The 63,665-nt window shown below is 43.6% G+C and overlaps 2 protein-coding genes across 3 annotated transcripts in view; both read right to left on the bottom strand.

Annotated features, from left to right (window-relative positions):
• Nucleotides 1–3,037: 3,037 nt before the first annotated feature.
• LOC110494642 (ski oncogene) lies at nucleotides 3,038–55,203 on the bottom strand. The gene is made up of 7 exons (XM_021569886.2): nucleotides 53,907–55,203; nucleotides 7,182–7,295; nucleotides 6,575–6,678; nucleotides 6,102–6,370; nucleotides 4,891–5,174; nucleotides 4,503–4,733; nucleotides 3,038–4,363 (listed from the first exon to the last, which is right to left on the bottom strand). Exons 1-7 carry the CDS (start codon nucleotides 54,804–54,806, stop codon nucleotides 4,193–4,195), a joined length of 2,073 nt encoding a protein of 690 aa, XP_021425561.2. The 5' UTR covers nucleotides 54,807–55,203; the 3' UTR covers nucleotides 3,038–4,192.
• Nucleotides 55,204–59,950: 4,747 nt separating this feature from the next.
• The window catches only part of LOC110494641 (transmembrane protein 51), a 15,132-nt gene continuing 11,417 nt past the window's right edge, over nucleotides 59,951–63,665 (bottom strand). For both annotated transcript variants that reach the window (XM_021569885.2, XM_036948257.1), the window contains exons 2-3: nucleotides 61,966–62,448; nucleotides 59,951–61,192 (exon numbers count right to left, since the gene is read on the bottom strand). In XM_021569885.2, coding sequence (XP_021425560.1) covers nucleotides 60,769–61,192; nucleotides 61,966–62,351 — 810 coding nt within the window. In that variant the 5' untranslated portion in view covers nucleotides 62,352–62,448 and the 3' untranslated portion in view covers nucleotides 59,951–60,768. The remainder of the gene's footprint in view (nucleotides 61,193–61,965; nucleotides 62,449–63,665) is intronic.

Genomic DNA, 63,665 nt, shown 5'->3' with positions numbered 1-63,665 from the left:
ATCTGAAACATTCCTTGTGTGACTCACTTTAAGCCTTATCATGCTTCCTGGAGGGCGTCCAGCGGATGCAGGACTTGTGTTCATCCAGGTAGAATAACCTGACCAGCCGCATATTCCCTTTCAGTTTGGTCATCTGGGTGCCAGTCTGCGTAGTGCACATACACCTCTCCACTGCAGACAAGCCACAGGGAGGAAGGAACACATACACACACGGGGTTAACATCAGATGGCCTTTGTGCTCATACAGTACAGAGCTTTCTGTCCCTGTACTGAACTTCTGTGCCCTAAAAGAAAAGCATTTGGGCCCACCATTACAACAACAAAAAATAGTTTCACATGTGAACATCTCATTTTCACATGTGAAATCACATTTTCACGTGAAATAGCTGTTTTCACATGTTGAGCTTAAATTCACATGTGAAACCATATTTTCACATGTATTAAATTTAGAGTTCACATGTTAACCCCACCCTTTCACACGTAAGGAGAAAAACTTGTTTTCACCTTATGTGAATGGTAGTTTCTCATGTGAAAATGTCATGTTCATTTGTGGAATTGCAAGTTCACAAGAGCATTAGTGAGGTTGAGCACTAATGTTGGGCGATTAGGCCTGGCTCGCAGTCAGCGTTCCAATTCATCCCAAAGGTGTTCGATGGGGTTGAGGTCAGGGCTCTTTGCAGGCCAGACAAGTTCTTCCACACCGATCTCGAGAAACCATTTCTGTATGGACCTCGCTTTGTGCACGGGGCATTGTCATGCTGAAACAGGAAAGGGCATTTTCATGCTGAAACAGGAAAGGGCCTTCCCCGAACTGTTGCCACAAAGTTGGAAGCAGAGACTCGTCTAGAATTTCATTGTATGCCGGAGTGTTAAGATTTCTCTTCACTGGAACTATGTGGTCTAGCACGAACCATGAAAAACAGCCCCAGACCATTATTCCTCCTCCACCAAACTATGCATTCAGCCAGGTAGTGTTCTCCTGGCATCTGCCAAAACCAGGTTTGTCTGTCTGACTGCCAAATTGTGAAGCGTGATTCATCACTCCAAAGAACACGTTTCCACTGCATGACTGTGTGCTTGATGTTATACACCTGTCAGAAACGAATTTGAAGGGATGTCCACATATCTTTATATATATAGTGTATTAAATTAGCGCTGTCAGTACAATTTTTGAAATTTCAGTGCAACATTTGTTTAATGTAATTTTCGGAATGCGTTTAAAATGCACTGAAAACATCCAACAAAAACTAAAGCTCAGTTTGAGCAAATTATGCTTTTCACTTGAATGTTTTTGTTTTTTGTAAGGGTATATACAGATGTCAGAAATGACAAACGTGTAGTGTATTTAAAGTTTTAAAAGGCTTCTGAAGTTTGTAATTTCCACCTTGAACATCTTTTGCTCCAACATTGACTCATTGATTGGGTCTACTGTAAAGGCTTATCAACAGTTGACTTTGTCTTTAAAAGTGAACTGGCTTCCATTAGGACCTCATGTCCCATGGGTCGTGACATGTTTGTATAGTATGTATGTTTTGTATTGTAATGTTGAGCATGACAGTAAGAGCAGATAACCTTCCTCAGCGATCTGGAGTAGAGAGAGACGTGCTGCCCGCTCGTTTGATCACTCAGTATAATCTCCAAGGATTATCTGCTGTCCATACCCATCATCTATGCATGTTACCTGCATTTTCCCTCTGTTTTGATGGGAACCCACAGATTGTTGGTGGTAATTGAAAGTGAAATAATATTCAGCGCCTTGACTTTTTCCACATTTTGTTGTGTTACAGCCTGAATCGAAAGCAGATTAAAATTGAGATGTTTTGGTCACTGGCCTGCACACAATACAACAATGTCAAAGTGGAATTATGTTTTTAGAAACGTTTACAAATGAATAAAAAATGGAAAGCTGAAATGATTGGCTTGTTGATTGTCTTATGTTTGTTTCTGCATACTGTATGTGTGTGTTTTTGTCTGAGCATTAATTGTTTGTGCATTTTGTCCCATATCCACAGAGGACAAAGAAGTTACATATTGCGCCTTTAAATTGTCCCTGTTTCTTAGATATGAATACATAACAGTGTTACACTTTGTGTAACTCACTGACAGTAGTAAAATATAAAACACACCATTGAAAATGGTTGATTTGATTTTTAATGGGTATTATACAGGTTTTCCAAGGAAAAAATCTACACTGAAACAAGCTGCAAAAACAAACCCCACTTACAAACCAAAACTACAACAAGAGCATAAACACAATGTATAATGTTATTACATTGTACCCAACAGGTATTCAGTGGGGAGATAATAATAGTAACTGGTACATGAGACATAACAGTATTTTCTTCTACAATACATAAGAGAGCACCTAGGAATGAAACCCAGAGAAGTTGTAATATTTATCCTAATTGGAGCTTTAGCATTGGGAAACCTGATAAAGGAATTGATGCTGAGATATCGTCTTCAGGTTTCTATTTTGGTACACACTTAACGATACATCAAAAAATATATATTTTCTGAAAATTCTCATTGAAGAAAGAAAATAAAGAGGACATTTTAAATGTTCTCTCTCTGTTTTTGTCTCCATCTGACAAAGATCACTGATCGGTCAATTAGCAATCTTTCCTCTTCTTTTCTCTACCCATAATCCATTGTAATAAATGCACATTGCTTTCAGATGATATTGAAGGGGAACAATAATGAAACTAGAATATCAACATTTCAAATATAGTTTCTATTGGTTTCAAGTATGAGTCAAAATGATATTCATATGCAATTTAGGTGTGAAGCAAGCGACCCTACTGACAAAAATATAATTCACAATATCATCCTTAAACGTTGTATTTACACAAGAGGTCATTAAATGATGTTGTTCAATTCTATGTTCATGTTCATTTGTGAGTTGAAAAACATAAGAGGGAGTTAAATGCACAATGCAATTTTATTTTTAAAAAGTGCAATTACTTTTAGTAAAGTAAAAAAATATATCCATATTTTGTATATATCCATTTCTACATATCCATATTTTGTATATGTAGAAATGTTGTTCATAAACAGCACATGTTGCTTTTTCAAAGAGCCCTAAAACCAGTGACTAAAAATGTATGCTGCTTATAATGATTTCAGAATATAAATTATTTTACAGTACTCGATACAAAATCAGAAATACCTAAATTCACCAAAGATCAAGCTTTATCAAAGGTGTTTTGTGTGGGCGGAACTCCATTCCATGGACAAGCACAGTTAAACACTTGTCACATGGTTTGGTTTCATACACAATATACTGTATCTCAAAACAACTAAAAAACAACCCATATTAAGCTGTATAACGATTGTAAAAAGTAACACTTTCATAAAATATTTAAGATGAGAACAAACGGTGGCTGGAACTGATTCCAGACCACACAATCCCAAATACTTCAGGCTTTAAATACAAGAGCACAAATACACACGGTAGAGAAGCTGGTATACATAGGCCAATATGTTTGTATGTGAATGTGTAAATATGTATGTGAGCGTTGCCTGTAGGATAGCAGTGCTGCTCAGGCAACATTTCCTGTACAACATCAAAATGAAAACATTAGAATGAAGCAAACTGATCGGTTGAATGAAGTAAATAGTGGTCATCTGGTGTCCATTGTTTTCAGTGGTTTGTAATACCTTAAAGTGTACCGAGATTGTGTGGCACATGCAAGAGTTACATCTGCAGCTGTCATTTCATGAAAACAATCACTCCTCTTTTATATTCAAGTAACATTATGTAGCTCAATTTCTACATTTTTAAATAGCTTATACCAAAATAAAATCCTTAAAAAGCTTCAGGAATCTGACTGAGGGCTCTAAAGTCACTTGTGAGGTGTCTTCTATGTAGTGTATTTCTTATCATCTGTAGGCTGTATGTCATGCGTATTCATGCTTCTATCCAGTTCACCCTATGAAGTTCATATATTATTATAATAATGTCCATTTCTCTCCTATCAGTAACCATATCAGTAATCAGAAGATGTATTTTTCATACTATGAAAACATCTTGACTTTGCTCCAAAAAACATCTTTAATTGACTGAATTTCTTTCCCTTAACAAGAGGCGCAATTCAGTCTGTATCCATCCTCTTGCTTTACGTCTCTGACTCCAGTCCACTGCATGCATCTTTAGGATCCATTGGGGTGTTATGTCTGTCTGTGTGTCTCTGTGTTAGTGTGTTGGGGGTTTCATGGCGTTGTCCTGTGGGCCTCCCAGCTGAGCCTGCAGGTCCTTGACCACCCTCTCCAGGCTCTGCCGCGCCTCCCTCTCCTGCTGCAGCTCCTCTCTCAGCTGCTCTCGGTCCGCCTCCGCCTGATGCAGCTGTACCTGCAGCTCTTTAATCTGGAAAGGAACATACACATAAGTCAGGGAGCATATACAATGACTCAATTACAGTTAATTGTGTATGTGTGTGTGTGTGATTCTTTAAGTATGATATCCTAAGAGTATATATGCTATATCATTAGGATCTTGGTCTTACCTGTGTGGAGTACTTGGATCGCAGGCGTTCAGCCTCACAGCCTTTGTCGCAGACCCGTAACTGTATCTCTCTCTCCAGCTCTCTTTTCAGATGGCCACGGGACTCGTCAGCCTCCCTCATCTTCCTGTCCCACTCCATATGCAGGTGATCTATCTCTTTCCTCAGATTGTGCTTGGCCTCGATGGCCTCTCGAAGACGTCCCTTCTTGGACACCTTCACAAACTCCAGCTCCTGTGGGGGAATAAAAATATATATATATATGAAAACAGTTGTTTTATGTGTAGAAACATAATCTTTAAGACACCTACAGATTTTCTCTACACATAAAGAAACTGTTTTCCTTTTTGTGCCAAAGGGGGCCATTTTGGATCTTGAGTGTGAGGTTTACCTGCTGAAGACTAAGTTTGGCCTGCAGAGCAACCCCCAATTTCTCTTCCTGCTTCACTCTCATTTGAATAATCTCTTGCAGGAACTTCTCCCTGGCCTCCTTGGAGTCCAGGCATCCATACAGGGTCTGTCTCAGCGTGTCCAGCTCTGGGCATGACGGTTCCCCTGGTAATACCAGCCGGACTGGGCCCTCCAGAGGCCTCACGGTGGTCTGGGGGGTCAGGGTCTGGTACACACTGGAACAGGCAGAGGGAGGGGATGCCAAGGAGGGGACCAATGTTGGGTCTGACAGATAGAAAAATTAAACATTATGTTAAAGATCCAATGTAGCCATTTTACCTCAATATAAAATCATTTCTGGGTAATAATTAAGTATCTTACTGTGATTGCATTAAATCAAAATGGTCAGAAGGAAACAAAATAGCTTAAATAGCAAAGAGCAATTTCTCAAGTAAGAATTTACTAGTGTAACCGATGTGAAATGGCTAGCTAGTAAGCGGGGTGCGCGCTAATAGCGGTTCAATCGGTGACGTCACTCGCTCTGAGACCTTGAAGTAGTTGTTTCCCTTCCTCTACAAGGGCCGTGGGTTTTGTGGAGCTATTGGTAACGATGCTTCAAGGGTGGCTGTTTTCAATGTGTGCAGAAGTTTCCTGGTTCGTGCCCAGGTAGGGGCGAGGAGAGGGACTGTCTGGGAGTGGTCTGAGTGGGGACAGGAAAACTGAAAACTAGCTGTTATCGGCAGAGATGTTTGGAACTCTCTTTCTTATTGGTCTATTAACGAATCACCAGGCAGGTCGAAACTCCATCCTTCAAAAACAGGCTGAAATTACATCTATTACACGAAAATGGTATTAACATAACTTTCACAATTTCATAGTATTATTCCAACCTCATATTGTGGAAATATATATAGAACAGAGGAAATCACATTTTTGACTGCACTGGGCCTTTCATAGAGGGAAGCCTAAAAAATTTATTGGAGCAGCAGCGACATCTGCTGTTAAGCAAGTTGAGATGGCCCTCTGTGCTCTGTGCTGCGCAGACCAACCACTAGATGGTGCTTTGTGACAGGGATCAGGCCATCTAACCATAGCCTTCTTCCAGTAGTATTAGCGCGGGTTAGGTTGCCTGTCCTTGAGAGTTGGAGTAATTTGTGTCACGGTGCCCTATTTCTCCTACCGAATGTCTGAACAACAGTGTGTCATACTCACAGTCATCACAGTCGTCCACCTCAATCTCCCTGTCAGTCTCCATGTCCTCCACACCGTTGGCTGTGTTATTAGTGTTGGTGTTGATGTGGACAGGTCTGGGACCAGGCTGGGAGTCTCCATACTGTGGTGCTGGTCTGGAGCTGATGTGCTGGTCTCCCCTGGCTAGAGCCTGACTGTGGCCCACAGGGGCCTGCTCCTCTCTCTGGTAGGTCAACAAAGCTGGGGCCACATTTGACACTACAGACGTGTCTATGTTTTTGTGGATGAATCTGTTATGACAAGAAAATACAAGTGACCTTAATTACTGTATTTCAACAATATAAAGTAAGGGATCATAGCAGCGGACAATGTAGTTATTGGTCCTCATTACATTGTAATCCCATAGGAATGTTACGGCCAAACACTCCTTTAATGTGGTGTGGTGAAATGGATGAGTGAAACTATGACAACATGACTGTCTGTCTCTGACTGACCTCTCATTGTGACCAGTAGACTTCTCCTCCCCAGCAGATGGACTTCTGGACGACCAGGGCCGGAAGGCTGACGACCTCTGTTTCAGCGGGACCCGTTTCAGATCCTGACAAAATATAGAATTCATATAGAATACAGTGAAATGGGGAATTTGAAAAATATCCCTGGAAAGGAAAAGGGAAATCTTATTGCATAAGGCAGACAGGTTTGTTAAAAAGACTATTGACAACATGAATTATCTTACTGTATAAGGTAAGGTAACACAGTCAATTAGACAAGGACTCTGTATAAAGGCATAGGATCTTCATTTGATCACTTTTAAAAAATTAGAATTTACCTCCACAGCAGGATATGGTTTAAAAAAGGCTTCTAAAGTTTGTAATTTCCACTTAAAAATGTCAGACTTCATTTTCCATAATGAAAAATGTATCAACCCCAACAAAAAAATGCACATTAATTATAATCCACATAATAATTCAAATGTCCTGTTGCTGCAGGATTATTTTCAGAAAACAGTCTCACATTAAGATCCTACATCTGTAGGATCCCCTGACCTTGGAAAAAAAAAATCACATTTCACACAAAAAGTGAAGAACAAGAACTACTAACCTTGTTCGCTGACTTTGATAGAGATTGTAACCAATCAGGTTGCTTCTCTTTGTCAGTTGATGGAGAGTGGAGTTTCACCAGTTTGGACTTTTTGGCTGGAACTGGACTGTGAGACTAGATAGAAAAGAGAAGGGCTATTAATTATCAACATCCACAGGAATCTCCTGGAGTAGTCTGCAATAGATTTCTGCATACTGTACAAATCCCCCATACATTCACATCATTTAGCAGTCGCTCTTATCCAGAGCGACTTACGGGAGAAATGAGGATTAAGTGCCTTGCTCAAGGGAACATCAACAAATTTTTCACCACGTCAGCTCGGGGATTCGAACCAGCATCCTTTTGGTTACTGGCCCAACACTTTAACACAATATCCTCTTCAGAGGTGTGTGATACTGAATATTATCTCAGTTGAGGTGTTTTCCAGAGAAAACATCCATGTGTCATACAACATCGGCTAGTGGACCTACGTCAGTGTGTGAGGGCAGCAGAATATGTGTCTATAAGAGGTCTGGCTGTGAATAGTGAGCTTGGGGCTCTGTTCTGTGTGTGTCTAGGCTGGGAGTAGCAGACAACCAGGCTGGTCTGGATGGCAGCCAGCAGAGCTACACCATACCGCATCATTAGGTGGAGTGGAGCTGCTCTCTGCTCTGTGTATGAGAGAGGGCTGAGAGGACTATGAAGAGCAGAGTAATGGCGCTGGAATCTGACGGACAACTGGAGTAAAATGTTCTGCCAGTGCTGCTGCACCTCGGCACGGATCGTAGAGTCACGCAATGTTTCCCGCTTCACTCTGCTGAGCAAGATGATGCTCCTGTTAGGACAGACTACCTAACATAACATCTCTCTCTCTCTCTCTCTCTCTCTCTCTCTCTCTCTCTCTCTCTCTCTCTCTCACTGAGCAAAGGGGCCACACATAGCGGCATGTTTGGCCATGTGACAATGATCCAGGAAGAGGCGGTGTTGAAACAGGTTCTGTGCAGCACTGGGGCCCTGGCTCCAGTGGTGAGACAGAGTAATCTAGCCCCTACCCTCAGGTCTGCACTTGTCAGGATGAGGATATACTTACCTAGGCAGTGTGAGAGGTCTGCGTCAGGATGAGGATATGTTTACCTAGGCAGTGTGAGAGGTCTGCGATCACCTAGAGATGGAGCCGGAGGGGATGGCTGTCGTTTTACGGGCTTCTAACCAATCATGCTATTCTGTGGGGTTTTTCGTGGTGTTAGTAACTTTTTTTCTACATAATGTTTCTGCCACCGTCTCTTATGACCGAAAATAGCTTCTGGATATCAGGAATGAGATTACACACCTCGGACTGGACTAAGATTTTTTCTTTAATGAATCGGAGTGAAAGATTTACAGCTCCTCCCGGACCAGGCCCAAATCCCCATTATTCACATTAAAAGGAGACGCCAATACAGTGGGCGCAGATCTGGGTGCTTGGTGAGAATTAGTCGGCGAGTGGAAAATCTGCCATCACCATCCGTCCTACTGGCAAACGTGCAATCACTGGAGAATTAACAGAATTAACTCATGATAAGTTGTAGACCATACTATTCACCAAGAGTGTTTTCATCTATATTATTCGTAGCTGTATATTTACCAACACAAACCGATGCAGGCACTAAGACCGCATTCTACGAGCTGTATAAAGCCATAAACAAACAAGAGAATGCTCACCCAGAAGCGGCACTCCTCGTGGCCAGGGACTGAACTCCGTCCACAATCTGGCCATAATTATATCCTCCTGATTCCTGCTTACAAGCATAAACTCAAGCAGGGAGTACCAGTGACTCTCTCAACATGGAAATGGTATCATGATGTGGATGCTAAGCTACAGGACTGTTTTGCTAGCACAGAAGGGAATATGTTCCAGGAATATGTTCATCTGATGTCATTGAGGAGTATACCACATCAGTCACCGGCTTCAGCATCGACGACGTCGTCCCCACTGTGACCGAACATACATATCCCAGCCAGAACCCACGGATTACAGGCAAAATTAGCACTAAGCTAAAGGCTAGAGCTGCCGCTTCCAAGGAGCGGTACACTAATCCGGATGCTTTTAAGAACTCCCACTATGCCCTCAGATGAACCATCAAACAGGCAAAGCATCAATACAGGACTAAGATTGAATCCTTCTACACCGGCTCAGACACTCATCGGATGTGGCAGTGCTTGCAAACTATTACGGATTACAAAGGGAACCCAACCTCGAGCTGCCTAGTGACACAAGCCTACTAAAAGAGCTAAATGTATTCTATGCTTGATTTGAGGCAAGCAACACTGAACCATGCATGAGAGCAGCAGCTGTTCCAGATGACTGTGTGATCACGCTCTCCGTAGCTGATGTGAGTAAGACCTTTAAACAGGTCAACATTCTCAGAGCATGAGCTGATCAACTGGAAAGTGTCTTCACTGACATTTTCTACCTCTCCCTGACGACTCTGTAATAACTACATGTTTCAAGTGGACCACCATAGGCCCTGTGCCCAAGAACACCAAGGTAACTTGCCTAAATGACTACCGCCCCGTAGCACTCACGTCTGTAGCCATGAAGTGCTTTGAAAGGCTGGTCATGGCTCACATCAACACCATCATCCCAGAAACCCTAGACCCACTACAATTTGCATACCGCACCAACAGATCCACAGATGACGCAATCTCTATTGCACGGTACACTGCGCTTTCCCACCTGGACAAAAGGAACACCCATGTGAGAATTCTGTTTGTTGACTACAGCTCAGCGTTCAACACCATAGTGCCCTCAAAGCTCATAACTAAGCCAAGGACCATGGGACAAAACACCTCCCTATGCAACTGGATCCTGGACTTCCTGACGGGCCACCCCCCAGGTGGTAAGGGTAGACAACAACAGATCTGCCACGACAACTGCGTGGCCACGCACCCACAACTGCGTGGCCAGAACGACAACCTCTCCCTCAACGTGAGCAAGACAAAGGAGCTGATTGTGGATTACAGGAAAAGGGGGGCCAAAACCGCCCCCATTCACATCAATGGGGCTGTAATGGAGTGTACACATCACTAACAAGCTATCATGGTCCAAACACACCAAGACAGTCGTGAAGAAGGCACGACAACACCTATTCCCCCTCAGGAGACTGAAAAGATTTGTCATGGGTCCTCAATCCTCAAAAAGCTATACCATCGAGAGCATCCAGGCTTTGTATGGCAACTGCTCAGCATTCGACCGCAAGGCGCTGCAGAATGTAGTGCGTACGGCCCAGTAAATCACTGTGGCCAAGCTCCCTGCCATCCAGGACCTCTATACCAGGTGGTGTCAGAGGAAGGCACTAAAAATGGTCAAGGACTCCAGCCATCCTAGTCATAGACTGTTCTCTCTGTTACCGCATGGCAAGCGGTACCAGAGTGCCAAGTCTAGGACCAAAAGGCTCCTTAACAGCTTCCATCCCCAAGTCATTAGACTGCTAAACAGTTAATCAGATGGCTACCCAGACAATTTACATTGACCCCCTTTTTACGCTGCTGCTAATCTTTATCTTTAATGTTTATTATGTATGTATAGTCACTTTACCCCTACTACATGTACATATTACCTCAATTACCTTGACTAACTTGTTTATTGTCTATGTATAGTCACTTTACCCCTACCTACATGTACATATTACCTCAATTACCTTGACTAACCTGTTTATTATGTATGTATAGTCACTTTACCCCTACCTACATGTACATATTACCTCAATTACCTTGACTAACCTGTTTATTATGTATGTATATCACTTTACCCCTACCTCCATGTACATATTACCTCAATTACCTTGACTAACCTGTTTATTATCTATGTATAGTCACTTTACCCCTACCTCCATGTACATATTACCTCAATTACCTCGACTAACCTGTTTATTATCTATGTATAGTCACTTTACCCCTACCTCCATGTACATATTACCTCAATTACCTTGACTAACCTGTTTATTATCTATGCAGAGTTCCTCTACCCCTACCTCCATGTACATATTACCTCAATTACCTCGACTAACCTGTTTATTATCTATGCAGAGTTCCTTTACCCCTACCTCCATGTACATATTACCTCAATTACCTCGACTAACCTGTTTATTATCTATGTATAGTCACTTTACCCCTACCTCCATGTACATATTACCTCAATTACCTTGACTAACCTGTTTATAATCTATGTATAGTCACTTTACCCCTACCTACATGTACATATTACCTCAATTACCTTGACTAACCTGTTTATTATGTATGTATAGTCACTTGACCCCTACCTACATGTACATATTACCTCAATTACCTTGACTAACCTGTTTATTATGTATGTATATCACTTTACCCCTACCTCCATGTACATATTACCTCAATTACCTTGACTAACCTGTTTATTATCTATGTATAGTCACTTTACCCCTACCTCCATGTACATATTACCTCAATTACCTCGACTAACCTGTTTATTATCTATGTATAGTCACTTTACCCCTACCTCCATGTACATATTACCTCAATTACCTTGACTAACCTGTTTATTATCTATGCAGAGTTCCTTTACCCCTACCTCCATGTACATATTACCTCAATTACCTCGACTAACCTGTTTATTATCTATGCAGAGTTCCTTTACCCCTACCTCCATGTACATATTACCTCAATTACCTCGACTAACCTGTTTATTATCTATGTATAGTCACTTTACCCCTACCTCCATGTACATATTACCTCAATTACCTTGACTAACCTGTTTATAATCTATGTATAGTCACTTTACCCCTACCTCCATGTACATATTACCTCAATTACCTCGACTAACCTGTTTATTATCTATGTATAGTCACTTTACCCCTACCTCCATGTACATATTACCTCAATTACCTTGACTAACCTGTTTATTATCTATGTATAGTCACTTTACCCCTACCTCCATGTACATATTACCTCAATTACCTCGACTAACCTGTTTATTATCTATGTATAGTCACTTTACCCCTACCTCCATGTACATATTACCTCAATTACCTTGACTAACCTGTTTATTATCTATGTATAGTCCCTTTACCCCTACCTCCAAGTACATATTACCTCAATTACCTCGACTAACCTGTACCCCCGCACATTGACTCGGTACTGGTACCTCCTGTATATAGCCTCGTTATCGTTACTATTTTCTTACTTACTTAAAAACAAAATCTGCATTGTTTGTTAAGGGCTTGTAAGTCACCTGTTGTATTCGGTGCATGTGACAAATACAATTTGATTTGATTTGAGGATATGTTTACTTAGGCAGTGTGAGAGGTCTGCCTCAGGATGAGGATATGTTTACTTAGGCAGTGTGAGAGGTCTGCCTCAGGATGAGGATATGTTTACCTAGGCAGTGTGAGAGGTTTGCCTCAGGATGAGGATATGTTTACTTAGGCAGTGTGAGAGGTCTGCCTCAGGATGAGGATATGTTTACTTAGGCAGTGTGAGAGGTCTGCCTCAGGATGAGGATATGTTTACCTAGGCAGTGTGAGAGGTCTGCCTCAGGATGAGGATATGTTTACCTAGGCAGTGTGAGAGGTCTGCCTCAGGATGAGGATATGTTTACCTAGGCAGTGTGAGAGGTCTGCCTCAGGATGAGGATATGTTTACTTAGGCAGTGTGAGAGGTATGCCTCAGGATGAGGATATGTTTACCTAGGCAGTGTGAGAGGTCTGCCTCAGAATGAGGATATGTTTACTTAGGCAGTGTGAGAGGTCTGCCTCAGAATGAGGATATGTTTACTTAGGCAGTGTGAGAGGTCTGCCTCAGGATGAGGATATGTTTACTTAGGCAGTGTGAGAGGTCTGCCTCAGGATGAGGATATGTTTACCTAGGCAGTGTGAGAGGTCTGCCTCAGGATGAGGATATGTTTACTTAGGCAGTGTGAGAGGTCTGCCTCAGGATGAGGATATGTTTACCTAGGCAGTGTGAGAGGTCTGCCTCAGGATGAGGATATGTTTACCTAGGCAGTGTGAGAGGTCTGCCTCAGGATGAGGATATGTTTACTTAGGCAGTGTGAGAGGTATGCCTCAGGATGAGGATATATTTACCTAGGCAGTGTGAGAGGTCTGCCTCAGGATGAGGATATGTTTACTTAGGCAGTGTGAGAGGTCTGCCTCAGGATGAGGATATGTTTACCTAGGCAGTGTGAGAGGTCTGCCTCAGGATGAGGATATGTTTACCTAGGCAGTGTGAGAGGTCTGCCTCAGGATGAGGATATGTTTACCTAGGCAGTGTGAGAGGTCTGCCTCAGGATGAGGATATGTTTACTTAGGCAGTGTGAGAGGTCTGCCTCAGGATGAGGATATGTTTACCTAGGCAGTGTGAGAGGTCTGCCTCAGGATGAGGATATGTTTACTTAGGCAGTGTGAGAGGTCTGCCTCAGGATGAGGATATGTTTACCTAGGCAGTGTGAGAGGTCTGCCTCAGGATGAGGATATGTTTACCTAGGCAGTGTGAGAGGTCTGCCTCAGGATGAGGATATGTTTACCTAGGCAGTGTGAGAGGTCTGCCTCAGGATGAGGATATGTTTACCTAGGCAGTGTGAGAGGTCTGCCTCAGGATGAGGATATGTTTACCTCCGTGTTGTGTCGTGCCTATGAACAGCCCGTAGCCGTGTTATATTGAGCATATACCACAGCTCCTCGGGCCTTATTGCTTAAATATACAGGGGATGTATCATAAAAGTATTATACAACATAGGTGTGAATGGAAAATACGCTACATGAACATGAACAGAAGTATGTGGACACCTGCTTGTCAAACATCTCATTCCAAAATCATGGGCATTAATATGGAGTTGGTCCCCCTTTTTCCGCTATAACAGCCTCCACTCTTCTGGGAAGGCTTTCGACTAGAAACATTGCTGTGGGGACTTGCTTCCATTCAGCCAAACCCAGATTCGTCCGTCGGACTGTCAGATGGTGAAGCGTGATTCATCACTCCAGAGAACGTGTTTCCACTGCTCTAGAATCCAATGGTGGCGAGCTTTACACCACTCCAGCAGACGCTTGGCATTGAGCATGGTGATCTTAGGCTTGTGTGCGGCTGTTCGGCCATGGAAACCCATTTCATGAAGCTCCCGACGAACAGTTATTGTGCTGACATTGCTTCCAGAGGCAGTTTGGAACTCGGTAGTGAGTGATTCATTCGAGGACAGACGTTTTTTTTGCGCTTCAGCACTTGCCGGTCCAGTTCTGTGTCCTACCACTTCGTGGCTGAGCCATTGTTACACCTAGCAGGGCTAAAATTTGAGAAAGTGACTTGTTGGAAAGGTGGCATCTTATGAAGGTGGCACGTTGAAAGTCCCTGAGCTCTTCAGTAAGGCCATTCTTCTAACAATGTTTGTCTATGGAGATTGTATGGCTGTGTGTTGATTTTCTACACCTGTCAGCAACGGGTGTGGTTGAAATAGCCGAATCCACTCATTTCAAGGGGTGTCCACATTCGTTTGTATATATAGTGTATACTCTACTATGTTATATTGAAAGTTTTAATAACGTGTAGAGAAAGATAAATTGCCCGTGGTACCGACTGACAGCTTTGGCGTTAATAAATCCTGTGTCACAGTTCTGATGAGTCTGTGGTTCTAGCAATGTAACACAAGGGGGAGCACAGGGGGTTGGTGGCACATTAATTAGGGAGGACGGGCTCGTGGTAATGACTGGAGCGGAATGATTGGAATGATATCAAATACTGTACATGAAACACATGGTTTGATGCCATTCCATTTGCTCAGTTCCAGCCATTATTATGAGCCGTCCTCCCCTCAGCAGCCTCCACTGACGGGGAGGAAGTTGTCGGTCAGGTCTCACACTGCACTGACTGCCTCAGTCTAGTGTACGACGGCACTCAAGACTAAAACATGCCACAAAACCTTGTCATTTCTAGCTGTGCCTCTGGCCCATAAAGATATAATCACACAGCAGTTGTGTTATCACAAGGCCCAAGTGCATACGGCATGACTGTGGTTGTCTGGACACTCATCTCATGTCTCCCTCCCTGACTCACATATGTCTGTTTCCTCTCTAAATGTCTAACCACACACACACACACACACACACACACACACACACACACACACACACACACACACACACACACACACACACACACACATACACACACACACACACACACACACACACACACACACACAGTCAGAAGCAGACATTGAGGTTAATTTTCAGGGGCATTTAACCCAGACCTCTAGCTGACTCCACGATGACTCGACCTCTCACCTGCTTGTGGTTTTCTAAGAAGCGAGGAGTGGTGAAACCGGAGTCTGTAATTACTGCCATTGCTGTTGTTTTCCCAACAAAAGCTTTCTGTCTGGTACTATTTCTACCCTGAGGTTTGCAGCTCCAGGAAGACGTAGAGCCTCAGACATCATAGAGCCAGAAAACAGACCCTCCCAGTCACCACAAGGGACCTGCTGGCTAAATCTGACACTGATCTCACAGGAGAGAAGCCACATAGGCTTTACTCAGCACCACATCACAACCATAACCAGACCACACAGACACAGCATCACAGCCATAACCAGACCACACAGACACAGCATCACAGCCATAACCAGACCACACAGACACAGCATCACAGCCATAACCAGACCACACAGACACAGCATCACAGCCATAACCAGACCACACAGACACAGCATCACAGCCATAACCAGACCACACAGACACAGCACCACAGCCATAACCAGACCACACAGACACAGCACCACAGCCATAACCAGACCACACAGACACAGCATCACATCCATAACCAGACCACACCAGACACAGCATCACAGCCATAACCAGACCACACAGACACAGCATCACAGCCATAACCAGATCACACAGACACAGCATCACAGCCATAACCAGACCACACAGACACAGCATCACAGCCATAACCAGACCACACAGACACAGCATCACATCCATAACCAGACCACACAGACACAGCATCACAGCCATAACCAGACCACACAGACACAGCACCACAGCCATAACCAGACCACACAGACACAGCATCACAGCCATAACCAGACCACACAGACACAGCATCACATCCATAACCAGACCACACAGACACAGCATCACAGCCATAACCAGACCACACAGACACAGCACCACAGCCATAACCAGATCCCACAGACACAGCCATAACCAGACCACACAGACACAGCATCACAGCCATAACCAGACCACACAGACACAGCCATAACCAGACCACACAGACACAGCATCACAGCCATAACCAGACCACACAGACACAGCATCACAACCATAACCAGATCACACAGACACAGCATCATAGCCATAACCAGACCACACAGACACAGCCATAACCAGACCACACAGACACAGCATCACAGCCATAACCAGACCACACAGACACAGCCATAACCAGATCACACAGACACAGCATCACAGCCATAACCAGACCACACAGACACAGCCATAACCAGACCACACAGACAGCATCACAGCCATAACCAGACCAGACAGACACAGCATCACAGCCATAACACTTTCTTCATATATCCTCCTAGCCTGGCTGCACACCACATGCCATGACTACATTACCCTCACTGTGCTCCAATGCAATCCTACACTACCCAGCAAGGCCCCTCTTAGAAGGGAGTGAGTGAAAGAGGGAAAGAGTGAGAGAGATAAAAATGGAGGGGGAGACTTCCTCTCTGGAGTTTGCTTTGGCGAGGGCCCCTATGGGAACGGAGTAGTGAGTGCGAGGGAGGGGAGGGCTAGGGGAGGGGAGCGGGACCACAGAGGGAGCACTGAGCTGGAGGAATGTATACTTGAAGGCCAAGTACAGCCTCCTCTTAAAGAGTCCATTCAAGCATTGCCCTTTTCAACTGGCTATTGTAGGATATTTATTTGACGAACCATAATGAGGGACTAAACAGGGCCGAACAGTGCCCAGGGCAAACCAGACATGCTTTATCTGGTAATTACAGTCATATTATGGTGTGGTAATACTGTGATAAACTCCCTGAGAAAATGTCCACCTGGGCAAATCCTCCTTACAGCACGATAACTGTCTACAGACACATAAACAACATGTATTGTGGACTATCTGACCGTTAGAATGGTATACACCAATATGTTGGAGCATGATAGGAGATGGGAATGTTGTTTTAGTTCATTTGACATGATGGACTTGGTTTATTAATACAAAAATACAGTCCCAATCAACAAATTACTTTAGTGTCATGGTAAAATACAAACTCCGGTTGAGAACTGTAGAATGCTCCAACAACTCAAAAATATCTAGGTTAAATTGAAAGTACAATGTGGGTAAGATGAATTACATTTCATCAGTCCCGGTTAATCCTTCAGTTATTTGCTGAAGCACAAGATAGAATTTCAAATGAAATGATCTAAAAACAAAACACGAGGACGTTTCCTCAGCTGAACTTCCCCGGGCTTCCGTCACACAAAACTACAGCATGCTAGATGATAGCATAGCATTATGTACACAGCAACAACACACAACAGTTTCACCTTTCAGACTCCTCCCGCTACTAAACCACTCACTGTAATCCTTGGATCTGAGTGTGCTTAGTAGGGTGCTGTCTCATTCAAGGGCACACCAACTGGCACAGCTCACCCGGGAAACAACTTTAGTGGGCAGTGAATGAGTGAGCAGAGGTCTGGGGTGGGTGGTCCCGGGGAAGCCTATGGGCCTCTATTCAGTGCTTTATTCTGTGCTGGGCTTAGCTGACTGGTGTCGCACTTACAGCTGGGCTGGGCTTAGCTGACTGGTGTCGGACTTACAGCTGGGCTGGGCTTAGCTGACTGGTGTCGGACTTACAGCTGGGCTGGGCTTAGTTGACTGGTGTCAGACTTGCAGCTGGGCTGGTCTTAGCTTATCTAACTGGTGTCAGACTTACAGCTGGGCTGGGCTTAGCTTAGCTGACTGGTGTCAGACTTACAGCTTGGCTGGGCTTAGTTTAGCTGACTGGTGTCAGACTTACAGCTTGGCTGGGCTTAGCATAGCTAACTGGTGTCAGACTTACAGCTTGGCTGGGCTTAGCTTAGCTGACTGGTGTCAGACTTACAGCTGGGCTGGGCTTAGCTTAGCTAACTGGTGTCAGACTTACAGCTTGGCTGGGCTTAGCTTAGCTGACTGGTGTCAGACTTACAGCTGGGCTGGGCTTAGCTTAGCTAACTGGTGTCAGACTTACATGTGCATGCACCATGCTACCAAAACTTCTGAGCGTTTAGACTTCCTCCCTCATCATTCAGCAGTCTGCTTCCCCTTCTACTTCACATGATCTGAGCTAAAGTGAGTCAGGGTGACACGGCTGTCCTAGCGTGACAGAGGATCCTGGGAGGTGAGTTGAGCTGCAACAGCATGACAACACTGTGACATTCTGTACAATATGGCCACACCGTCACCGTGCCATATGAAACACAGAGAGGGGAGGGATGTCGTGAGAAGAGAACAGCCTTGAAGCAAAGCAATCTTGATTGGATTGTCCTAATTGTCTTTGGGAATCGAGAGAGGTTAGAGCTGACGACTGGACAAACTAAGACCTCGTCTGTTCATTACCAAGTAAATGATCATATCTGACCTACAGCATCCAACAGCAGCATGTGTAACACATAAAACCCAGTGGAAGGAGAAAAGGTTCTATCAATATATCCCCAGACTTCCCACACTCCCTAAGTGAGCTGTCGTGGACACAACAACACTGCAGGGTGTCCAGGTCTATAAACAGAGGAACCAGGCAGACTTTAATATCCCTGCATGACCAGGACAACAGTGGACTCCTCTTATGTCCTGAGCAGGCAAAGACCGGTGTAACTAAGAGGAAGCAAATCCAATTCAGGTCAAATATAGCAACCATGACAACATCACATGTATCCATATTAATTTCCTCATTATGGCTAAAACAGCTGATCCCTTAGAAAGAACTGAGGAAGGACTTTCACGACAGGAATATGGGTGATTAGTTCTTCCAAGAGCTGTGGGCCTAATCAGAACGTGGCTAAAAATGAACTGACAAAGATATCATCACAGACGACATGTTATTAGTATTAGGATGTTTGGTATGGTTCTAAGTCACAGATATCTTTGGACATGAAGCGTGTTATGTGAGTGGTGTATAGTTCAGACAGACGTCAAACTCACAGAATGCCTGTCGCAGTAGCCCGTAGGGACTTTGTCTGTCCCAATTTAAAATGAAACAGTGCAGCATTGGTTCTATGTGAAAATGAAACAGTGCATCTTTGGTTCTATGTGAAAATGAAACAGTGCATCATTGGTTCTATGTGAAAATGAAACAGTGCATCATTGGTTCTATGTGAAAATGAAACAGTGCAGCATTGGTTCTATGTGTGCTAGAACATGTATTGTAGTACTGTGGAACATGCACTACTACAGACACACAAGACACACACAATACACACACAGTTGTTATGCTTCTATTCACATTTAGCACACGTACAATGTAGGAACAGCTGTAGTGCTAACCAGGAAGCCAGAGGGGATGATGATTGGTTAACGGGAGGGAGAAAGATTACATAACATCCCTTTATAACATCTATTAAGGCGCTCCTAGGGCTTAATGCACACAGTTAATGCAAACCTACTGAAAATCATGTATTGATGTTAGGGGAGATTTGGGTGAAAATATGAGTTACAAGTCTCAAGTAAGGATTCAACCTGTAGTATACACAAACAACAATGTTATGGCCCTTTCCTGCAGTCAAATGACTAGTGACCTAGACTAGTGTTATTCATATTTTTAATATCAAACACTTTTGTTCTATATCAGTCTTCTATGATGTATAGAAAGTGTAATATTGGGATGCAATACTCAACACGTAATCCATTTCAACTCTATATCTGACATGGTACAGGCGTCTTCTTTTTAAGCCCATAACCATGTGTGTGAGGTGTATACTTTGCTTCTACATCTGCATTGCTTGCTGTTCGGGGTTGTAGCCTGGGTTTCTGTATAGCACTTTGTGACATTGGCTGATGTAAAAAGGGCTTCATAAATACATTTGATTGGTTGATTTGTTTAAGACTACCAAGAAACATTGTGTTACCCTGATTTAGCCCACTGCAGTAAAATGTTATTAAAGAGCCTCTGACACGTTCCAAATGAAATAAATTGTATTCGTCACATACATACATATTTGGATCGTGTCAGAGGTTCCAGCATGTATAACAGGTGCAGTGAAATACTTGCGCGCTAGCTCCCTCAATAATGCAGTACAATCATCAATATCAATAATGAAAAGTCAAATACAAAATCTAAAGTAATTAGAAGGTATGCAAAGTTATAAATTGTACACAATTGTAACGCTCGTCTGAAGAAGAGGACACAAAATAACAAAGTGGCACAAACCGACACAGTTCTGTCTGGTGCAGACAGACACAGACAACAGAAAACAACTGCAACTACAACTACCCACAAACCCAGGTGAGAAAAAGGCTACCTAAGTATGATTCTCAATCGAGAGACAATTATAGACAGCTGCCTCTGATTGAGAACCACACCCGGCCAAACACAAAGCAATAGAAAACATAGAAATAAAGAAACTAGAATGCCCACCCTAGTCACAATAGGATATACAGTATACAGATTACACCTACAGATAATATCAGTCCAATTAATCAAATAGAATTTGATGCATATGATGTGCAGTATAGATTAGTGAGAATAATGCCACCCAGTTGCAGTGAGAAACAAGACAACATACATATTAAGAGCCCTTCCACCTTACCATCCCCTAATGCAGTGGTACTCAAAGTCGAGGGAATTGCAGTAGGGAAATAAGTAAATGAAGAGTACAGATTAAGTTACAGGACAATATACAAACGTTATTAAAAAATACCATTTTATTGAGTAAATGCATGTATTGGTTGTCTTAATTTCCATAGGAGATGAACATTGAATGAATTGAAGTTTATTCGTTGATGTATTTCTTTTTGAATTGACAGATTTTGAGGTTGTGTCATTAGATTTGGGGTGGGGTGGGCTCACCAGGTTTGAATATCACTGTCCTAACGTCTCCTGCCTGAGAACCTGACTTTCCACAGTCAATCTGACCCTTCAACATGAAAGACTGTCTGCTCTGCTGTAGTAGCAGTAAGCACACAACCACCGCCACGAGACAGTACATCCAGTATCGGACTGCCTGAGTTTTAATCCCACAGATTAGTACCAATGCCAAGGCAAAGAAGTCAGAAAGACGATTAAAATGTCACTGGGTAACCTCTCTCAGCAACCCAAACTGTTGCAGCTCCAAATACACAGACAATTATATCACATATACCAGGTTCCAAGCGATTTCATTAGGGTGTGAGGACTCCCCCAAACAGAGGAGCTACACTGTGGCTACACGACAGTACAGTGTGTCAGGTGGCAGATTGATGATGGCGAGACTGCTACTTAGTGAAGTTGGGGTTAACCCTGGCCCTCTGGTATCTGAGTGATTGACAGACCAAATGGTCAGTCACGTAACAGAGTTAAGTGTGAGAGTGACATCCCTGTGTGTCACCAACTGGACTGAAGTGGGATTCACGTGCTCACATTCACAATGAACTAAAATGAGTGAAAAGGGGATGGAAACACTATATTGTGAGTGTCTAGCATGCCTCCTCTTATACTGAACTTTTCTTGCAGAATTCTTGAGTCAAGTCCCCACTATGTGAATGTTCTGTGAGGAGAAAGTCAACATGAGAAGCAACTTGCTTCCCAGAAACCATTGTGTCTGAATGAGTCTTAAGGATTGCTTGTGTCATTCCCCTCAGTCTCTATTTATGCTGCCATAATCTCTCCCCACACAGCCGCCCATTGGTCAGTCTAGCGTAGACTCTAGAGCACGCTGCACAGATAGGTCTTGGAATTGGCGTAGCTGGCTGCTGATGTCATCTATTTGAGTTTGTCCAAAATGTGCTATACCATTTTATAGTAAATCATCATTGTAGTGAGTGTCATCTACAATTCATCAAATCGATTAGAAAGGACCAAGAAATTAAATCAACAAAATACAAATAGTAAACAGTGATCAAACATGAGAAGGTAAATGGAGAAGGAAAGAGCAGTACTTGGAAGCTGACCTGAGGTTGGGCCTGAGCTGGAAAGCTGAGGCCCATGACCACATGGTCCCTGGCAGGCCAATGGGAAGGAAGGCAGGTGGCAGATTTATTTGGGAGGAGGAAAAAGAGGATGAATGCCAGGGAGATGTTAAGAGGTGTGAGGGGACTGAGGACTGGCCGGGAGGATGGGGTAGAGGGGCCCATAAAAACTGTGTCAGAGGGTGGGGTAAAGTTAGGGTCACTGCCCAGGGTCCCATATGATGTCATTTCACAGACACAGTGTCTGCCCTGGGAACTGGGCTTGAGGTAACTGCCTGAACGAAGGTGATAAATCCTAGTGATATTTATAGACGCCATTCAAGCTGTTCTGTTTCAGTGCAGGTTCCCCACTGGGTCCAAATACATCAAACATGTGGCTAAAGTTACAACACAACAACACTGTAAAATGCACACTTCCTGATAGGCTACATGAAATGCACTTATATTTCCCTCACTAACTTTAAGCATCAGCTATCTGAGCAGCTAACCAATCGCTGCAGCTGTACATAGCCCATCTGTAAATAGCCCACCCAATCTACCTACCTCATCCCCATATTGTTTTTATTTACTTTTCTGCACACCAGTATTTCTACTTGCACATCATCATCTGCACATCTATCACTCCAGTGTTAATTTGCTAAATTGTAATTACTTTGCTACTATGTCCTATTTATTGCCTTACCTCCTCATGCCATTTGCACACACTATACTTTCTTTTTTTCTATTGTGTTATTGACTGTACGCTTGTTTAGTCCATGTGTGACTGTGTTGTTGTTTCTGTCGCACTGCTTTGCGTTATTCTGGGCCAGGTCACAGTTGTAAATGAGAACTTGTTCTCAACAGACCTACCTGGTTAAATAAAGGTGAAATAAAAAACTAAAAAAAAAACTCCAATGAGTTACTAGGTCAGCCTCTGATGTTGTGGCTGTAGGAGATGTGGCTGTATGAGATGTGGCTGTATGAGATGTGGCTGTAGGAGATGTGGCTGTAGGAGATGGGTCTAGCTGTATTTGTGTACTTGGAGATAGATATGTGATGGGTGAAGGGATTGGTTTATTATTTTGAGTACAACCTCTTAAACATAGTGTTTCTCTAGTGTGTTTTGACAAAACAAACACTACTAATGGCTCCATGCAGAGTGACAGGAAACATTGTAAATGTGAAGCTCTCCACTCAGAGCACTATGGAGCCCCAGCATGTGGCTGTGAGGCTGAGGGGAATTTAGAGTGCCAGGAAAAAAATACTACTCCAAAAACCATTATGTGTGCGTTACCAAGTAACTGTTGACCAATTTTCCAAAATACAGAAGCCCTTTACACTTGTGTTGACAATGGCAGATTTGGGCACTGATAAGGACAGAAAAAGGAATGCAAAGACTATACAGAAACATGCTATAAATGATATCAGAGCTCAGGCTGAGCACTTCACAGTGCTGTATGGGTTTTGACTGACAGACGTTCTAAATTTGAGCCCCAAACGTGACAAGAAGTTGCCTCCATCCCTCCTGCTAATTGGGTAACCTTTTCAAACATTTTGTTATCTCAGTGAGGGAAATGCTGTAAATTAAGCAGAATCCATGTATTTTGAATGACGAAACATTGAGGATCATGAGAAATACTGCTTTGATGTCATACAAGCAAGCCAAACACCCATGCAAATGTGCACTTCACATTTCCATATCATAAAACTCATGTCATACAGAGTCATACAGTGTCAATGTTTATGATCACTATGTTTGATGTAAAACTACAAGATGACATGACATCAAACCTTGTGTTGTCCTGAACAGAATTAGTCTACTGTGAAGAAAATTGCCGCAGAACACGCACCTGAATGCACTCATGCCTAGTCAAATAAAGGGAAAAATAAAATCTAAAATAAAATAATAGATGACTCCTTTCTATGCGTACCAAAATGATGATCTGTTTCTCAGAGTTGCCTTGTGAAAGCCTAACACTCACAGATCGTATTTTATAACTTAGCAAGTCAAACTGGCAATAGAACAAGTCTTCAAATGATTCCCACCTGACCCAGATTGTGATTTATAACGGGCCGTTTTGGATTCCCTTAAAGAATAACAATAATTGTGTGATAATATATAATATATTCCATTTAGCAGATGCTTTTATGGAAAGAGACTTACAGTCATGCGTGTATACATTTTATGTATGGTGGGGATGTAGGGTTGTGTTCCAAACAAAACAACGACAAGTGGGCTTGCTTTACTTCTGGGCTCCTGAGTGGCGCAGCGTTGTAAGGCACTGCATCTCAGCGTTAGAGGCATCACTACAGACACCCTGGTTCAAATCCAGGCTGTATCACAACCATCTGTGATTGGGAGTCTCATAGGGCAGCGCCCATTGTCTTCTGGGTTTGGCTGGGGTTGGCCATCATTGTAAATAAGATATATTTTTTTTAACTGACTTGCCTAGTTAAATAAAGGTTGAATAAAAAAGACAAAAACAGTTCCTCCACGGAACAGTCAGGAGAGCTCAAAACAGCACCTTACAGTAGAAGACTAGTCTTTGAGTCATAAAAGTGCATTGAAATGACTTAGGAACTGTGCACACTTTGAAAAGGTGTCTGGCCATTTGGAGACACCAGTTAGTTCTCTCACTCAAACCCTTATCATTTGTCTTATGTTGCATCTACCCCACCTTTTCCAGGAATAGTCTTGTTACTGAATGTATCAAGAGTATTTTGAGATTTCGTTATCAACAAATGCAGTGAAAAGTACAGTACATGTAAAATGCACATACAATCAACAGTGTAATGTTTGGATTCAGTCTTGTGTCAGGTGAACATTTTCCCATAATCTCCAAAACTGTTCCCTTTCAATTACTACCATGCTTATGCATTTTCATATTTCCTCTGTAAGAAACATTTCAATTTAGCCTTATCCATATTTACCAATTCCCACGAGAGTAAAGGGTTAAGGTTTAGAGTCTATGTATGTCCTGCTCATTTACACCTGACTTGCAAGCTGACTAAAACGTAACAGGGTGAACACAGCACTTCTATGGCTGTGTAGTAACATTCAACAGAGATCAAATAGCATTTCACTTGTTTCCACATGCTCAGGGAATTGTCTGTGAGGGAAATACATGCTCAGGGAGTTGTCTGTGAGGGAAATACATGCTCAGGGAATTGTCTGTGAGGGAAATACATGCTCAGGGAATTGTCTGTGAGGGAAATAGGGGATAAAAACACCCACAACTTCCGTTCCTCAGATGGCACATTCCATACGTAAACATGTGGTCTTTTCTCCCTCCACCCCCATTAACAGGAAGGCAAGATCTGCTCTCAACAAATATGGGTAAGAGGGCCCAGTCTCGGAGCCTCCATAAAACAAATATGAGCGTTCTAAAATGGAAAGCTAGGGGAGGGGGGAGGGATTGGATGGACCACAGCATCGCTCAATTCATAGCAATGCTCCGTCTGCTCATGACCCAGAAAATACTTGGAAATGTATTTTTCCTGGATGATTTTATTGCACTCTTCTGAATCTGGGGCCAGTGTTTTTCTCCATAGCAACCACAAAACAGTGGAGCACAGCTAAGCTCTGACTCAACCAAAGAACTCTACAAAATCCCCATTTCAACGCCAGGGTTTTCCCCAAGCAGAGCAGAGCAGCAAGCACTCCCAGAACCTGACTTCAGACAGCTTTAAAACACGGACTGTACGATTGCAGGAACCATGAATGGAGACACATGTTGAAATAAACACACGCACTGTGCACTGGTACTGTATGAGATGGGGTTGGGGGTCGAGGGGGGTGGGTGTCGTCATAATATCTTGTGAACTCAGGTGCTTGGTGTGATGTGGTACAGTCTGTATTCAGTCTGTATTCCTCTATTGAGGTCAACAGGACTAAACAGTAGGTCTGAGAAGAGAGGGAGAAAACAGCTGGTCACTACAGCTGACCCTGGGGAACTTGGTCACTCAGACAGGCTAGGTAAAGCTCAGAGTTGCCCGGCCGGCCTGGCCCGTACAGACAGACAGGCCAGCACAGTATTACATAATTGTCTCCTGTCTCTCTCAGCTCAGCACTGAGCCGTACAGACACAGGTGCTTTATGGTTTAATGCAGTCTGTGCTGCCTGCAATACAGCCAGGGATTACAGGCAGCCAGGCAAGCAGGCACAGGCCTGAGGAGAGGGCATGGTGTAAGTATATAATCTCTCCACAGCCTCCCTGGGCCCTGGCTACTAACTCTCTCCCATCAAATCCAGTCTGACCTGGTAGCTGAGCTCTGACCAGTGACCATGGACAGGTGCCAAGCGTCTGCAGACTCAGCTACTAGAACCCTCAATGGTGTTATGTACAAGGTAGAGGGAGAGAGACTGAAAACAGCCAGTATATGATCTAGACCATTTTTTCTCCAGATTTAAACGCATCTTTTGAATTCTCCTATAGGGCTATTATGCACTGTATACGAGCCATTTTAAAACTGCTGTGAAAGACAAGCGTGTTTCTGTGCTGTCAGTACAGTATCCCTCCCCCTAGTCAGCCATGAATCATACTTATCATTTAGCACGCCAACCAGCCAGCCAGTCAGCCAGCCAGCCAGCCAGTCAGCCAGTCAGCCAGCCAGCCAGCCAGTCAGCCAGCCAGCCAGCCAGCCAGCCAGCCAGCCAGCCAGCCAGCCAGCCAGCCAGTCAGCCAGCCAGTCAACCAGTCAGCCAGTCAGTCAGCCAGTCAGCCAGTCAGCCAGCCAGCCAGCCAGTCAGTCAGCCAGTCAGCCAGCCAGCCAGCAGAGGATTTAGACCGCTGAATGCTGATTGGAGAGCAGTCAGCACCTGTGCTCTTCTTGTCTTGACTAGTTAAGGCGGTTCCCTATGAAAACAGGACAGGCCTACTTCACTGTAACAGAAGAATATACTCAGCTAGCACATAATGTTCTGAGAATCAAATGTTTCTTAGATCTTGGTGAGAGCGTGGTTGTCCAATGATTATTTTGCATTACAAGCTTCCTACAACATTCTGGGATTGGTGCAGGATACTTCTGAGCACATTTAAGGAACTTAAATTATTGGTATTTCATTACTTTAACAGAATGTTCCCTAAAAGTTTAAATATGGTTACGTTTAATTTCAATTTTGATAATGTTCTTGGAACGTTCTCCAACTGGTTTGACATTGGGAATGTTCTCAAATAGTTCAGAGAACGTTAAGAAACAACATTCTTCTGTGGGAATTTCAGTACTTCAGCATCAAGTTTCCCCATGGTTCTATTTAAAGTCATGTTCTCAGATAGTTGCGAGACCATTAAGAAAACTTTCCATAAAAACCACAAGAAAATGTTAGTAACTTTCAGAAAACATTCTAAGAATGCTATTTAAAATCATACATTCTATTCTCAGAACGTTAAGAAAACTTTCCATAAAAACGTTCTGAGAACCATATGTTTCTTAGAGAAAACATTTAAAGTCATTTAAAAACATATACACTAAACAAAAGAATAAATGCAACATGTAAAGTGTTGCTACCATGTTTCATGAACTGAAATGTTCCATACGCACAAAAAGCTTATTTCTCTAAAATGTTGTGCACACATCTGTTTACATCCCTGTTAGTGAGCCTTTCTTCTTTGCCATGACATTCCATCTACCTGACAGGTGTGGCATGGTCAAGAATCTGATTAAACAGCATAATCATTACACAGGTACAATAAAAGGCCACTCTAACATGGGCAGGTTTGTCACGCAACACAATGCTACAGATGTCTCAAGTTTTGAGTGCAATTGGAATGCTGACTGCAGGAATGTCCACCGGAGCTGTTGCCAGAGAATTTAATGTACATTTCTCTACTATAAGCCGCCTCCAACGTCATTTTAGAGAATTTGGCAGTACGTCCAACCGGCCTCACAACCACAGACCACGTGTATGGCATCTTGTGGGCGAGCAGTTTGCTGATGTCAAACTTTTGAACAGAGTGCCCCATGGTGGCGATGGGGTTGTGGTATGGGCAGGCATAAGCTACGGACAAAGAGCACAATTGCATTTTATCGATGGCAATTTGAATGCACAAAAATATCGTGATGAGATCATGCGGCCAATTGTGAGGCCCGTTTGTTTTAAGGTATCTGTGACCAACAGATGCATATCTGTATTCTCAGTCATGTGAAATCCATAGATTAAGGCCTAATGACTTTATTTATATTGACTGATTTCCTCATATGAACTGTAACTCAGTAAAATCAATGAAATTCTGTCATGTTGCGTTTATATTTTTGTTCAGTATACATTCCGTTCTCATCAACAAAACTCTCTCTTTCCTCAATCTTGTTAAATGTTTCAGGTGTCTTGGCAACACCCACTAATTGTCCACACCTGATCTTAATGAGTGCTTATTTCCTTTAAAATGGGGTCTGCTTGAATAGACTCAAATTAACAGCTTTATATGAGTAAAAAAAATTAAAGTACGTTCCCATAACTTCCAAGGAACCAAATATGCTGGCTGGGTCGTATGCTGGGCTTGGATTTTCAGCTGCTGCTGGGGCTGTAGGAGCAGCTGTGAGGCAGTTCACTTACTGTGTGGAGTGTGGGTCACTCACCTTTTAAAGACTTTACAAAACATAGAATCAAACATAATTCTACTTTATTTGTTTTATTAAAGGTTATTGCGAAAGGGCATGTTAAGCTGACAGCTTTCTCTTTCTGTCTCTGTATGTTTCTATCCCTCTCATAGCGAGCAGAGAGGGGAGGCCCGGCACAGGAACTTAATAATAACTTTCAACAGTCTAGCCAGGAGGCAGGAGGCCCAGACTGCGGCTGTTCCCTCCTGCTCCTTTCCCTCCCGACGCTGGGCCCCACGCTCCTCCCTCCACCCCCCTCCTCCTGGCCTGTGTCTGCTCCACAGGACTGATGCATTCTGCAGACAGGCCAGCGCTCTTAAAGAGACACAGGCCACATTTTTCTCCCCTGAATCCCTGCAGTGGATGTAACCACGAACTCAGAGCAGAGGCCATTATTCCCAGCCTCTCACTAGAGGACCGGCTCTTTTCCTTTCTCTAAATCTTTTTCTTGGCACTCAAGAGATCCCAACAAGACATGAAAAGTGAGGGAGAAACAGACTGAAATATGTTAAGAGTCTCTCAGTGGATATCAGGCATAATTATTTCACTGCAGCAGCTTGTGAGAGACCCTTTGATGCTTTACTTTAAAAAGCAGGAGAAGGCTTGTCAAGTGCAATCAGCAGTCTTGGCCATGAAAGTGCATTTGATGCCATTATTATGATAATTATTAGGGACAATCCAATAAACTTTATACCATGTTATGTGCTGTTACCATGTTGTGCTGCTGCCATGTTGTGTTGCTACCATGTTGTTGTCATGCTGTGTTTCTACCATGCTGTGTTGTCATGTGTTGCTGCCATGCTATGTTGTTGTCTTAGGTCTCTCTTCATGTAGTGTTGTGTTGCCTCTCTAGTCCTGATGTGTGTTTTGTCCTATATTTAATTTAAAAAAAAAAGAATACCAGCCCCTGTCTCCACAGAATGTCTTTTGGTAGGCTGCCATTGTAAATAAGATTTTTTTCTTAACTGACTTGCCTAGATAAATAAGGGTTAAATAAATCAATAAAAAAATCAGATGTCCTCAAAACTGTTGCCACCCTGGGGTTGGCTATAAGATGTAGCTCTGCCCTGTAATGAATCAACACATGTTACATTACTGCTGGACGGGAATAAAGTATCTTGTATAATATTTAACTAGACAAGTCAGTTAAGAACAAATTCTTATTTACAATGACAGCCTACCCCAGACAACACAAGGCTAAAAGTGCACTGCCCTATGGGACTTGAAATCAGAGCCAGGTGTGATACAGCCCAGATTTGAACCAGGAACTGTAGTGACCCCTCTTGCATTGAGATGCCGAGCCTTAGACCGATGCGCCACTCATGAGCCTCATATAAAGTGCAGTTACATCAATCCAACAGATAAAGTTGCACTCTGCATCCAAAGTGATGTGGTGAAGGTCTGGCCACCACACCACAGACCTCCCAGGAAATGCATCACTGCAGTACAGACAGGAGACACAGACACACCCCACATATTCAACACACATGCCTGCAAATAGGTATGGTTGAACTTTGATTCGAATGAGTTCAAATCTAACCAAATAATTTTTTGATAAGCTAACCACATAAACCACAACACTACATGTGTTGGGTAAACTGTGCGACACTGTGGGCTGTATACCACAGTGAGGAAACGATAAAACATTTCATGGGGTTGAGTGACACAGAAGGGCGTGCCCTGCTATACACGTTGTCAGCCCTTTTCTTCTTTGAATACTGCAAACTGTGTGGGAAGCCAAGGGTCTGGATACTCAACCCAACAGACAAGGGAAAGAGCTGCCTCCACACTAATTCAAATAGCATCTATGTTGAGTTTATATATATATATATATATATATATTTTACTTTCCCTTGAGGAGGACTGACTGGAGGACTTCTCTAAATTTGCATTGAGACAGAAATCTGGAAATACAGAAAAACCCATCACAATAAACAGGGTTTAGGGCTTTTTCCTCGCATAGCAGAAAGAGCCACATCCTGATGTGAATTACATTTGCTGTGCTTCGATATAAGCCAAATGTCTTGGAGTGGCTAAGGGGTTAGGGGTTAGGGGTTAGTGGTTAGGGATAAGGGGTTAGTGGTTAGGGGTAAGGGGTTAGTGGTTAGGGGTAAGGGTTAGGGGTTAGGGGTTAGGGCTAAGGGGTAAGGGGTTAGGGGTAAGTGGTTAGGGGTAAGGGGTTAGTGGTTAGGGGTAAGGGTTAGGGCTAAGGGGTTAGGGGTAAGGGGTTAGGGCTAAGGGGTAAGGGGTTAGGGCTAAGGGGTAAGGGGTTAGGGGTAAGGGGTAAGGGGTTAGGGCTAAGGGGTAAGGGGTTAGGGGTTAGTGGTTAGGGGTAAGGGTTAGGGGTTAGGGGTTAGTGGTTAGGGCTAAGGGGTTAGGGGTTAGGGGTTAGGGGTTAGTGGTTAGGGCTAAGGGGTTAGGGGTAAGGGGTTAGGGCTAAGGGGTAAGGGGTTAGGGCTAAGGGGTAAGGGGTTAGGGCTAAGGGGTAAGGGGTTAGGGGTAAGGGGTTAACATATCTAAGCTCTGCAGCGTTACAAAATATGAAGTCTCTATAGGAAGATTCAGTACCAGAGTCAGAACAGAAGAGTCAGCACAGAAGAGTCAGCACAGAAGAGTCAGCACAGAATAGTCAGCAGCACAGAAGAGTCAGCACAGAAGAGTCAGAACAGACGAGTCAGCACAGAAGAGTCAGCACAGAAGAGTCAGAACAGAAGAGTCAGCACGGAAGAGTCAGCACAGAAGAGTCAGCACAGAAGAGTCAGCACAGAAGAGTCAGCACAGAAGAGTCAGCACGGAGGAGTCAGCACGGAAGAGTCAGCACAGAAGAGTCAGCACAGGAGAGTCAGCACAGAAGAGTCAACAGCACAGAACTCCAGCCCTCTGAAATGATAAACCCAATCTGGAAAACCAATAAGCAAAGCATCCAGCTACAGATGGGCCAAACAGTTCCACTTCAGGCTCTTAAAGTAGGAAAAGAGACATCCAGGAGGAACACATAACTGAGAATCTCAGGACTGTCCTCATCTCAGAAAATGTCCATGAGAGAATCTCACAAACCCGTTTTCACATGCAACAATGCTGTGATTTAATCTCGGTTCGATGTGTAAAGACAACAGCTGGACTACCTCTATGATAAAGATGACTAGACTGGGAGGTCATTGAAACGAAGCTGTCTGTTCATTACCGAATGGAGTACAGAGAGCTTTGCGAAGCTGACACATACCCAAACAACACTAACCCATTGAATCATCAGTGTTTATGCATCCATATCATTCTGCACCATCTGTGAGACTGACTGAGGGATGGTTCTCTGCCTGATATAACAAGCTAATAGTAACAGAACAACAACAAACAACATACACAGCTACAGTACAATATTGAGCACTGCAGCACTCATAAAACAAAGTCTCTCTCGGGTACAACATTTGTCTAAAACGTTCACAGCAACAACAAAAAGACTCTTCTCATTTACATCTACACTCCTTCAACTGACTGCTGAACCAGTTACCACCTCCCTTCACCTTTCCACCAGGACTTTAGGAAAGGAAGACAAAAGAAGGCAATGAACTTCTGACCTGTCCTACAGACTATGGAGGATGCTCTGAAGCTTGGGGGCAACTAGAGTCCGCCATCCACACTCTGTCTCTCTCACCCTGTCGTCCTATAAAACCCTCCTGCTCCCCATTTTATGGCTGCCAGATGGTAGGAGGCCATCTTGCCGCTGGACTTGCCTCTCCAGTCTAGTAAAAACCAGTTGACCTCGGCAACATAAAAACTGGCATTTATGAAAAGGGCTTGGAACAAAACACACAAACATCCTGCCACTGAAACAATCAACGCCATTTAGTCTCGCAGAAAGAGGCACATTTACAGAGGAGAAAACTGCATGTTTTCCACCAGATGTAGAGGCTACACCCAGGTACAGCTTTATGTGAAGGATTTTACTGGCGTGCCTTGGTTGTGAATACAAGTCCTTGGCAGCCTCTAAAGTTCTCCCTGAGAAACGGAGAAACAAAACAAATGCAGTGGTCTATATTCAGGTTAGAGATGAAAAGCCAGTCTGGCTCATGTTTCACTACATTCTGTTCCAGTGTTGCCGTCACCTCTCTAACAATCACACTTCATTCTTATCCACCTGGGCTAGAGGGATTTAAATGAGCAATCTGGAGATTTTTCTAGCGCACATTTCAGCTCTATTAACATTGTTTTACAAGCAATTCATTTGATAAAAGTAAAGTTTTGGTCGAAGTTTTACGAAATTGAATCACAAGTTAATAAAAAAAACCTGTCAAACATCATGCATTGAGCATGATTAAACTTAACAAGAGAACCAGAAACAAAATGCACGAGCTGATCCCATCCCAGTAAGGTGGCTGTGTTGAGTTTAGTGTAGTCTGAGAAGGTTAAAGGAGCTGATCCCATCCCAGTAAGGTGGCTGTGTTGAGTTTAGTGTAGTCTGAGAAGGTTAAAGGAGCTGATTCCATCCCAGTAAGGTGGCTGTGTTGAGTTTAGTGTAGTCTGAGAAGGTTAAAGGAGCTGATCCCATCCCAGTAAGGTGGCTGTGTTGAGTTTAGTGTAGTCTGAGAAGGTTAAAGGAGCCTTTTTCCATCCCAGTAAGGTGGCTGTGTTGAGTTTAGTGTAGTCTGAGAAGGTTAAAGGAGCTGATCCCATCCCAGTAAGGTGGCTGTGTTGAGTTTAGTGTAGTCTGAGAAGGTTAAAGGAGCTGATTCCATCCCAGTAAGGTGGCTGTGTTGAGTTTAGTGTAGTCTGAGAAGGTTAAAGGAGCTGATCCCATCCCAGTAAGGTGGCTGTGTTGAGTTTAGTGTAGTCTGAGAAGGTTAAAGGAGCTGATTCCATCCCAGTAAGGTGGCTGTGTTGAGTTTAGTGTAGTCTGAGAAGGTTAAAGGAGCTGATTCCATCGCAGTAAGGTGGCTGTGTTGAGTTTAGTGTAGTCTGAGAAGGTTAAAGGAGCTGATTCCATCCCAGTAAGGTGGCTGTGTTGAGTTTAGTGTAGTCTGAGAAGGTTAAAGGAGCTGATCCCATCCCAGTAAGGTGGCTGTGTTGAGTTTAGTGTAGTCTGAGAAGGTTAAAGGAGCTGATTCCATCCCAGTAAGGTGCCTGTGTTGAGTTTAGTGTAGTCTGAGAAGGTTAAAGGAGCTGATCCCATCCCAGTAAGGTGGCTGTGTTGAGTTTAGTGTAGTCTGAGAAGGTTAAAGGAGCTGATTCCATCCCAGTAAGGTGGCTGTGTTGAGTTTAGTGTAGTCTGAGAAGGTTAAAGGAGCTGATTCCATCCCAGTAAGGTGGCTGTGTTGAGTTTAGTGTAGTCTGAGAAGGTTAAAGGAGCTGATTCCATCCCAGTAAGGTGGCTGTGTTGAGTTTAGTGTAGTCTGAGAAGGTTAAAGGAGCTGATCCCATCCCAGTAAGGTGGCTGTGTTGAGTTTAGTGTAGTCTGAGAAGGTTAAAGGAGCTGATCCCATCCCAGTAAGGTGGCTGTGTTGAGTTTAGTGTAGTCTGAGAAGGTTAAAGGAGCTGATCCCATCCCAGTAAAGTGGCTGTGTTGAGTTTAGTGTAGTCTGAGAAGGTTAAAGGAGCTGATCCCATCCCAGTAAGGTGGCTGTGTTGAGTTTAGTGTAGTCTGAGAAGGTTAAAGGAGCTGATCCCATCCCAGTAAGGTGGCTGTGTTGAGTTTAGTGTAGTCTGAGAAGGTTAAAGGAGCTGATTCCATCCCAGTAAGGTGGCTGTGTTGAGTTTAGTGTAGTCTGAGAAGGTTAAAGGAGCTGATCCCATCCCAGTAAGGTGGCTGTGTTGAGTTTAGTGTAGTCTGAGAAGGTTAAAGGAGCTGATCCCATCCCAGTAAGGTGGCTGTGTTGAGTTTAGTGTAGTCTGAGAAGGTTAAAGGAGCTGATTCCATCCCAGTAAGGTGGCTGTGTTGAGTTTAGTGTAGTCTGAGAAGGTTAAAGGAGCTGATCCCATCCCAGTAAAGTGGCTGTGTTGAGTTTAGTGTAGTCTGAGAAGGTTAAAGGAGCTGATCCCATCCCAGTAAGGTGGCTGTGTTGAGTTTAGTGTAGTCTGAGAAGGTTAAAGGAGCTGATCCCATCCCAGTAAGGTGGCTGTGTTGAGTTTAGTGTAGTCTGAGAAGGTTAAAGGAGCTGATCCCATCCCAGTAAGGTGGCTGTATTGAGTTTAGTGTAGTCTGAGAAGGTTAAAGGAGCTGATTCCATCGCAGTAAGGTGGCTGTGTTGAGTTTAGTGTAGTCTGAGAAGGTTAAAGGGCACGGATGCCTCTATATAAAAGGGTAGGTTCAACCAAAGGCTTCTTTTTACTGCTAATCAATTGACGTGATGATCTGCTCTTCCAATAACAACGGTTTCCCCCTCCCTCACCTCAGATGCTCCTCCTTCTCTCTCCTTTATTTGTTTTACTAGTTGGAAACGAGTATGTATGTCCTGTAATTCAACCTGACCTCCAGGCAACCCCTGGCCCTACCCCGGCTGCCTAAGCCATTAGGGTTAGCTGTGACTTCAGGCTATTAGTGTGATAAAAGTTTACTGTCACTCCAGCCACTCTACAAGGCTGCTGTTAAAACGCCTGTTGGATTCTCAACTACAGATGTAGGATGTGAATTTGATCACCCAGTGGCAAGAGAACTTTCCATCAATGCAGGAAATGTAAAACTTGTAGGATATTTTAGTTTTAAAAAGGGTTCTGAAGTTTGTAATTTACACTTTGAAATTCAGACTTTATCAACACCCTCAAAAATGTCCATGAATTATAATCCACATAATAATTCACATTTTCTGTTGCTGCAGGATTATCTGTAGTATATTGGACCTCTCTTCCACACTACTAGCCCAAAGACATCCAGATAGCTAGTTTGTTTGGGTGCATTTGGTCAATAGATACACATGCTTTAAATCAGTAAAACTGTGCGAATTTCAAAACAAAGAACGCTGATTGTTTTCACTGCATCGGGGTCACAAGTGTTCAAGTACCGTACCTTCTGAAAAGCAGTAAAAAACTGAAACATAACATAAGTGGATGAGGCTCGAGCTGGAGGTTGGAATGTCTCTGGGTTTAGCTGTGTATGTATAAAGGGGGTGGGGGTCTGTGCTGTGTTTCTCCTGTACTGTCTGAGTTGGGGGAAGCCAAGTTATATAACTGCAGCCTCAGCACTTCTCTCCATTTTCTCAAGTTTCAAGCCAAGTGAGAGAACAAAGGCAGTGAGCTAAGCTGCTGCAGAGGGAATGAGGACAGACAGACAGACCGAGGCATACAGAGCAGAAGATGGTGCTCTCAAAAACTAGTGCTGCCTGGTGCAGTCAGTCTATGACAATTCTTCTTCACACAGACAACGGAAGAAAACTCACCCAGTAAGCAAACGGACGTTGAAAAGACGTCTTTTAGTCGTCTTTTCCAAATGTGGATTGACGTCAGGTGCATTTTAGTTACTGAATGTAAGGTGAAAATATGTATTTTCCGGATGTTGAAAAGACGCCTTTTACAGATATTGAAAATAAGTATTTTTCTGTCATTGATTACATGGCCAAATTTCAACGGCACATACATGTACATTCTCAATGAAGTAAGCATTATATCACAATAATAACTTTTCAAGCCTCTTCATATTGGAAAGAGGAGGCAACTGAAGACTGCAACAGAATATGTATCATTGCACCCATCAGTCACATGCACTTATATCAGCTTTTTCAAAAGCTTTAAAACGGGCAGCAATGACGTTCAAAGTAGTCCTACCTCCAGAATAAACCAACAGACTACTCAATTACGATAACATTTTCTGTGACGGTTACTGAATAAAACATTTCTGGCTATGACTGTGATATGATGTTGTTAATCTATCTTGGTTGAAGTCACTCTGGATAAGAGCATCTGCTGAATGACCAAAATGTAAATGTATAAATACAACTTGAAAACCATGCTGACTAGTATTCGAATGAGATCCCCAAACACGTACATATTTGGACGGTGCGGACCAGATCCAAAAATGAACGAATCATAGAGGTCTCGGTTATGTTTGAACATCACAGTACAGTACTGCACAGTTTAGTACAGTAGAGTAGAGCACAGTAGAGTATGGTACATAAAGAGACCTAAGACAACAACATAGCATGGCAGCAATACATGACAACACAGCATTGTAGCGATGGCCGATTAATTAGGGCCGATTTCAAGTTTTCATAACAATCGGTTATTGGCAATCCACGATGAGACTGCGTGGCAGGCTGACCACCTGTTACGCGAGTGCAGCAAGGAGCCAAGGAAAGTTGCTAGCTAGCATTAAACTTATCTTATTAAAAATCAATCAATCTTAACATAATCACTAGTTAACTACACATGGTTGATGATATTACTAGTTTAACTAGCTTGTTCTGCTTCGCATATAATCAATGTGGTGCCTGTTAATTTATCATCAAATCACAGCCTACTTCGCCAAACGGGTGATGATTTAACAAGCACATTCGCGAAAAAAATCACAATCGTAGCACCAATGTACCTAACCATAAACATCAATGTATTTCTTAAAATCAATACACAAGTATATTTTTAAGCATTCATTCAAACAGCACTTTCCTGTGTTTGCCAGCAGTTCTTCGCAATGCTTGAAGCACAGCGCTGTTTATGACTTCAAGCCTATCAACTCCCGAGATTAGGCTGGCAATTACTAAAGAACCTATTAGAACATCCAATAGTCAAAGGTATATGAAATATAAATGGTATAGAGAGAAATAGTCCTATAAATTCCTATATTAACTACAACCTAAAACTTCTTACCTGGGAATGTTAAAAGGAACCACCAGCTTTCATATGTTCTCATGTTCTGAGCAAGGAACTTAAACGTTATCTTTTTTACATGGCACATATTGCACTTTTACATTCTTCTCCAACACTTTGTTTTTGCATTATTTAAACCAAATGGAACATGTTTCATTATTTATTTGTGACTAAATAGATTTGTATTGATTTATTATATTAATTGTGATTAATATGAATTTATTATATTACTCTCCACGCAGCCAGAGACAGTATTGCACATGTAAAAAACTGATTGGCTAGTGAAACGCACTCTGCCCTCTGATTGGACCAGCAAACTGTCAATCAACAGTGGCTTTGCTTATTCATAGGCCTACAGTATTGCACCAAATTTAGTTGAAACAATATTCTCTTTCAGAACTAATAAATTGTGAGTCTTGACTGTTGTCCAATGACCAGTCATCAGCATTGGCGTGACCAGAAAGAGATTGTTTCATTCTCTCCGGTTTTGAATGGCAAAAACAGAGTAGCCTGCCTACCTATGTAAATATTATCCATATAAAATATAGTTTAGCAATCTGCTATGGATCCATCTTGCCAGAACAATAGGCTACCTGGTGATTTCATTGATCATTTTCATATTTCAGATAGGCCTAGTTTGGGTGGGTTATAATTCTAGACCTCAGTGGTGGTACTGGCAATATGTCTGAAGATAGCTGGAACATCACACTACCTTCAATACTTAGCTATCGGATGAAGATGCAACATTTTCAGGCAAATGAATGACGATATTTGTGAAGAAGAAAAGGCTACAGACAGATCATGATTTCCATCAGATCCTGTAACCATGTTCAGATTTGAAGAAGACTGAAGCTATTTCAGCTACGATGTTCTTAAAAACTCAACATGTCTACTTTAGAAGTCTGATAGAACCTTACGGCTGAACCCAGATTGACATTTCAGAGCCATAATGTTCTATCTGTGATTGCACCCCCCTACAAAAACTGGTTTTACACATGTATCAGGATTTTGATACGTGGTACTTTAGGTGAGGACCTTAATGGGTTATGAAATAAGAATTCACTACAAAACAGTTTTGAAATCTGGGATGTGAAAACTTAAGATGCTCAATATCTCTAAACTGTGCTTTTCAATATCTCAGAACTATGCTTTTCAATATCTCAGAGATGTGTTCTGATTGGTTTGTCTGTATTTGTGCAGGCTTGTGATTGGGAGTGATGCAAAGTACTTAAGTAAAAATACGTTAAAGTACTACTTGTACTTGTATCTGCACTTTAATTTACTATTTATATTTTTGACAACTTTATACTTTTACTTCACTACATTCCTAAAGAAAATGATGTATTTTTTACTCCATACATTTTCCCTGACACCCAAAAGTACTCGTTACATTTTGAATGCTTATGGTCTAATTGTCACGCCCTTCTCTATTTTGGTTAGGTCGGGGTGTGACTAGGGTGGGTGATCTAGTGCATTTATTTCTATGTTGGCCTGGTATGGTTCCCAATCAGAGGCAGCTGTTTATCGTTGTCTCTGATTGGGGATCATATTTACGCAGCCATTTTCTGAGCTGACTGCTCCAGAAAACTTTTTTTTCTGATATTGCAAATGACCTTGAACATAATTAGATTGGCACTAAAGCCAAATTCACTCGGTGAAAGATATTGGTATCTTTTTCATAATAATTTAGACAACTTACTTTGAAAAGCTCTAATTGTGCTGTTTGAGACTTGCCTTAGCTAGAAAGGCAGTTTTGGGCAAATGTTGATACGCTGAATGTGTGCCTGTGTTCATGTTGGTCCATGCCAGCCCCGCTTCATCAAGGCCCAACCCAGTACATCACGTGTTTTCACTCTACAGATAGGGTGGAAATTACCTCAGCGCAGTAAAAGATGACAGGCGCGCTAGCACTGCTCCCCAGATGTGAGGAGAAAAAGAGGAGGAAGGAGAGAGAAAACCATTCGCCTGAACAATTTACTGCAAACCCCTGAGGAGCCCTGTGATTGAGGGTTCAAGTCCAGTTCCAGAGGTTCCTGGTCTATCTCAGCAGTACTCAGCCGCAGGGAAGACATATCCTGCTGAGGCGCGCGCGTATTCACACTCACACAGACACAAACACTCACACACACTCTCGCAAAGACACACACATTCACAAAAACACACTTACTCATACAGATGTGCACAAGCAGACACTTACTCACAGATACACACCCAGACACACACACACTCTCTTACACACATGCACTCTCTCTCTCTCACACACACACTCTCTCACAAAGACACACACACACCTACAGAAACACACTTACTCATACAGATGCGCACAAGCAGAAACACACACACACACACACACACACACACACACACACACACACACACACACACACACACACACACACTACTCAAAACCCCACTGTCACTCCGTCTGCACCCCACTGCACCTGCCAGCCACACAAAATCCACTTCTTCCCACTGTGTCCGGCCAAGGTCCTTTATCCCATTTAGTACAGCCTGCACCACAACAAAGGAAGAGAAATTAGGGTGCCGGCTGATGAGAGGGTGACTAATCCCTCTGGAAAGGCTCATTCTATCATCAGCCTGTACAGTTGAGCAGCTGAAAGGCCTGCATTAAATATGGACCTGCAGAGATGGGAGTCTTTGTGGAGATGAGCTCCAACAAGGCCCTGTCATAGCCCTGGAATAATTCATACATTCCATGTGTGACACAGACTGACCTATTGTTGTGTCTGTCATGGGTTCATCTGCAATGTCACTACTGTAACTGTATATCGTTGTATTAACAACGTACCCAATCTTTCAATAGTGAAATCGGAACGTTCCACAATGTAAAGATAATCCATCTCTTAATCCCTATTCACTTACTCCCTCTCAGGAGCCCTTGCTTCATCTTATCCATTGCCAAAGAGCACATTACACCCAGAAAGGTCAGGTCACTGCAGCCTCAATAGGAGCTGGATACTCTGCCTCTTTACTATGCAGCAGATTAAGCTGTTGGTGCCAAAAGAGGAGGTGACGACCCAATTTATGATGATAATCTGAAAAGCAGCTTGGAGATTTTTAAGGTGATGTAAAAGCTAACCTCTGTCCTAACACTGTACAATTACCTGCCTTAAGACACTGGGTTTATAAGTCTCCCCATTATGGGATAAAGGGCAAGTCTCCATCCAAGCTCTATTTCAGGCTGAGTCAGTCTGTGTCTGTCTGCGGTCCCGCTGACTGGCTGGAAATAAAGCCAGCCAGACTCCCGTCAACGCCACCGGCTCACACAGCCCCACTGGGCAGACCAGACAGAGGACGGGAGCTCCAGTTAAGGGCCCCACCCTGGCAGCGCCACAGAATGAGGCCATCTCATCATCTAAGGCCCCTGCAGAGGGAAGACGCTCTCTCTCTCTCTCTCTGAGCCTATAGCATCCCCAATCGGTGCGCCTGTCTCTCTAAATGCGAGAGCCGCCATGTCAGATATGGAGGGAGGGAAGAAAGGGAGTGAGGGAGTGTGTGGAGGGATTAAAGGAGAGAGACAGAGCCCTGCTCTGGTGAGTAACCAGGAGTGACACGTCTGCAACGACACATCAAGGCTTTTGAATGAGGGCACTTCCTGTTAGAAACAGGAAGAACAAAAGAGAGAGAAAGGACGGACTAGTCAGATGCTTTGCGGTAAAGAAGGAGACAGTAATGGGGGTGACCATGACAGACCAAGAGGCCTGTAATACTGAATAAACAAGTCTAACTCAGCCCAGTACAGACCAGTAGAGTACAGACACCTGTGCTGAATTAATTTGATATGTGAGCCTGCCTATCTGCCTGCCTGTCTACCTGCCTATCTGCCTGCCTGTCTGCCTGCATGTCTGCCTGTCTGTCTGCCTATCTGCCTGCCTGTCTGTCTGTTTGCCTGCCTATCTGCCTGCCTATCTGTCTGTCTGCCTGCCTATCTGTCTGTCTGTCTGTCTGCCTGCCTGTCTCCCTACCTATCTGCCTGCCTGCCTATATGCCTGTCTGTCTGCCTGCCTATCTGCCTGCCTACCTATCTGCCTGCCTATCTGCCTGGCTGCCTATCTGTCAGTCTGCCTGCTTATCTGTCTGTCTGCCTGCCTATCTGCCTGCCTGTCTGCCTACCTATCTGCCTGCCTGCCTATATGCCTGTCTGCCTTCCTGTCTGTCTGCCTGCCTATCTGCCTGTCTATCTGCCTGGCTGCCTACCTATCTGCCTGCCTATATGCCTGTCTGCCTTCCTGCCTGTCTGCCTTCCTGTCTGTCTGCCTGCCTATCTGTCTGTCTGTCTGTCTGTCTGCCTACCTATCTGCCTGCCTATATGCCTGTCTGCCTTCCTGCCTGCCTATCTGTCTGTCTGTCTGTCTGTCTGTCTGTCTGTCTGTCTGTCTGTCTGTCTGTCTGTCTGTCTGTCTGTCTGTCTGCCTGCCTGCCTATCTGCCTGCCTGTCTGCCTACCTATCTGCCTATATGCCTATCTGCCTTCCTGCCTGCCTGTCTGTCTGCCTGTCTGTCTGCCTTCCTGCCTGTCTGCCTTCCTGCCTGCCTGTCTGTCTGCCTGCCTATCTGTCTGTCTGTCTGCCTGCCTATCTGCCTGCCTGTCTGCCTACCTATCTCCCTGCCTGCCTGTCTGTCTGCCTGCCTATCTTCCTGTCTGATTTTAAGAGCACACATGGGCTCACAGCTTTTCACCAATAGACAATAGCTGCTCTGCGAATCCCAAAGCTTTTACCAGACAAAACTAGCACAGAGGGAAATAGCCTAGCCATTAGGTGATGTGGTTAATAGGACTGGTTGTCTATTAGTTTGCAGGGGGTGGATGAGCAAAGACACCGCAGTATGAGAGCCGAGTATGAGAGCCACAGTATGAGATATCAAATGCACTGCCTTCAAGGCAGAGCAGAAACACAACATAGTAGCCTATCTTGATAGGATATAACAGAGTAGATGCACAACATAGTAGCCTATCTTGATAGGATATAACAGAGTAGATACACAACATAGTAGCCTATCTTGATAGGATATAACAGAGTAGATACACAAGAGAGTAGCCTGTCTTGATAGGATATAACAGAGCAGAAAGGCAGAGAAATTAGTCTCCCACTCCTTCATTCAGAGCAGAGATGGAGCCTGGCTGTCTGGTCATCCTGACATCACAGTCATCCTCACCCTCTCTCTTCATTTGCAGAGGGACAGGCAGGACTGAATGACTGCAGATGAATGGCAGCCTTCAGGGCAGTAGGAACGGTGTGCTTTCTATGTTCTGTAGTGTAAAATAGGAATTGTAGGGAGGAGGAGAAGCTCTGTGCTGTAGGGAGAAGGAGGAGGTGGTTGGAGGTCTGTGTAACGAGGTCTGCTGTATGTGGTGTAGTTGGAGGAGGAAGTGGTTGGAGGTCTGTGTAACGAGGTCTGCTGTATGTGGTGTAGTTGGAGGAGGAGGTGGTTGGAGGGCTGTGTAACGAGGTCTGCTGTATGTGGTGTAGTTGGAGGAGGAGGTGGTTGGAGGGCTGTGTAATGAGGTCAGCTGTATGTGGTGTAGTTGGAGGAGGAGGTGGTTGGAGGGCTGTGTAACGAGGTCTGCTGTATGTGGTGTAGATGGAGGAGGAGGTGGTTGGAGGTCTGTATAACGAGGTCTGCTGTGTGTGGTGTAGTTGGAGGGCTGTGTAACGAGGTCAGCTGTATGTGGTGTAGTTGGAGGAGGAGGTGGTTGGAGGGCTGTGTAACGAGGTCTGCTGTATGTGGTGTAGTTGAAGGAGGAGGTGGTTGGAGGGCTGTGTAACGAGGTCAGCTGTATGTGGTGTAGTTGGAGGTCTGTGTAACGAGGTCTGCTGTATGTGGTGTAGTTGGAGGTCTGTGTAACGAGGTCTGCTGTATGTGGTGTAGTTGGAGGAGGAGGTGGTTGGAGGGCTGTGTAACGAGGTCTGCTGTATGTGGTGTAGTTGGAGGAGGAGGTGGTTGGAGGGCTGTGTAACGAGGTCAGCTGTATGTGGTGTAGTTGGAGGAGGAGGTGGTTGGAGGGCTGTGTAACGAGGTCAGCTGTATGTGATGTAGTTGGACGACGAGGTGTGTATTCTATAGGGAGGAGGACGTATCTGTTGTGCAGGGTAGAGGAGGGTGGAGAAGGGGAGGCCTGCCTGCCTGTCTGTGTGTGTTGTGCTGCTCAGCTCTGGCACACTCCTCTCAGCCCACCAGCCAGAGAAAGAGCACCAAGTTCTCATTTAGCAGAGGAAGAGCAGCTCTGCTTAGCAACCACATCGGCCCTCCAATCACAGGCCTACTGTATGGAGGAGACTCCAGCCTGTGTGTGTTTGTGTGTGTGTGTGTGTGTGTGTGTGTGTGTGTGTGTGTGTGTGTGTGTGTGTGTGTGTGTGTGTGCGCGCGCGTGCGTGTGTGCGTGTGTGTGTGTACTTTGAGAGAACTCTGAATGCTGCCTGGGACACACACTCAGTTAAAAAACATATTTCATGCAAACCAGACTTTCTAACCTAGTGATTACAGAATAATGTTGGTTGCTAACAGATGCTTTCCTCTCCGTCTTGGGTTGTTTGAATTCTGAACTGAACCTGCAGTGAGAGTTAATCTGTTCCAATTAATCCTAAAATAAATGATGTATATCCTGGAGAGCAAGGAATTAGTAAATCATTAAAACATTCACTACTTTTACAATTCAGTGACTGTAGCCTACAATTTGCACCAGCTACAACTGAAATGATTGCATGATTTGTGAGCATTTAAATCCATCATTTGGAACAAATGCAGTCTGAACATTGAACAGTCTTTTTGATTTAGCTACGTGAGCTAATCCTCCTGATAGTTTTGGGGGTGGTTGGTGGGCGGAACGTAGGCGAGAGCAGCATGCCGATTTGTCATATGGCACCAGCAGGACCTGCTCTGTTCTGTTCTGGCTGGAGCAACATTACTGTAGCACTGGTCTGATAGATCAACAAACACAGACTAGTACTGCAGGTCAGTTCAAAGGCAAACCAAGATGGACATAATAACTAAATAAAAAATGATACTGTCTGTGGCTTCAAAAAGTGTAGAAAGACTAACATCACTGACTAACATCACTAACATGACTAACATGACTAACATTACTAACAACATTACTAACATGACTAACATGACTAACATGACTAACAACATTACTAACATGACTAACATGACTAACATGACTAACATGACTAACATTACTAACATTACTAACATTACTAACATTACTAAGCTCTGTGTGTTGCTGCAGCAAGCAAGTCTGGAAGACATATTCTCATATTTCTATTTCCTGTTCTCTAATAATCAAATAATGAAAATTCCAGACAAAGTTAGCAGTAACTAAGTTAGCAGTAACTACGTTAGCAGTAACTAAATTAGTAGTAATAACTAAGTTAGCAGTAACTAAGTTAGCAGTACCTAAGTTAGCAGTAACCAAGTTAGCAGTAACTAAGTTAGTAGTAACTAAGTTAGCAGTAACTAAGTTAGCAGAAACTAAGTTAGCAGTAACTAAGTTACTAGTAACTAAGTTAGCAGTAACTAAGTTAGCATGAGGGAAGAGGAACGTTACAGTTTCCTTGTCTGAAGAGGTCAAACTTAGACACTAGACTCAGACCCATCACTCAGATCCCCAAAGAGCCGTCCAGATGTTAATTCTCATCCAAACCGAGTCAGTGCATTCTAAGAGTGTTCCAGGATTAAAACCTCCTCCTCCCAGCAGCAGCTTAGTCCTCCTATCCTCCCAGCAGCAGGTGCAGGCTGCAGGATTTTCGCTATCCACACAGATGGAGCAGAGTCTTAATCATGTATCTCATAATCACGAGGCTATCGCAGATGAACTGATGATCATAAAATAACACCAAACCCCATCCAGGCATCTGTTCTCAGCAAGACTACAGTCACAGCCACAGCTAATCTCCTCCTCCTCTCCACCTCCTCTCCTCACTAATCTCCTCCTCCTCTCCACCTCCTCCCCTCACTAATCTCCTCCTCCTGTCCACCTCCTTCTCCTCACTAATCTTCTCCTCTCCACCTCCTTCTCTTCACTAATCTCCTCCTCCTCTCCACCTCCTTCTTCTCAAAAATCTCCTCCTCTTCACCTCCTTCTCCTCACTAATCTAATTTTCCTCTCCACCTCCTCCTCACTAATCTCCTCCTCCTCTTCACCTCCTTCTCCTCACTAATCTCCTCCTCTCCACCTCCTCCTTGCTAATCTCCCCCTCCTTCTCCTCACTAATCTCCTCCTCCTCTTCACCTCCTTCTCCTCACTAATCTCCTCCTCTCCACCTCCTCCTTGCTAATCTCCTCCTCCTCTCCTCACTAATCTTCACCTCCTTCTCCTCACGAATCTCCTCCTCCTCTCCACCTCCTTCTCACTAATCTCCTCTTCCTCTCCACCTCCTTCTCACTAATCTCCTCCTCCTCACGAATCTCCTCCTCCTCTCCACCTCCTTCTTCTCAAAAATCTCCTCCTCTTCACCTCCTTCTCCTCACTAATCTCCTCCTCTCCACCTCTTTCTCATCACTAATCTCCTCCTGTCCACCTCCTTCTCTTCACTAATCTCCTCCTCTCCACCTCTTTCTCATCACTAATCTCCTCCTGTCCACCTCCTTCTCTTCACTAATCTCCTCCTCTCCACCTCCTTCTCTTCACTAATCTCCTCCTCCTCTCCACCTCCTTCTTCTCAAAAATCTCCTCCTCTCCACCTCCTTCTCCTCACTAATCTCCTCCTGTCCACCTCCTTCTCTTCACTAATCTCCTCCTCTCCACCTCCTTCTCTTCACTAATCTCCTCCTCCTCTCCACCTCCTTCTTCTCAAAAATCTCCTCCTCTCCACCTCCTTCTTCTCACTAATCTCCTCCTCTCCACCTCCTTCTTCTCACTAATCTCCTCCTCTCCACCTCCTTCTCCTCACTAATTTCCTCCTCCTCTCCACCTCCTTCTCCTCACTAATCTCCTCCTCTCTACCTCCTTCTCCTCACCAATCTCCTCCTCTTCTCCACCTCCTTCTCCTCCTCCTTCTCCTCACTAATCTCCTCCTCTCCACCTCCTTCTCCTCACTAATCTCCTCTTCCTCTCCATCTCCTTCTCACTAATCTCCTCCTCCTCTCCTCACTAATCTTCACCTCCTTCTCCTCACTAATCTCCTCCTCCTCTCCACCTCCTTCTCCTCACTAATCTCATTTTCCTCTCCACCTCCTCCTCACTAATCTCCTCCTCCTCTTCACCTCCTTCTCCTCACTAATCTCCTCCTCTCCACCTCCTCCTTGCTAATCTCCCCCTCCTTCTCCTCACTAATCTCCTCCTCTCCACCTCCTCCTTGCTAATCTCCTCCTCTTCACCTCCTTCTCCTCACTAATCTCATTTTCCTCTCCACCTCCTCCTCACTAATCTCCTCCTCCTCTTCACCTCCTTCTCCTCACTAATCTCCTCCTCTCCACCTCCTCCTTGCTAATCTCCCCCTCCTTCTCCTCACTAATCTCCTCCTCTCCACCTCCTCCTTGCTAATCTCCTCCTCCTCTCCTCACTAATCTTCACCTCCTTCTCCTCACGAATCTCCTCCTCCTCTCCACCTCCTTCTCACTAATCTCCTCTTCCTCTCCACCTCCTTCTCACTAATCTCCTCCTCCTCACGAATCTCCTCCTCCTCTCCACCTCCTTCTCCTCACTAATCTCCTCCTCTCCACCTCCTCCTCACTAATCTCCTTCTCTGACTGTCTACTGTTAAACACCACCTTTAAAGAATGTACACCACATCAACAAACCCTGTACCATCTATTTGTCATAGGTGATGAATAATGGTATGAGGTCTACTTGAAGATGTACTTTCAGGTTAGTGTGCATGCTTTTGAAGCAGACAGACAGTGACCAGTCAGTGGCGACTGGCTGCCCTACATGGAACAGGATGCCATTGATACAGACATACACAGCAAAGTGCTCAGTCATAGGTTTCCCACCCTGGGAGAGGCTGTGAGTTAGAGACATTTTACCCACGCACCACCCAAAGAAACAAGACATTAACAAAAAGGAATGGCTGCACTTAACAGCCACTGAAAGGCAGGGCTCTGAAACAAAGGAGGTGGCTGGTCTTTACCACACATCACCCATGACAGAGCTCCAGCTGACGTCCTTTTAACAGGGGGTCAGCCTTTGGAGAATGGAGGGTGAGACCCCAGTGAGCTCCTCTGTGAGCTCCTCTGTGAGCTCCTCTGTGAGCTCCCCACATCCCTCTTTCTGATACACTGCCTCTCACTCTCCTTCAATCACATATAATACGAGATGATGCACTTCTCTAGTTATCCATGTTTTGAAAAGGGTTTACAGATGAGGCAATTGAACAGACTCAGAGCTCCTTATATAGAATCCTACCAACAACACTCTGGGCTGGATGCATTATCCACATAAATATGTGTTTGCTTAGGGACTAGGCTATGGTTTAGGTTGAACTGGAGGCAGAGGTTGGAGATGCTGGGAGTTTGGCTTGGCTGGTCCGTTTAGGGTAGGTGCTGGTCAGTGAGGAAGTGTGTGTTGGGTCAGCGCTGGTCAGACAGGGGTGACTGAGGGCCGGGCCAGGGGCAGGGGGGATGAACCATGTGTGCTCTCAGGGCTTCCCAGAGGTTAGCAGACAGATAGGTGCGGTAATGAGCCGGCAGTGAGCTCATTTGAATCACCCAGCCCAGCTGATCCAGGCATAATACATGCCCACTCACATGCACATACTGCACACACACTCATACACACCCCCTCACACACACACTCATACACATACACACAGACACATACAGACAACACTGTCTTTTACCCCTACCTACATGTGCATATTACCTGAATTACCTCAACTACCTCGTAGCCCTACACATTCACTCTGTACTGGCACTCCTTGTATATAGCCTCATTATTCTATTGTGTTAATATTTCCTATTTTTTCTGCTTATTTTGATTTTTTGTGTACTTTTTAACTCTAAAGCCTTCGGGAAAGTCTACACATGTCGTATTCAGCAAATGTGACAATTTAACGTTTGATTTGATTTGTCTTGCTAGCCATAAGTTACACAGAGCAATACCTAAGCACACAGATGTAGGGCCTTACACGCACAACAAACACACACCGTCCCTCTCCACCTCAGAGTACAGTACTCAGTTTACTGGTTTGGTCCCAGGTTTGAGGCTCATTTGATGAACAGAACAATGGGATGAGAAATGGCATAAATATCCATTCCATTAAGGAAGGACTACATGGGTCTCCAGAATCCGCTTCTCTACACTCATACACAAGACTGACGTTATTGCTCTTACTTGTTAAGCTTATTATAAGAAATATTGGACAATGAGGGAGGGAAACATATTTTAGTCATTCCTTACAAAAGCATATTTTATGTACTTCCCCTAAATAGAAGAACAGTTGAAATTCATATTTCAGAAAATCAATCAATATCATTTTTTATACCTTTGATATTTGGTTTCATAAGATCCTTTGTTTCTGTTGTATGCTGGTGTACTTGGTTCCTGTATTATAGATACTGTGGTACTATGTGTTTTTGTATTTGTGTGGTTGCTAGGCTAGTTCGGAATAATATTTGTTATTTGTATTTATTTATTTGCTGTGTCTCTCTGTCCTTTATCAGACAGCCATCTGGCCAGTGGACTGGACACAAGGACATCTGATTGGACGCTGTCAAAAGAGTGGGGGTGAGTGGGGTCAGTCTCTGTGGATAGAGGTCAGGTGTCACAGCTCTTTAACAACACATGTTAAGACCTTGCTCCACTGGGCCCACATCTCTTCAATGAGAGTCTACAGCCTGTTTTCCTCCAATCTACCCCCCATCTTTACATTAGGCAATGGCTAAACTACCAAATGCAGGATTCAATTTAAAACAGACACAACGGACTTCTGACAGGGCCGTACTGGCCATCTGGCATTTCGGGCAAATGCCAGATGGGCTGGTCCATTTTCAGCCCAGTTGGCCTGTCTAACTGGGGTTTTTAGCGCAGTATGGGGGCATCAAGAGGGGGGGGGAGATTGGGCCGGTGTGTTAGAAAAGTGTCACGACTTCCGCCGAAGTCGGTCCCTCTCCTTGTTCGGGCGGTGTTCGGCGGTCGATATCACCGACCTTCTAGCCATCACTGATCCATTTTTCATTTTCTATTGGTTTTGTCTTGTCTTCCTTTACACCCGGTTCCAATCTCATCATTACATGTTGTGTATTTAACCCTCTGTTTCCCCTCATGTTCTTGTAGGAGATTGTTTGATTGAATGTTATGTGCAAGTCATGTGTCGGTGTGCGACGGGTTTTGTCCCCACTTTTATAATTTTTTTGTATATTTTGGTTTTTGGAGTTTTATGAGCACTTATTAAACAACCCCGTTTATACCAAGTTCATTCTCCTGCGCCTGACTTCCCTGCAACCAACACGCACCCATTACAAAATGCCAGGGACGATTTCTGGTCCCAGTCCGCCCCTGACCTCTGGTGTCATCAACCCTCAATTCCCTGTCTGCTTTGCACCCGAACAATGATATCCAACTATAATACTGTCTCTAGCTATGTAGAAACCCTGTTCAACTTGTTCTACAGAACTTTGGAAATGTTTATAATTTAATTACCTATTATCTCAATATACTTTCTCTTTTTATTGAAAGAAAATACTCAAAAATAGCAAAAAGGTCATTTTTAACTGAACCTAGTTTACAGAGCTCTGTGTACAGTAGTGTAACTGAATGCCCAAACAGACAGACATGATCCTGGATGAGGTCTGACCCAACACACACCCTGACATTAGTGTGGGTCTGAGGTCGGTTGATAACATTGTTGTTTTTTTATGGGTAAGCGAGCCAGGGCTGGCTGCTAGCGACCCTGTCAGTCCAGCCTCTCAGCAGCTTCCCCTGTCAGAGTGATGTATGGGAGCACTGGTGTGCAGCTCCCCAAGGACCAGGCCTGGCTGTCTGCTAACTGGGACACTCCTGACTGTGAACCAAGGCAGGCAGGCAGACACACACCACAACCCCACACCACCCTATGCCCCCTGAAGCAGAGACCTCACAGTTTTGAAAATATGAAACACACTGACCATATATCATGTCATGATGACTACAGTTAGGACAGCAGCGGTAAGCAACAGGTGGTGGAGATTTTGCCACACAGACATTTTTTCTTTAGGTCCAAGCCACTGTGAGGTTCTGGATGTCCATTTCTTATGTGGAAATGACACAGATGATGTAATTGTATTATTAAATGTGCATTAACTGTGAGATTTTGAAAACTGTAGAGGGCACAATGTTACTGTGTCTCAAAAGAGAGACATTGGAAGCCGTTTTACAAGCACTTTAGAAATGAAGAATATACACTACCGTTCAAAAGTTTGGGGTCACTTAGAAATGTCCTTGTTTTTGAAAGAAAAACACATTCGTCCATTAAAATAACATCAAATTTAGTGTAGATATTGTTAATGTTGTATATGACTATAGTAGCGGGAAACGGCTGATTTTTCATTGGAATATCTACATAGGTGTACAGAGGCCCATTATCAGCAACTATCACAACTGTGTTCTAATGGCACATTGTGTTAGCTAATCAAAGTTTATAATTTTAAAAGGCTAATTGATCATTAGAAAACCATTTTTGCAATTATGTTAGCACAGCTGAAAACTGTTGTTCTAATTAAAGAAGCAATAAAACTGGCCTTCTTTAGACTAGTTGAGTATCTGGAGCATCAGCATTTGTGGGTTCGATTACAGGCTCACAAAGAACTGTCTTCTGAGACTCATCAGTCTATTCCTGTTCTGAGAAATGAAGGCTATTCCATGGGAGAAATTACCAAGAAACTGAAGATCTCGTAAAGCGGTATGTACTACTCCCTTCACAGAACAGCACAAACTGGCTCTAACCAGAATAGAAAGTGGAGTGGGAGGCCCCGGTGCACAACTGAGCAAGAGGACAAGTACATTAGAGTGTCTAGTTTGAGAAACAGAGGAGGCGACTCCGGGATGCTGGCCTTCTAAGCAGAGTTGCAAAGAAAAAGACATATCTCAGACTGACCAATAAAAATTGAATATTAAGATGGACGAAAGAACACAGACACTGGACAGAGGAACTCTGCCTAGGAGGCCAGCATCCCGGGGTCGCTTCTTCACTGTTGACGTTGAGACTCACGATTATGCATTCTTGTCTCTTCCATAGCAGGCTTAAAAGAAACACAGACTGGTAGATGCATAATGGATTATGGTCATTGTAGTTAATTATCATGTTTTATGCGCTAACCTATGTAGAATATTGGCCTGTTGGAAACTACAACTCCCTACTACATCGCACTGTTCAGGCTGGATGTTATTTATCTCTAGAGAAACTGTGCAATATGCGCATTGAGCTCACTGGAGAAAAAAAACACAATTTATTTAAAATATTTGAACTGACGTCATTCAATTAGTTGTTAAAAACTGAAAAAGAATCTATATTTCGGTTAATCGCTCAGAACTAATATTCAACCAAGCCTCTCTTGGTCGAGGTAGACCTCCATTCATTTCTAATAATACATACAAATTCCAAAATGTCCTGTATAGGAATGATAATGAAATGTAAAGTCACTAAGAGGAATATTGAAGAGACATAGCCTGTCTCCTGTTCAGAGTGTAGTTGTTACACCACAGTGAAACATAGTGTCCAGTCATTAGCTAAGTCCCACTCAACAGCTGTTGTGAGCTGAGGGAAACAGCCACCATGTCTCCCTGTCCTTTGTCCACTCTGAACATCTGTGAGCCTCGCGTGGAGCCAGGCAGCACAGCCATAGACCTCAGGCAAGTGTTCACCCTGAAAACCTTCCACCACCCTGCATTCAATGGGCTCAAGTTCGCACGCACGCACGCACACACACATACACATAACCTATCCTGATCTAACACACATTGTGATAACTCATAGTTCATTAAACTCTTATCCCCTAACCCACCTTGTGGCCCAATAATGGATTCCCCAGTCCCCCTCCCTTCTCTGACACTAATAAAAACGGTCATATGAAGATGCCCTTGAGTTACCCTATGGGGGATCCAAGGAGAGTGGAGTGGAGGACCACTCAGGGTGTGAAAGTTTGAGGTTCTTTTGTTTTCAAAGGAACATTTTAAAACAACCTTTTCAATGTGAATTTAAACCAATGTACCTGCACTGCAAAAAGGCAGAGAGGAAAAGATTGGAAAAAAATAATGTGTGTGTGTGTGTTTGTGTGTGTGTGTGTGTGTGTGTGTGTGTGTGTGTGTGTGTGTGTGTGTGTGTGTGTGTGTGTGTGTGTGTGTATGAATGTATGAATGTGTGTTGAGTGAGTGAGTGAGTGAGTGAGTGATTGAGTGAGTGAGTGAGTGAGTGAGTGAGTGAGTGAGACCAATAGAACAGGGCAGGGGGAGGGGCCATCATATACAGGTTGGTCATCCCTACTGTACATTGTCAGTTGCAAATGTAACAGTGATGGAATGACTCAATATTGTGGGCTAAATGGCATGCAATAAGATCATATTCAGTTTTCCTTAGTTGTTCTTAACACGCAACTGTGTAATAGGGCCATTATTTCAAAACACTACCATTGATTAATGAATAACAACACATTAACCAATAGGTTATCACAAATTATAAACTGGGTGGTTCAAGCCCTGAATACTGATTGGCTGACATCCATGGTATATCAGACCTTATACCACCAGTATGACAAAACAGTTGTTTTAATGCTCTAATTACATTGGTAGATTAAAAAAAACATGAGCTGGTGCATACCCAGAATAATAGTTTGTGTGGAGGTGCTGACTAATGGCAAATAAACTATAAACTATCAAAATAAAGAAAGTCGGATGCCGAAACGTTGGTAAAAACCCATTAAATTGCCAGGAGATTACACATGGAGTGTGCCACTTTCTTTCTTTTGATAATTACATTGTTTACCAGTTTATAATAGCAATAAGGCACCTTGAGGGTTTGTGGTATATGGCCAATATACCACGGCTAAGGGCTGTATCCAAGCACTCCGCGTTGCATCATACGTAAGAACAGCCCTTAGCCGTGGTATATGGGCCATTTACCACACCTCCTCGAGCCTTATTGCTTAATTATACAACGGGTGGGTCTAATCCTGACCCAGGTTGCTTCTAAGGAATTATCACTTAATTAAATGTTAATGTATGTTATCAAATATGTTAAAAGATATTTTAAACACAAACTTAAAAAAAAAACTTGAACAGACTTACACGGCATGATTTGTTTGAGAACTTGTTCACGAAGTCAAATTTGCCCTTCATTTCTTTGAGGTTCTGATCCAGGACAGCCTTCTCTTCTTTCCCCGTATAGTCCGGGTCCAGGAGAACATAGACCCGCCAGTTAGCCGAGTCGAACCCCCAGTGAACTGTCCGGTTCTCTAGTCTTTTGTGACTATGGACCACAAACTTGTGAGTGGGGTACATGAGTCTGCAGTCCATGCATTGGATACAGGCGGCATTGGGACTGGTATACAGTTCTGGGACAAATAACCCCTTACACCTACCAAAACATTCGTGGTATACTTTGAAGCTTTTTTCCGTCCTCTCCAACTCTAGGGAGCCAGACAACTCTTTGTTGCAGTGAGGAGGGTAGATACCACAGTAAATGAGGGCATTGCAGAGGCGCTCAGCATCCGTCTGGGTGATCAGTCCGCATGATGGGGCAGAGAAGGGCAGGATACCCACGACTTTGAGGATCTCCAGCTGGTCGGCAGTGCACCGGGAGCAGTAGATATGCAGGTCGTCGCACACCGAGTTGATCTGCTGAAGCGAGAAATCCCGCAGAACACTGTTTAGAATCTGCGGCAGACACAGCCGTTTCTCGCCGCCGACCACGAAACAAGAAATTGTCTCGCGCTCCAGGACAGTTTCGCACCTTTCGATGGAGCGGTCGGATGGAATGAACAACGGCCCCGATAAAACCTGGGGTGTCAGGGGAGGCATGGCCAGCATCAGTTCAGCTGTTTTTCCATCTTTGTTGAAGAGAATTTCCTGGTGCCACCGAGCGGAGAACGCCGCAGGTCCACCAAGGGAGCTCCTGGAACTCAAATGAAACTGCTTCAGAGTTTGCTGAAGTCCGGGATGAGGCTGAAAGCTTGATGGAGCCTCCATGTTTTTGCCACTAGAGAAGTGAGTTCAAATGTACGCGACCTATTTTAATCAGTTGTCTTCAAAATCCACCAAAAGAGCATTTCCATGTCACTAGAGAATGTCACCACCGGCCCAGGTCGTTATCTGTTAAAAAAATGAGGATAAGACACTATTGAGTTGAAATACTCTTAACTCTCCCGTCCACAGATAAGATAAATCCGTCGGACCACTCACATAAGAGCGTCAAAACGATACAATGTTTATCTTCTCCAAAGCAGTCTCTGGTTGCAATGTCTATGTCTAGTCTGCACGATGTGATCCTCAAACATGCCAAGTCTGAGCAGTCTGGCGTTCTCTCTCTCCCTCTCTCTCTCTCTCTCTCTCTCTTTCCCCTCCCTCTCTCTCTCTCGCTCTCTCTCTTTCCCCTCCCTCTCTCTCTCTCTCTCTCTCTCTCTCTCTCTGTTTGTTTGTGTCTGGTTCAGTCATTGAATCCCGGCCAGGAATGTGACTGACTCCCCGGGCTGGCTGTTCCCTGAACGAGTTGTCCCTCCCCCTCATACCATGGCAGCTGCAACAGCAGCCACAAAAAACCTAGTAGACTGGAAAGTAAGGGTGGAGTCGGACCTCAATGGGGAGAATACATTAATCTCAATTGAAACTATTAAAACTAGTTCCAAGGAGCCTTTATAATGCATGAATGTATCCATGGCAGTGTTCATAAATATATGTGTGATACCACAGTCTTGGTGTCAGTGGTATCTACACTGAGTGTACTAAACATTAAGAGCACTTGCTCTTTCCATGACATACACTGACCAGATGAATCCAGGTGAAAGCTATGATCCCTTATTGATGTCACTTGTTAAATCCACTTCAATCAGTGTAGATGAAGGGGAGGACACAGATTAAAGAAGGATTTTTAAACCTTGAGATAATTGAGACATGGATTGTGTATGTGCCGTTCAGAGGGTGAATGGGCAAGACAAAGGATGTAAGTATCTTTGAACGAGGAATGGTAGTAGGTGCCAGGCGCACCGGTTTTTGTTAAGAACTGCAATGCTGCTGGGTTTTTCATGTGGAGTCCATGCCCCAATGAATTGAGGCTGTTCTGAGGGCAAAGGGGGGGACACATATTTTTTGTTGTTGTTGCCTAAATTACATTTTCTTGCTGGCTCTCGTTTTTGATTATTGACCTGTGGAACACTCTCCATGTATCTACAATTATATATATACATTTGATCAGTAAGAAGTGGGCTTTTCAGGTTTTTTATCTCACAAGACTTAGATTAGAGTCAGATTAGCAATGGGGGTTAGTTGTAACAGGGTTATTTGTATTGCAGTGTACCTAAAATGATATGGTATTTTATATGGTAGTTAGACACATTCACATAATGATATCAAATTTCAAAGTGCTGTTATTGTGAAGTGGAAACGTCTAGGAGCAACAACGGCTAAGCCGCGAAGTGGTAGGCCACACAAACTCACTGAATGGGACCGCCGAGTGCTGTAGCGCATAGCACGCAAAAATCGTCTGTCCTCTGTTGCAACACTCACTACTGAGTTCCAAACTGCCTCTGGAAGCAACGTCAGCACAATAACTGTTCATTGTTGGGAGCTTCATGAACTGGGTTTCCATGGTCGAGCAGCCGCACACAAGCCTAAGATCACCATGCACAATGCCAACTGTCGGGTGGAGTGGTGTAAAGCTTGCCGCCATTGGACAATGAAGCAGTGGAAATGTGTTCTCTCGAGTGATGAATCACGCTTCACCATCTGGCAGTCAGATGGACGAATCTGGGTTTGGCGGATGCCAGAAGAACGCTACCTGCCATAATGCATAGTGCCAACTGTAACGTTTGGTGGAGGAGGAATAATGGTCTGGGGCTGTTTTTCATGGTTCGGGCCCCTTAGTTCCAGTGAAGAGAAATCTTAACGCCAACATACAGCATACATTCTATACGTTTCTGTGCTTCCAACTTTGTGGCAATAGTTTGGGGAAGGCCCTTTCCTGTTTCAGCATGACAATGCCCCATGCACAAAGCCAGGTTCATACAGAAATAGTTTGTCGAGATCGGTGTGGAAGAATCACCAAACATCGGTGCCCGACCTCACTAATGCTCTTACGGCTGAATGGAAGCAAATTCCACAGCAATGTTCCAATACTCGCTAATGTAGGAACATTGCCTTTACGTTTCAAACATGCTGTAACACTGACATACGGATTGAATAGAGCCCTAAAATAGTATTTTCATAAATAAGCAAAAGGAAAAAAGTGTTCTATTTAGCCCCAGTCTCCCCGAGCCCAAACATGACCCTAGCCCAAACATGACCCTAGCCCAAACATGACCCTAGCCCAAACATGACCCTAGCCCAAACATGACCCTAGCCCAAACATGACCCTAGCCCAAACATGACCCTAGCCCAAACATGACCCTAGCCCAAACATGACCCTAGCCCAAACATAACCCTAGCCCAAACATGACCCTAGCCCAAACATGACCCTAGCCCAAACATGACCCTAGCCCAAACATGACCCTAGCCCAAACATGACCCTAGCCCAAACATGACCCTAGCCCAAACATGACCCTAGCCCAAACATGACCCTAGCCCAAACATGACCCTAGCCCAAACATGACCCTAGCCCAAACATGACCCTAGCCCAAACATAACCCTAGCCCAAACATGACCTTACAACGTTTTCCCCCCGCAATGCTAAACATAAATAAGTACATTTAGTTATCAAACCCTGATCTCCAAATTAATACTACACAAAATATTAGTATTATTATGAAATTGTTTAATAGTCACAATAGGTTAAATTATTTCAATTGTGTATTTTAGTAGCTTAAAGACAACTGCAATTATAGCAAATCCTAGCAGGTAACACTTTAAAATAACTTTCATGAATATGCCATTATGAATGCTTAGAAATGGTTATACATGTTCAATACTTATGATGAATTGTAATTCTTATCAGCTAAGGCCTATAAATGCTTAAACCATTAATAAGTATTTCATTATTTGTAAACATGTAGACCTATTAACATTTATAATGCCCAGTTTATTAACGGTTATTTGTCAACGTTATAATAAAGTGTTACCCAAATATTTCTATGGTGAGCTGTCAAAAGGCTTTAATAGTCTACTATTTTACAGGCAGAACGACATAACAGAATAAGTTGAATATTCGATTAATCATTTGTAGATATAGCCATGAAAAGTAGGACCTCATTGTGCTTTTGGAAAAACGTGTACTACAAGTTAGTGTTCACCATAGGTTCATGTGAACTCCTGAAATCAATAGGAAGCTATGATTAGCGTCCTATGCTGAATTATTTGGTGCAGAAAATATACATTTCCTTAACACTTCAGATAAGATTTGTGTTACCAGTTCATTACGCCAATTATTTTGCAACAAACATTTTACTCCAATTGGAAAACCTTTTGCAACCAAAACTAGCGTTTCAATGGTCAAATTCAGGTAGGTCCCTCCCCGTTACGTTCTGCTTGCTTCCGTTTAGTTCTTGAACTGTAAAGTTACCGTTGGAAGACAATGAGTACACACCAGGACGATGTTCAGTAACCAAATGTTGAACGTTACAGATATGCAACGAATAGAGCCGCGTGGATTCTTTATTATACGGCAGAGGCATGTTTGTTCCTCATAGCGTATTACTGGGGTAATCCGAACATTCCAAAACGTTGGGTCTTGCTGAACGCACCCCAGTTTGATGACAATATTTTGTGGATTTTTTCCCTTTGTGATGCTCTATACATGATATAACCAGGGGGTTTTCACTAAACCGATGTTTTGCAACAGAAAACGTTTACTCCAAACGGAAAAAGTTTTGCAACGAAAACGATCGTTTCTATTATAAACATGCACGTAGTTCCTGGCCTATTACATTCCGTTTGGGTTTTTCAATGGTCTCGGTTGCAAGACGTAATGAATCCATTCCCTGGGCTCAGTTTCCCCGGTTTGACGGCATGGTCAGGAATAAACTTCCACCCAATCCTTCACTTTACGTGGGTTCATTTTTAATACCACTAGAGGGTGCTAAAATATAATTTACTAAGAAAAATAGGAAGCCATAGGAATTTTATGGCAATATAAAAAAAAATGACAATCTTACTATATAACCGTAGGCTAAAGAACATTCTGGGCAACATATTGTTTGTTTACACATGACATTAACATGAATTAATGTGTGAGATTGTGATGCATCTTTAATCCATACAACACAAACAACTCAGTCAATTTTATTTCTCAAGAATCCCAAAATAATGATTTGCACGTTAAAATAAATACATTGATATTTAATTTTTTTAAAATCAGACAATTACCCCAATACCTTTCATGACTTATTTAAATTTGTGTCAATACAGAAACAAGCGCATACACACAAACCAATTCCACAGACCAGAGGTCATTCATACAGTGCTATCTATTGAATTTGGTCACCTACACTAAGTATATATACAGTACACCCCCCCCCCACCCCCCCCCCCCCCCCCCCCCTAATTTTTAAAAACTAGGATAGTCAGTTAAGAACAAATTCTTATTTACAATGACGGCCTACCCCTGCCAAACCCTAATCTGGACACTGGGCCAATTGTGAGCCGCCCTATGGGACTCACAATCACGGCCGGTTGTGATACAGCCTGGAATCGAACCAGAGTCTGTAGTGATGCCTCTAGCACTGCAGTGCCTTAGACTGCTGCGCCACTCGGGAGCCCAATAGTTCAAATTTTTCCTCCTAGTGTCAGATGACAAAAAAATCTTTAAGAAATAACTGCCGTTAAATTCTAAGAACATTATGCTTCTCCAATGATCTTCCCAAACATGTCTGTAGTTAGGTGAACTGGGTCAGTACTAGAAAGGTACATTCATTCACGGTCCACATAAGTAAAGAAACCTTGAAGCAGTCTTATCAAAATGCTCTTAACTCTGTAAAAATGTGCATAGTTAATTAGATAAATTAGCAAAGATAAAGTCTTCAGTTTATTTGGACTTCAGGGTATTCTACCTGCTATTCCCTTGAATGTAAAGCTGACGAGACAACACTTATTCCCTTTCATTGTTGCTAAAGTTATAGAAAATGGCCATTTTCATGATTCACATTCAATACTCTCCAAATACCAAACGTCAACACACGAGGACAGAGGCCAGTCAACATAAAGGTATTTAATTATTCCTTGGCTTCAGCATGTCCTCTACATAGTAGTACTATAAAAACACATTCTCAAAAGTTGTGCCATTCTTTGTATAGACAGACATGAAACTACCATTTCCATAGGGCATTTGTTTCCAGTAGTCCATGAGCAATCACAGTGTGGGACAAACTGATGACATGGATCGTTTCCTAATAGGCACATCTGCTGATACAATACAATTACCAAGGCACTGTTATGACACAATTTTATGCATTCCATCTGAAAAGGTTAAGGACATTTTCTGGATGTCAAGATGTATTTGTGCACAAGATAAGAACAAGATAGGGAATTATCTTCCAAACACAGCCACAGTGTTCTAAACAGATAGCATAGTGCACATAAAGAAGCCCTGGAATAAATATGCCATTAAGCAGATTTCAATAAACAAGTCAAGATAGAGCAGAGAAACATCTTGATTCAAAGCAACAATGTCAGTGTCTTGGTCTCAGTGTGAAGGAAGAAGACTCCCAGCCAGGCCTCTGGACTCAAGGCCCGTGTATCCACAAAGTGTCTCAGAGTGGGAGATCTGAACTAGGATCGGATTTGCCTTTCAGTTCATAATGAATAAGATTGCATGGACAGATCCTAGATCAGCACTCCTACTCTGAGATGGTATGTGAGTTCAGGGCCTATATTCACAAAGCATCTGGTATAATGGTTCTGCTTTCCAAATATGGTATTATTATTAGTCCATCTGATCCAGCAATAGTGTTGTTTTACTCAACATTGAAAAACAATGCTTGTAGTCCTCCCAAGCCCGAGGGCGCTGTCAGAACTCAGGCATCTTGTCGTCATACTGTGGTGGTGGCGTGATGGGTTCAATGGTCACCTTCACATCAGTAGGGTTGCGGACCTTAAAACGGAAGTCCTTCAGATGGAGTTTCTCTGACTTGATTCTGCGTACCCTGAGCGGCCGTAGTATCCGTCTAGCCCGACTGCTGCTGCGGGTGGGGGGGTTGGCTGCAGTGGCGGGGGTGGGCTGGGGATCCAGGGCCGGAGTGGTGGGAGGAACCTCCTCTGAAGTAACTGCTCTTGGTCCCTCCCCCTCGTTTTCCACAGCACTGATGAGGTCTTCGTATGAAGGCAGCTGGGAGGTGCTGTGGCGTAAGTTGCTCTGGCGTATGGGGTACTGGCCACTGGTGACCGCCTCCTCATAGCTGGGCACATCGTAGGCTGGTGCTGGCTCCCCTGCACTACAAAATAATGTACAGGGACCGCGGTTTAAAAAAACATTTTAGCAATCATTTACATTATGTTTTTTTTAAGGATACTAGAAAAGCTAAGTACTGCTTCTTAACTGATCACAATCACAAAAACATCCATTGCCAGAACAATAAGAGCTTTTGTAATGATATGTTTCTGCTATTGTTGTAAACCTCACGAATGAGAGTCATTTGTAATGCAGGAAGTTGTACACACAACTAGCCACACCGGCCAGTAGTGGTAATAAGTGCATGTTCAATGTTTATTTTTTCCTCTAATGGACTTTTATCCCTTAATTACTTTGTGGTATGTACTGGTATGACATTTGGTGCTAGTTTTGAAAGTACAAAACATTAAGGACACCTGCTCTCTCCATGACAGACTGACCAGGTGAATCCAGGTGAAAGCTATGATCCCTTATTGATGTCACTTGTTAAATCCACTTCAATCAGTGTAGATGAAGGGGGGCAGACAGGTTAAAGAAGGATTTTAAAGCCTTGAGACATGGATTGTGTATGTGTGCCATTCGGAGGGTGAGAAGGCAAGACAACTCAATATTAGGTAGGTGTTCTTAATGTTTTGTACACTCAGTGGAGATAAACTGGTGCTTTAACATTATCAATCAAAAGGGAGGCATGTTGCAGGCATCATTCTAGAAACTAAGTTATATGGGTTAATAGTGAAAACGAAGCCTCTGAACCCCTTCTTGGATGATTAAAATAAGTTACTGTTAGTGATTATCTAAATTGTTTAAAGCACTCACATCTCTCTTGCCTCCCCAGCCACATGGTCCACAAAGGGGACCTGTGTCTCCTGTCCTCTTTGGCTCCCCCTCCTCTTGTTCCTCACCCCCAGGTAGATGGACAGCAGCAGCATGGCCACCCCCGCCCCCACCAGCACATAGGCTATTGATGAGGTCTTCGCTGTTTCCCTGTCCTTCTCTCCATCCCCAGCATGGTCCACTGGTACAATAACACTGAAGTTGCCCGGAGCCTTGGTTGTCTGGGGAGCATCCCCGGGCACCACAGTCCACACGATCATGACGATGCCCAGGGCTATGAGCCCCACCCCCAAGGCACACAGAGCATATGAGGAGCCGGACCGGCTGCCCCCATAGCCGGAGCTGTCTGGACCGCCACTGGAACACATCACCCCCCCCCCCACGTGGACCCACCAGAAGTGTCACACAATCAGATACAGCAGACTGGGGAGAGGAGGCTCAAGGGATGAACCCCGTAGACCTAATCTGCAATGTGGGAGAGAGGAAAGTTGTTTTTATATTAAGGAGCAGGAATGTAGCAGCACAATAAAACTGGCAAAGGCTCAGACTAGCTGAAATCAGATGACAATGAACAACTTCCTGGAATAGACACAATGTGGCTAGGAAGGGGGCCAAAGCCAGAGAAGTTCATGGAGGGTCACATTAACCTACCCGCGTTTTAGTTATTCACAAATATATTTTACATGATAAAGAGCCGCTGGAATAGTGCCAATTAAAGATAACTGAATTAATCATATGAATGAGCCAATCATTGACCAACAAGCACCAGGAAATAATGTAGGCCTATACTATTGTAGTGAAGTTCGAAGAAATTTTCAAAACTACAAAGTCCAAATTAAAAGCTAGCCCTGTGATTTGAAATCCATCCAAATGTATTGTTGGAGGTAGTGTGCATGGCAACGTAATATGTACCATGGTAATTTATCATTGTCCTGTCTTTAAATACTTCACTGTTTGAATGTGTTGGTATTTCGAGTGACAATATATTACCCAGACAATGTCCTGAACATTTCTTTGTGGGTCTAGCCCTCCTAAATCATGCTAAAACAACACTACACTTTGCTCAGGCTGTGTTGAGGTTGTATTACTATAGTATAATCAACAGAAGATTCTAAACTGCTGGCACTTCAACTAGTTTCTTTTCAGTTTACAACTAGAGCATTTCACATTGTAATTGTCAGGAAGAGCATTTCACATTGTAAATGGTGGATATTCAAAATTACTGTCTCATAGTGATACCTCCATATCATGCTATGAGTCCCTTAACGTGGATTCAGCAAACACTGACAGTACTTCTTCCTTTTAGCTCCTAATGCTAAAAAGGGCCCCTAAACAAAAACACACAGAAATCTGTCACTCTCGGATGGATCTCTAACTGACCATACCAAGACAACAACTTGTACTGGGAGTCTGCATATAATACCACTTTGGCCTAAGTGTGTAACCTATACATATAATACCACTTTGGCCTAAGTGTGTAACCTATACATATAATACCACTTTGGCCTAAGTGTGTAACCTATACATATAATACCACTTTGGCCTAAGTGTGTAACCTATACATATAATACCACTTTGGCCTAAGTGTGTAACCTATACATATAATACCACTTTGGCCTAAGTGTGTAACCTATACATATAATACCACTTTGGCCTAAGTGTGTAACCTATACATATAATAC

This window comes from Oncorhynchus mykiss, chromosome 17, assembly GCF_013265735.2.
Source record: "Oncorhynchus mykiss isolate Arlee chromosome 17, USDA_OmykA_1.1, whole genome shotgun sequence".
NCBI classification, from domain to species: domain Eukaryota; kingdom Metazoa; phylum Chordata; class Actinopteri; order Salmoniformes; family Salmonidae; genus Oncorhynchus; species Oncorhynchus mykiss.
This window is presented reverse-complemented; position numbering and strand designations above follow the sequence as displayed.

Coding starts and splice junctions, on each gene's coding strand:
- LOC110494642 (XM_021569886.2), bottom strand. CDS start 54,806: ATGGAGGCTCCATCAAGCTTTCAGCCTCATCCCGGACTTCAGCAAACT. Junction 5,175..6,101: donor GGTGGACGACTGTGATGACT/GTGAGTATGACA, acceptor TCTATCTGTCAG/ACCCAACATTGGTCCCCTCC. Junction 4,734..4,890: donor CCAAACTTAGTCTTCAGCAG/GTAAACCTCACA, acceptor ATTCCCCCACAG/GAGCTGGAGTTTGTGAAGGT.